Raw genomic sequence first — 70,833 nt, 5'->3', positions numbered from 1 at the left:
AATGGTTTGTTTATAAGAGACAATGAATAAAGCTCTATTCATAAGCATAACCTTCTAGATAAATACTAAATAAACTTGTTGCAACTTAGAAAGCCAAACTACACAGCTCTATTGTTCTATTTCTCACGTCTTCTCTACCTCTTAGTTATCTTTTTGTGCTGTGTTCGTGCTTCACAATTCCTGCTGCATCTGAGGCCTGTCTTTTTTACCACCTTCCCAAAACCCTCTGGTTTTTATGGATTCCCACATAAATCTGCTTCTGTGTTGAATATTCTGATTCTCACTAACCAATCTAGTACAAGATACAAATCCTATAGCATTTACACACAGCCTATAGGAATCATTACATCACCATCCTGTGTTACATTTTAAACCCTAAAAACTCCTCTTTGGGCCCCCTCTGCCAAGCTGTAGGGTCTGCTCTGCCCCTTGGGCCTGTCTGCAAGCAGAGGGTGTTGTTCCATCAAAAGGGGATCACCTTCAGCCAGCCACACCATTGTTTTCCAGTTGTTCAGTAACTGAGGTATCTCAAAGCTTGCTTTCATTTCAATCTCGCTTATAGTTTCCATATTCTCAAAATCTTTTGCCAAGCAATCACATTGATAAGGCTTTCCTGTTTCATCTTCCCCAACAGTCTGGATGTTCACACACACATCAGAGCCCCTTTGTGCCTGGAACTGCGAGAAAAAATCACCAGTGTTTGGTCATGGAAAAGGTCTGAGCACAGGACAAGGCACCAATTTCAGCTCTGGCAGCAACAAAAGACACAGAGCAAGGAGGGAAATCTCCCAGAGGGAAAGGAGAAGTGGGACACCCACCCAAAATATCAGAGCTGGAGGATCAAAAGTGTCAGAGGTAGAAGAGCACGCCAGGAGTGTGAGCAATGGGTGACAACAGCAGTGACAGGACAGCGACACAGTCACCTGTGCCTCCTCCTTGCAGACAGAAACTTTGCACTAATGAGGCTAATTAACACCCCAACACCTGGCTGGACATGCAGCTTCCCAGAACATGCTCCTCACTCCACCTGCCTGTCTGGGATCACACACCAGACCCAGCATTTCCCTGATCACATCTCAGCACAAGCAGCTTGTGGTAGGCAAATGACCCCATCCCCCTCCTCACACCACCTGCCTAAAGTAATACTGGATGAAAGAAATGTGTTTTAATAAAGAAAATTGATTTAGTTTGGTTTATTCATTAACACGTCGATCAGGAATGATTTATGACCACAATTTGCCAAATTATTCCTCTATTGATCAGCCCAGGGTTGTTTTGTTGTAGGTTCAGTCAATTAGGAGTAGCACTCAGGTGGGTAAATTAATCAGCCTTAAGTAGAGCCTGCCCATGTAGAGGGGCTTGGCAAGCCCTGGTGCCAATGCAAAACCTCACTGAGCAACCCTGCTGAGGTGAGATTTCTCCTCACAAAACAGCCAGCAATGGCAGAGCAGGGCAGCCCAGCCCCTCTGCTGGGGACAGGGGACAGGCACACACTGCCAGCAAACCTCTGAGCACGGCTTGGTGCTGTCCTGGCCCTGCTGTGCCCTCTCCTTATCTGCTCCAGCTCCAGCCCAGGCAGCCCTGGGGCTGGGGAGGCCCAGGCTGAGGCACGCAGGGTGCAATCACAGGGGCTCATCTCTGCTCCCAAACCCAGCTCTTAAGGACCATTTAAGGCACTTTCCTAAATCTCAGTTTGCAGCAGAGCCCAATAAATCACAGCACAAGTCCCCCACCGGCAGCCACAACGCTGCTCCCTGCAAATGCTGCTCTTCCCAGGTTTTCCTGGAAGCATCCCTGCAAATGCTGCTCTTCCCAGGTTTTCCTGGAAACATCCCTGCAAATGCTGCTCTTGCCAGGTTTTTTCCCTAATGCTAGAGGGAAGGATCCCTGCAAATGCTGCTCTTCCCAAGCTTTTTCCCCCATGCCAGCATGATGCATCCCTGCAAATACTGTATTTCCCAGGTTTCCCTCCATTCCAGAAGGAAGCATCCCTACAAATGCTGCTTTTCCCAGATTTTCCTGGAAGCATCCCTGCAGATGCTGCTCTTCCCAGCTTTTTCCCCCATTCCAGAAGAAAGCATCCCTGCAAATGCTGCTCTTCCCAGGTTTTTCCTTAATGCCAGAGAGATGCATCCCTGCAAATGCTGCTCTTCCCAAGTTTTCCTGGAAGCATCCCTGCAAATGCTGCTCTTCCCAGGTTTTCCCCCATTCCAGAAGGAAGCACTCATGCAAATGCTGCTCTTCCCAGGTTTTCCCCATGCCAGAGGGAAGCAATCCCTGCAAATGCTGCTCTTCCCAGGTTTTCCCCCATTCCAGAAGGAAGGATCCCTGCTGCTTGTGCTGAACCTTACAGGTACCACATGCTCAGGGCACAGAGTCCCTGGCCGAGCTCCCCGAGCGATGCTCAGCACGGCTGAGGGCTCGTCTCTGTCTTTGCAAATGTCAGGGCTTATTCTTTCCTGAATGAGATATGGATGTGGCAGCATGATATTAAATTACAAGTCAAATAGTACAAAGGCTTTTAATTACACGCCAAACACAAGCTGCTGTCAGAGGGGAGACAGGGGCTCGATGGCCCATCAGGCTGTTCCGCTCTGGCAATTCCCATCTAGCTGGGAAAAGTCCAGGAAATTGGATCAGTAATGGGAACGGGGGCCTTTCACCTCCAGCCCAGCCATTCACATCCAGCCCAGGAGGGAGAAGGAAAGTCATTACCAACCTGATGGCCGGGCTGGAGTGACTTGGTGGGGCTGCAAAGCACAAGGAAAATGAGGAGTGGTGTGACCGTGTTCACAGGGGTCCGAGGATGAGGGAAGAGATGAGGATCTCACTCCATGTTTTAGAAGGCTTGATTTATTATTTTATTATATATATTATATTAAGACTATACTAAAATAATTTCATCAGAAGGCTAGCTAAGAGTAGAAAAAGAAAGAAAAATAACAAAAGCTTGTGTCTTGGACAGAGTCTGAGCCAGTTGACTGTGATTGGCCATTAATTAGAAACATCCAACATGGGCCAATCCCAGATGCACCTGTTGCATTCCACAGCAGCAGATAACCATTGGTTCCATTTTGTTCCTGAGGCCTCTCAGCTTCTCAGGAGAGAAAATCCTATGGAAAGGATTTTCCATAAAATGTGTCTGTGACAGAGTGGGTGTCACTGTTGAGTTAGGGACAGGTGAGTGAACAACACACAGACTCTAGGTCTCTTCAGCAGGCTAATACTGAATTTATTAGAAATTAATTATTTTATACACTATTCTGATACAGGTGACCTGATTGGTCATTTAATCAACACCCCTCACACCACTGGCTAATTAAGGAGACCTTAATTACCCTTTGGTAAACATCTTATGAGATATTAGGAAGAAATTTTTCACTGAAAGAATAATAGAGCACTGGGATGCTCTTCCCAGGGAGGTGGTAGAATCACCATCTCTGGATGTGTTTAAAATAAAACTGGACATGGCACTTGGTGCTAGAGTCTGGTTGAGGTGTTAGGGCTCAGGTTGGACTCGATGATCTTAGAGGTCCCTTCCAACCTCATTATTCTGTGATTCTGTGAAAACAACTGTTCAAAACAGCAGCTGCAAGATTGTTTTAATTGTTTCTCTCAGCCTTCTCAAAATTCCCCAGAACAATTCCTGGGGAAGTTGATCTGGCTTCTCTCTCTAACCAGGCTGTTGTAGGTGGGTTGTAGCCCCTCTGAACAGCAGTTTGGGGTGACAAAATCATTAGGAGCTGGAGAGAGCATCCCCTCAGCTCCAGCACTTTCTGCCAGCAGGGATCTGCAGAGCATCTCGCCCCCACCCTGGCTACAGCCTGAGGATAGTCCCTCCTATTTATGGAAAACACTGGAATATTTACACTCCTCTCCCAGCAAGGGTGCTGCCTCACTCTGGTCCTGCAGAGATGAAGGACACACTTTGATGCTGGCTCTTTCTAACAACCTCTCACTGCAAAGCCCTCCCCTCCTCAACTGATGTGCTCACACCCTCTCAGCACCCTGGGAGGTGGCAAAGCTCTGAATTCATCAAGGACAAGGAACCACGGCAGCAAGGGATGAGAGACCTCACAGCCATCAGAGAACAGCCACGTTTCATCCTGCTCCATGAACAACTTTCCTCCTCTTTCCAACTCCCCAGGCAGCACAGCTCATACCAGGGATGCTGAGGCAAGGAAGGGCTGAGCTGCCTTGCCAGCATGATTTAGCCAAGGTGTAAATTGCAAAAAAGGGGGGGGAAAGGCCTCTGAGTGTCATTTTTCTTTGGCATTTCATAGGAATTCCCATGCTTTGGTACCCAGGCTGTCACATCTGCAAGCTCTGCCTCCAATCTGTAAGGCTAATTTGCTCAACAGCTTTGTTCCCCCTTGGGAATGGGGGTTGCTGGTCACAGAAGATTGATTAAGCTTTTGGTGCATCACCATTAATGAAAATCAACACTAATGAGTGTTTTTTATGGCAGCCCCATAAAAAGCATTAGGACAGGTAAACACAGGAACAGCCAGGCAGATCAACAAGGTCCCGTGCTCCTACAAGCTGGGCTTGCCTTTGCCAGCTCCTCACATTCCTTGCAGATTTATCCACAGGATTATTCAGATTTAACTCCCAGTCAGCCTTGGTGAGAGGCACAGTGAATTTAGAATCCTGGAAAGGTTTGGGTTGGAAGGATCATAAAGATAACTTAGTTCCACATCCCAAAATGAGCAGGGACACCTTCCACTAGGCTGGGCTGTTCCATCCCACCTAAAAGGGCCTTGCACACTCCTGGGGGTGGAGCAGCCACAGCTTCTCTGGGTTTTATCTCTGCACATTGGGATTGGGATGCTTTCATCCTTACCTACACCCTTTCTGTCCTCAGGGATAAATTTGACTAAACTGGCACCAGGCTGGGGTTTATTTTTTTCACTCCTGACAAAACAGGCAAAAAGCAGGAATAAAAGACCACCCTGAGCCAAGGATTTGGTTCCTGAGACCAGCCAGCCTCAAGAATGGAGACAAACATCTGTTTTAGGGCAAACAGCACCAGACCCAAAACCTTTCTGGCTGCCCTCTGGGCCCCAAAACGATGCTCAGTTGGAAAAATCACAGATAATCAAATTGTTTCTCCCTTCCAGCTTTCAACTGTGGCATCAGGGCTTCAGAACCAGCACAGCCATAGCATGGAAATGCCTGGCAGGAATTTTTTATTTCTTCCCAAGGTGCTTCAGCCCTTCAGATTTTGCAAGCCATCCTTTAGAGGTTCCAGATCTAAATGGGATGATTGCAGGAGGCTTCTCGTTACAGGACATCATTAAAAATAATGTATGTGCTTGAACTGCAGTCAGCAGGGCCATGCCAGGGATGAGCAAGGGGAAAGGAGAGTTCTCTGATCTTGGAAAGAGAGAACAACCTATTAAAGAGGAATTTAGTTCTCATGTAGAGCTATCAAACCCTTGGAAAGCTCTGCTCTCTGCCTCGAGCTCTTGTCCCTTTCAAGGACAGCAAAACTCCAGGTTTAAGCCCTTCTGCTGTATTTGAATATTTAATTTTTTTTAAAGTCAGCTCTTGTAGTGCTTTGACACCAACTCATTTGACCAGGAGAGCTGAGGCCCTGGCAGCTCCTGCAGCTTTAGTCAGTGATAGTATCTTCCCCTTGAAGCACCAGCCCCAGTCACTCCAGTGGAACAGAAATAATCTCTTTTGTTAAATATAGAAAAAAAAAAACTTCTAAGGCTGAAATTCTCACTGAGGTTTGACAGAGGAGAGATGTACAAGGCGCCCAGCTGGGAATTCCCTCCTTGTCACAGGGATGACAGCGAGGAGGCAGCTCAGGGATTCCTCTTTCAGCCTCCCTCCCTCAGCACCTTGTGAGTCTGTCCAAAATATCCCTCATCTGCCTCACAACCGTCATTGGGGGACCACTGAAGAGAAGACCCGCCCTGTCTAAAATCTCTGGCTCCATAGGAGACACATGCCAACAAGGCCCCAGGCCCTGAGAGCACAGTGCTGAGTTATTGTTTTCACAGGTGTTGTTTGCTGTGTGCTACACTGAGCCCAATGAGAAGAAGAAGGGGGCACCGTGCCCTTTTTGCAACAATAGCCTTGGAAGCTGTCCCACCTCTCAGCCTGGCTGGGCTTCTCCTGAGTTCTGGGTGATCTCCCACAGAAGACCCCTCTCACTCCTTTACAACCACCGTGACAGACAGACTGAGATGTAAGGAGCCTCTCCATCAAGGACTGAGACATGGAACCCCCATGTGAAAAGGCCCCTCTGCTCCTCCCAAGGACTGGGACTGAAACCCCCAGCCCAGGGGAGGTGTGTGGGGGAGGCAAGCTGACCAAAGCCAGATGGAAAACAATGGCTCACGCCCACTGCCGAACATGGACTGTGTGTACCCCTTTTCCAAACACTATTCTTTCCCCCCAAAGATACAATAAACTACCTTTGATTTGGTTGCAAAATCCATCCTAACCCATTTCTTCTTCTTCTTGGTCTCCATTTTCTGCTGTGATGCTGGCACTTTGGAACTGGTTTAGAGTAGAAACTCACTGTCTAACATAGGTGATGGGTACTGGAAAGTAATTGTAAATATGTTATATTTAGAATAGAAGCTCACTGTCTAACATAGGTGATGGGTATTGGGAATTAAGTGTAAATATGTTTTATGTAGTTTGTAGTATAAAAGGACAACACCACCTCAGGGGCGGTCAGAGTGCCTGTGGCTGCCCTGCTGAGCAGATCTCGGCTGGGCAGAAAGAAAATTTTATAGAAAAAAATTAATAAACAACCTCAAGACCAAAAACTGAAGAGCTCTGAATCTTTCTTCAGACACACGGGCCAGAACAGAGACATCCTGCACATCTCGGGGCAGAAATTACCAACCAAAACCTGAGATTCAGCAGGCTAATCTGAGTTTATTAGAAACCCATTCTTCTATACACTGTTCTGATACAGGTGGACCTGATTGGTCATTTAATCAACACCCCTCACACCACTGGTTAATTAAGGAGACACCCCTTGGTAAACATCTTATGAGAAAACAACTGTTCAAAACACCAGCTACAAGATTGTTTTAATTGTTTCTCTCAGCCTTCTCAAAACTCCCCAGAACAATTCCTGGGGAAGTGTGAGTGTTCACAGGGGTCCCAGGATGAGGGAAGAGACGAGGATCTGACTCCATGTTTCACAAGGCTTGATTTATTATTTTATGATATATATATTATATTAAAACTATACTAAAAGAATAGAAGAAAGGATTTCATCAGAAGGCTGGCTAAGAATAGAAAGAATGATAACAAAGGCTTGTGGCTCAGACAGAGAGTCCGAGCCAGCTGACTGTGATTGGCCATTAATTAGAAACATCCAACATGGGCCAATCCCAGATGCACCTGTTGCATCCCACAGCAGCAGATAACCATTGGTTACATGTTGTTCCTGAGGCCTCTCAGCTTCTCAGGAGGAAAAATCCTAAGGAAAGGATTTTTCATAAAAGATGTCTGTGACAGGGAAGTTTATCTGGCTTCTCTCTCTGACCAGGCTGTCACATCCACATGTAGCCCCTCTGAACAGCAGTTTGGGATGACAAAGTTGTTGGGAGCTGGAGAGAGTCCCAAATCCTTGGGACTGCTGTAAGAGCTGCTGTGAATCTTCGCTGGCTGAAAAAAAACCCAATTTTTCACTGCTCAGAGCAGCTGTGGCTTCCCCATCCCTGGGAGTGTTCCAGGCCAGGCTGGACAGGGCTGGGACAGTGGGAGATGTGGGAGGACCTCAGAGGATGGGTGAGATGAGCTTTCAGCTCCTTTCCAACCCAAACCATTTTGGGTTCTTGTGATTTTTGATAGGGACAAACAAGCTCCTGCACACCCCTGCACCCAGCCCCTCATTCCTCCACTCCTTCTCTGTGGCATCACATTTTCTGAAAAATCCCTTTGCCCAGGATTTTTCTCCTGGGAAGCTGAGAAACCTCAGAGAAAAAGGAAAACAATAATTATCTCATTTGTTTCTCCTGTGTTTTGCTCCTCTGGAATGTGGTTGGAGATTGTTTACCCACAGGTGATTGTTTTACTGGTTTTCTGTGAATTGCTTTGACTCAATGCCCAATTAGAGCCAAGCTGTGTCAGGATTCTGGAGAGAGTCACGAGATTAATTATTATCTTTTTAGCCTTCTGTAAGTATCCTTTCTGTATTATTTAGTATAGTTTAGTATAGCATTCTTAATATAATATAGTATCATAAAATTATAAATTAACCTTCTGAGAGCATGGAGTCAGATTCATCATTTCTGCCTTCATCTGGGGGCAACCCTAATACAAACCCAAATACAATAATTCTCCACCTGTTCCCAGTCTCCCCAAAAAACAGAGCCACTCCTCATCTCCCCAGTCTGCAGCTCTGCACACCCTTGCACAAATAAAATCCAGCAGCACCCTCTATTTTATCACACAGACTATTTTATCCATACCACAGTCCCCATGCAGACAGCTCCTTGTATCTCTTTGGCCTTAGCAATGTGTTTATTATTCAAGCACTCATTTGCTCCTGCACCAGCTGAGAAAAGTGGAGAAAGATTAATTCCCGAGGAAAAGAAACACAAAATAAAATAAAATAAACAAATAAAATAAATAAATAAAAGCAGAATTGCTGCCTTTTTTTTTTTTTTTTTTTGCTTTTTAGGGCCTCTGATCCATTCAAAGAGCTGCCTTCTCCAGGCCTCCTGTGTCACTGTTGATTGAGTTTGTTCCCTCCTCACCTCCTGGTTCTGTTAGAGTATCTTGTCTCCTCAGTATTACTGTCGCACTTCCTTTTCATATGCCTGAAATACACACCATTGTGTTCTGACTTTTAGTTTTTGTGCAGGGATCCCTTTCATGTCTCGTCTTCTGTAAAGTCCTTTTTTCTTGGCAGTCAAGTGTATGAATGTTTGCTGCCAGGAGATTTTGCTTCTATTGTATTCCAGACATATTATAAGGGGGTTTTTTTTAATATTATTTTTTTTGTTCTATACTGTCTCTGAGGTGTTCCATGGGTTTTTTTTTCCCATGCTGGCATGACTTTTCCCATGTGGATGCTGCCTGCCTTGCTCTTTGCCCCTGTGCACACGGGAGCAGCATCCTCAGAAATGAGCATGAGAAGGGGTAGGAGGGCAGGAGCTGGGACAGCACTGCCCAGGGACACAATGGAATTATCTCTCCCCACATTACACATGGCTTGTTGCCATCATTCCCTTTGCAGAACTGGGACGGGGAACAGCAGAGTGGTTTATGCCACGTCAGGATACAACTATGACCCCAAAAAAAAACCAAAGTAAAATAAGATTTTGGTTCCTGGGTCCATGAAAGGACATTGCCACTAATCCTGATCTAAACAGCCACTGGATTTTCTTCTGCTAAAATTCACCTCTTCAGGCAACTTCACTAGCAGATTTCAGTCCTCAGAACAGTAAAATCCAGATGAGCAAAACAAAAGAGAAAATGTGGTTTTAGGAAAGCCAAGGGGTGGATGAGGCAGAGCAGAGCCCAGGAATCCCCATCCATCACAGCCTCCTCTGTCTCCCCAGTCAAACTGGGATGCTGAACCCAGTAAAAGGTTCCCAAAAAGATTGATCCCCCAGCTTGGAGCATGGATCACATCCCATTTTCCTCCTGAACTGGAGCAGGGATCTCCCAAAGGGCTGGTGAGTTCTGCCCAGGTAAGTGGGGAGTCCCCAATCCTGGAGGGATTTAAAAACCCCATTGGTCACAGACATCTTTTATGAAAAATCCTTTCTTTAGGATTTTTCCTCCTGAGAAGCTGAGAGGCCTCAGGAACAAAATGTAACCAATGGTTATCTGCTGCTGTGGAATGCAGCAGGTGCATCTGGGATTGGGCTCATGTGGTTGTTTCTAATTAATGACCAATCACAGCCCAGCTGTCCAGGCTGTCTTGGTCAGTCACAAGCCTTTGTTATCATTCCTTTTCTATTCTTAGCCAGCCTTCTGATGAAATCCTTTCTTCTATTCTTTTAGTATAGTCTTAATATAATATATATCATAAAATAATAAATCAAGCCTTCTGAAACATGGAGTCAGATCCTTGTCTCTTCCCTCATCCTCAGACCCCTGTGAACACCATCACACCACATCACCCATCAAGAACACACATTTTAGTCACTCAGCAGTGCCAAAACTTCCCTCCTCACCTCTCTGCCAAGCTGAAGGAGCCCTTCCTGCAGCTCAGCATGGTTCCCTGAGCTCTGCTCAGCTCACACCCCACCTCTCCAGGTCAAGGAAAAACTCTGCAGCCCCTTTAATCAGCGTACCCAGCTCCACCAGTACAACCCAGTCACGCTCCAAGAGCAACAGCCTCAGCACATGGGGTGTTTCTAATCCTCCAGAAGTGGAAACATCAGAAAACCCAGAGTTTATAGGACTTCAAACAACTCTACTGGGGGCCTGAAGTCAGAACAGCTTCTAGAGAGATTAGTTCTCCTGTAACATGCTCGTGCCCAGGCTTTCTGATCTCTATCAGCATCCCTCAAAGAGCAGCTCCTTTTTCCATCCATTCTTTGGACCCCTCTCCTCAACTCTTTGACTAATTATAGTTTGTTGGTTGTTATGGCAACCACAGATTTCTCTCGGCGTCCCAACTCTCACAATTTGGCTGTAATATTGCAACAGTGGACGAATACAAATAGAGTTTTAAATCCTCCTTTCTTGCCAAGCTTCCTGGTAAATCCCCCCACAATGCAAGAGCTGCCCTGCTGGCTTGATGGGATTGAGGCTGCTCAGGGAGCCTGCAGAGCCCTCAGAATGCCAGGGTGGATGGGGAATGCCACATTCCAGACTCCCAGCCCAAGGGGGCACGAGCAGGACTCCTCACTGAGCAGACATTAATGCACATGATATGCAATATCTTAAACCAAACAAAATAATGTACAATAATGTACAATATCCCCCTCTGCAGCTCACCCCTGCTGGGACACTGCTCCCCACAGCTGCTGAGGAATAATTTAAGCCAGACACACTCCAGGAGTTGGGTTAAAGGCAATTCCACCGTTCCAGGTGAGGATGGGTGCTCCAGCAGGACTGCGCAGCCAAGCTCGGGGTCGCTTTTTTCAGCTGATGCAAAAGCACAGCTAGGAGGCCAAACCAAGGGCTTCCCTTCCCTTCCCTTCCCTTCCCTTCCCCCTCTGTCCTCATCCCCTGGGGCACACTCAGATAATGGATTTGCACAGCTCAGGGATGTCAGGCTGACTCTTGCAGCAAGTACCAGGTAAAATTAATTTGCCAAACCTCTGAGTGGAACCCTCCGTGCTCTTGGGAGCTGGATCACAGCTCAGGAGGGTGCTGCTGCCTCTGCAAGTTCAGGACAAGTGATTTTTTTTTTTCACCCTCACTTTACCCAGTGTGACCGTGTTCACAGGGGTCCCAGGATGAGGGAAGAGACGAGGATCTGACTCCATGTTTCAGAAGGCTGATTCATTATTTTATGATATATATTATAGTAAAACTATACTAAAAGAATAGAAGAAAGGATTTCATCAGAAGGCTGGCTAAGAATAGAAAAAGAAAGAATGAATAACAAAAGCTTGTGTCTCGGACTCTCTGTCTGAGCCAGCTGACTGTGATTGGCCATTAATTAGAAACAACCACATGAGACCAATCCCAGATGCACCTGTTGCATTCCACATCAGCAGATAATCATTGTTTACATGTTATTCCTGAGGCCTCTCAGCTTCTCAGGAGAAAAAATCCTAAGGAAAGGATTTTTCATAAAATGTGTCTGTGACGTCCCATCTGGTCACCCTGCCCTGCCAAGGAACAAGATCCTGCTCCTCACCCCAAGGAGAGATGGATGTCCCTGGGTCCCTCCACAATATTTGAGTCCAAGACAGTGAAAACGCTGCTGTGGACTCCATTTCCTAACAGACAGGGTTTTCCCTGGCTAGGATGGACAGGGAATTTCATGTGGGCAGCTCCAGCAGAGTTTGGAACCCTGCACTCGCTCAGCTCAGTGTCCCCTGCATGGGGACAGAGCAGGGAGCAGCTTTCCCACAGCACAGGGAATCAGCTCCAAAGCAAACACTGCACTCTGCTCATTTTCACCCATATCAGCACTACAGGGTGACCAGATGGGTAAAATGAGGGGGAAAAAAATCAAATCACTTGTCCTGAACTTGCAGAGACAGCAGCACCCTCCTGAGCTGTGATTCAGCTCCCACGAGCACGGAGGGTTCCAGGCAGAGGTTTGGCAAACTAATATGCCCCACACACTGCTGGCTTCTGCAGAGTAAAACATTCCATGCCTTACACTGCATTACCAGCCAGAAAAAATGCAGATCTCATCCACTCCTGACCTGCTGTTATCCATCACAAGTCTCTGCTCACATCCACCTGAACCTGCCACATTCCAGGAAGGATATTCTGCTCCCTGTCCTCAAGGACCTGCAGCCAGAGCTTTGCAAGTGATGGATTATTTTGGCTCAGCCATGAAAGCTACAAAGGCTGGCACACAACAAACCAAACCAAACCAACTTTCTCCTCACCAGAACTAAACATGAGATTGATGGGGATGAAATCCCATGAGGGTAGACAAAATAATTTGGTTTTCAGGTATGTGATGGAATGCAAAAAAAACAACCCCAAAAGATGGATCCCTCAATTTGCAGCATGAATCACATCCCATTTTCCTCCTGAACTGGAGCAGGGATCTCCCAAAGGGCCAGTGACTTCTGGCACAGGCTGTGGGGAGTCCCCATTCCTGGAGGGATTCAAAAAGCCACATGGAAGTGGCACTTGGGGATGGGGGTTAGTGGTGGCCTTAGCAGTTCTACTCAATATCTTAAACCAAACAAAATAATTCTGTGAATCTTCCACCCCTCTGGCGTGTAGAACTCACTTTTCTTAGGAGCACATTTGATGGGAAGCCCCATAAAGCACCACCAGCAAGTCTCCAGCCTACAGCATAAACAGGACATGATCACCTGCAGCCTCCCAGGATATTTGTGCTGAACAAATCCAGCTTTAGGACCACAAAAAAAAAAAAAAAAATCACAGTGGGTGTGCAAGGGGTGGCACAAATTCTTCCTACCCTTCCTACCCCCCTCAAAAGGGCCCATCCTTTCCTTGCAGTGCTCTGGATGAGGAGGACGTGGCTCTGTGACATTCTGCTGATGGAGAGCTCTGTTTACCAGGCCAGCTGGGGAGGGACCCACCAGCAGCTCCCAGCGTGTGGGAGATCAATACTGTAATTGGGGCTGTTTGTAGCACATGAGCTATTGTAGCAATTGGGGCAGGGAGTGGGGAACAGGAGGGACTGGCTGAGCAGGGCCTTGCTGCCCTCTGCTGTGCTGTGGGGGCCTCCTTTGCTGCTTTTGGGATGGGGGATGGAGATGGGATTGCATCCCAAATGCACCATCAGGGAGCACTGCAAACCCCACTGTCCCCCCTCCTGTGCCAGGTGAGCCCCCCACATCCCCTCTGCAGGCAGGTAAAGGGCTGGAGTCCTCTCTTTTCAGCTTAAAAACACATTTACACACAGCAAATGTCAAATTGGTTTCAAAGAGGCAGGGAGGAGGGAGGAGAAAACCCAACAGCTGCTTGGACTGGGAGGAAACAAAGGAAATTAAGAATTTACAGGTGGCAGCGATCAATAAAGCATCAGGAGCTGACACCGGCCCTGCACTCAGCCTGGGGCAGCATCAGGAGCTGATGAGGGAACCCCCCTGCAGACAGGGGATGGGGAGGGGACACTGACATTACCATGTCAGAATTGCTGAGCGGGCCCACCAGCCAGGCTGCCAGAGGGAGGGGGCATCAGCTTCATCTTAGAGAAAAGAAAGGGATGGAAGGAAGGTCCTCTCTGTCTCCTTCCACCCCTGGGAGTGTCCAAGGGGGCATCAGCTTCATCTTAGAGAAAAGAAAGGGATGGAAGGCAGGTCCTCTGTCTCCTTCCACCCCTGGGAGTGTCCAAGGCCAGGCTGCCAGAGGGAAGGGGCATCAGCTTCATCTTAGAGAAAAGAAAGGGATGGAAGGCAGGGGCTCTCCGTCTCCTTCCACCCCTGGGAGTGTCCAAGGGGGCATCAGCTTCATCTTAGAGAAAATAAAGGGATGGAAGGAAGGTCCTCTCTGTCTCCTTCCACCCCTGGGAGTGCCCAAGGCCAGGCTGGACAGGGCTTGGAGCAGCCTGGTCTGTGGAAGGTGTCCCTGCCTGTGGTGGGAGCTGGGGGACAACGAGATGAGCTTTAAATGTCCCTCCCCACCCAAACCATCCCATGACTCTTCAGCTTCTCCCACAGCAACTCATGGCTTTGGACGTTGTGAAAAGTGCATATAATAATATATGGCTCTACGCAGATATTTACCATATGTATTTTGATGTATTGATTAGTAGTGCTGTATTAACATTTTAATAATATGATAAACGTAGTCTTGTAATTAAAAGGTAACTTTTGTAGTTAAAATAAGAACTATGTTAGTGAGATTTTTTTTAAGAAAGGAATGAGGCACTCACACCAGACAGCAGCCCCAGGACACCTGAATCTTTCAGAGAAAGAGAATTTATTGCCCTCTTATCAGAAGAAACGAACTTCTTCCTGCCTCTAAGACGCTGTTAGGATTAGAAGGAAGAAGTTGATGATGACCAGACAGAATCCTGAGCTTGAGTGGAATTTATGCATCATGTAAGAGGTGTATGAATATGCAACAGGCTTAAGGGTTAATCCTCTGTAAACGTGGGTCCTTTTTCGGACCCATGCTGCCCAGAAAAAGGTACCTGGACTGTCCGTAACTCTTTGCCTTTATTGTCTCATATTGTCCTAATTCAATTTGTCCAAATTATTATTACTCTAATTATATTACTATTTTTATAACCATTTTATTACAATTAATCTTCCAAAATCTTATAAACAAGTGATTGGCGTTTTTCACAGACGTGCTCAAAAAGCCCCAAACACGGAGTTTTTGGCCAGGCAGGCAGTTCACCCCCAGCCCAGCCCGGAGGGGCTCAGGTGCTGCATGGGCACCGTCTGCCATCTCGTGGGCACTGGAAGATTTTCCCGCAGGGTTTCTTCCTCTCCTTTGTCCTCATCAAGCATTTATCCCGTGTCCAGGCTCCCCCAGCATCACTTCATAGGTCACTGAGCTGCCTCTACATGGAGGGGAATTATTCATAGGCCAGTATCAAATATTAAAAGCAGAGTTGTATCGACATATTCTTTGTATATTCAATGCTTTTACCAGCAAACTGCCCTTTCCTTAGTCTTTTCTTTTTTTACTCTGCTCCTTTGGAGTCTCTCCTGAGCAGCCTGAGGGCTTGCTGCTGCATCTTGCTGTGTAATTGCATCTTTACACTCCTTCACACTCTCCAGCTGGAACTTTCTGGAAGCACAGAAATCACCTGGGCCAGCAGGCTGTAAATTCTCCATCAAGGAAAACCTTCAGTCCAGCTTCTCCCAGCTGCCCTGCTCAGCTCAGCAACCAAAGAGCAAATCCTGCTGCCAGCATTTGAGAGAAATGTGACCTCTTCAGTATCACACAAAGTCTTGTGTTCTGCCCAGGGGAAACCCAGAGGAAATCATCTATTACCATCAACCTCTTCCAACTGCTCTGGAAAATGGAATGGAAATCTTGGAAATTTGGAATGGAAATCTTGGAAATTTGGAATGGAAAACCCTCAGCTCCAAGTCCCAAACCATCCCAAAAAAGCATCCCAGGCGGCTGGAGCAGGCTGGAGTCACCTCCACTTCCGACCCAACGGGGTCTGAGCCCACCTTTCCTCCCCTCTGACTCCTGCAGCTCCCAAGAAGGATTTGAAAAAGGGACTAGAAGGAAGAAGGACAAGAATAAGGGAATACCAGGCACCATTTCCACAGGGATCTGCAGTGCAGATGGACTTGGAGGAGCCAGTCCAGCCCCAGCAGCACCCGAGGGATGGGTCCAGACAGCACTGCTGGCTCTCAGCAGGATGGAAGGGGGACAACCCTGGAAGGAAGTGCCACCAGAGGTCCTGGGGAGCTTTTTTACAGCTGGGATGAAGAGTTTTCCCCCTCTTAAGCAGCCGTGGAGCTGCTCCAGTGCAGGTTTCACACGCGGCAGGTGGAGACGCAGCCCCAGCCACTTATCGGAACATTAAAGTTCTCCTGAGCCGCCGAGTTAATTCCTCAAACGCCCTTTCAAAGGGCCAGATAAATACAATCTGGGAGCATCTCCGCTCCCTCGGCTCACATATCTTTAGTCAGGCAGAGAGATAACATTTCATACAGATTGAGACAGTTTAAGCAAAGGTTGCTGGTTAACCTTTCCAGCAGTGGCTTTTCCTGCGCTCAGGTTTCCCTCCCCACTGAGCAGAGCCTGTGCCAGCCCAGCTCCTGTCCCAGCATTTCCAGAGAGTTAGGGCAGGCTGCTGCCTCCCCCACCTGGTGTTTCCAAAGCATCACCTGAGTTTTGTCAGCTCTGTGACACTGATGCTTCAGTGAGAGATGAGGAATGCCATGGTTGGCTCTCACAATTGAAAGGAAAATATGTATATGATATTTGTTATGAGTAGAAAAAGCTGCCCATTTTTTTTAAAAGGTTGCAGAGTTAACAGGTTGGGCCAGTTGGTGCCAGGGAGGAGTTCTGTTTGTTGTTGTAATCACCTGTCGTTTTCATTAACTACCTGTCCTTGATGGTTAAGAATTCCCCCTTTTGTCGAGTGGCACCCTGCTGCTTCCTGGAGGATGGCACCCAGACGGTGAAGAGGAGGGGACATCGAGTCAGCATGCAAATGACATCAGATCCAGCGTGCAACAGGAGAGACCCCTCACCAAACCTAGCCAAAAACCCCTGAAACAATGAGCCAACACAAAATTGATGAATCAAAGCAATGACTAGACGTGAGGAACAGAATCTAGTATCCACCAAGACCTTTTTACCCCTAACCTAAAGATGTTGGCTGGACAGAGGACTTTGAATGTTGAACTGAAGAGCAAGGGATTTCCTGATGCTCTCCTGAGGATGGAGCCCCCAGCTCTGCCCACAGACCAGTGGACAAAGCTGCACTCTTCCTCCAAGTCACTCCCTGTCAGTTCTCCCCACCTGAGCTGATTGCCTTTAATAAAGGCATAAAAAGGAGAAAGATCTCCTGCCTGTGTTTGTTTCAATATATTTACATACATATATATATATATATATATTTTTTTTTAATGCATATCTATTAGGAGGAGTTTTAGTTAGTTTAGCTGGACTGTTTCTCCTTTCCCCTTTTTAGACCAACTCAAACCTGCTCCAGACTGGGACCTGGGAAACACTGAGAGTTTGCACCTTGTGGCTGCAGCAGCTGCCCCAGCACAGGAGGGACTGATAACAGAGTGAGCACCCGCAAGAGAGACTTTCTGAATTTGCCATCTTTTTCAGAGCAGTGAAAGAGTGGTGTCACTTGGTATTGTTCATTCTGTGTGCTGGGGGGTGCTGTGCCTGTTAAATAAACAGGTTCCTTCCACTTCTCTTCAAGGAATCCTTCCCAACCTGGTTGTGGGGAGGGCCATGTGGGTTTGCTTTCTGGAGGGGCCCCTTTGGAGATTTTCTCCCAAATTTGCCCTAAACCAGGACAAAGGGACACTGAGGATCTTGCTCCAAACCCCTTATCCCAGGGTGACGTTATGATGCTTGTGTCTCTAGTTGTTGTTCTGTTTATGCTGGATATTATGTTCTGTGCCTTCAAGCCTGGCTCTGAAAAGTGAAGTTTTGTTTGGTTTTGTTATCAGCCACTCTCCCACGGCTGGTGGGACACAGATGGGGCAGTACATAGTGCTGCTTTTGCTTTTTTGCTCTTGCTCCTGCTTTGCTCTTGCTTTTACTTGTTAGTTAGTTTAGTAAGCAGTCAGAATTTTCCCTGGACTGTTTTTCTTTCCCTTTCTTGGAACTGTTCAAACCTGCTCTGGACTGGGACCTGGGGAGCACTGAGAGTTTGCGCCTTGTGGCCTAGCGGGGCCTACTCTGGGCCGCAGCCTTTCCCAGTGCCAGAGGGACTGAGAACAGAGCGAGCACCCACAGGAGAGACTTTCTGAATTTGTCATCTTTTTCAGAGTGGTGAAAGAGTGGTGTCATCTGGTATTGTTCATTCTGTGTGCTGGGGGTGCTGTGCCTGTTAAACAAACAGGTTCTTTCCACTTCTCTCTGAGGAATCCTTCCTGAAACAGTTGAAGGGAGGGGCTGTATGGGTTTGCTTTCTAGAGGGGCCCCCTTTTGGAGGTTTTCTCCCCAATTTGCCCTAATCCAGGACACACAGCCCAAATCCAGCTTTGGAGCCTCAGAGGGATGAGTTTGAGTGAGGGTTTTAGCAGAAACTGTCAGCCACAGGGTCCAAGCAGGACACAGCCACAGCACAGACTCAGCTGGGATGGCTCCAAGGGCAGCAGAACTGGATTCCTTTGTCATTCACCCTCACCACAGGAGCCCCTGGACAAACAGGCAGCACCAGAGCCAGGTGGGGAACATCTCCAAAGCCATGGCTGGCACGGGAAGGAAGGAGGAATGCTGGCAAATGACAGAGCCCTTATCTTAATTACAGGCTTATTTGCATTTAAATGAAGGTTATTCTATAATTACCACCAAATGTTTTGTGTTGCAGCTGAAATACCTCTCCATGGGCTGTCAAGCTCCTTCCCATTTTCATTTTCTCTTGCCATTCTTCTGCTTCCTAATCAGCTGGCACACGCAGGGAGGGACCCACAGTGGCAGCCCACCCCTCAGAGGAGGTTTGGGTACCACCCCAGCCCAGAATTCCTCCCAGGGAGAGGGAAAGGATGCAGCTGCCTCTTCCTCCAGCAGCATCACGGGTGATGAGCAGCTCTGAAGTTGAGGTACTGGGGTTTTGCAGGCTTCCAGTTCAAAACCGAAGAGTTTTCTCTGTGCACACGCACATTAATTCATTAATTAGCTCAAACTTGTTGCGCCAGAGTGCTGTGAGAGGCACAAGAGTGGGAAAAATCTGTAAGAAATCAAATCCAAGGGAGAAAAGGGATTTGGAGCAAGAGCAGTCTCACACAGGCAGCTCAGAATTCCCTCAGCACAGGCTGCTGGAAACCAGCATCCAAGGACATCTGCAGCTTTTCCTGTCCTTTTGTTGTCCCTGGTTTTGCCAGCAGGCAGGATGGACACACAGCAGAACCCGGGAGCTGTGTTTGCACTGGAGCTCACACTTCCTGGCAGGAGACAAAGCTCTCCCATGGAGAAAATAACACCCAATTACATCATTTCGAGCAATCACAGTGAACAAACCCATGCAAATGGCCAAATTAAGGCTTCAAAGGAGCCTTCTGCCATTTCCTAAATTGTTATACCTTTCATCAAACCCCTTTAACAATCTCTCTGAACCTTTTCTCTGTCTAGCCAGGAGATCCACATTAACCAACCAGCCCACCCAGGGCTGAACACAACAACAGCGATTACAGACACAAAGTCTGCTGTTTACGAGGGGCTCGAAATGAAAATAGACACTTATCTCTCTCTAGACCCATCACTTCTCTCCCTGTTCAATCCTGCAGAGCCTCTGCCTCCCCCTGCCAAACTCCAAGTCTCTGCCTCCATCTCATGGAGAGACTGGATCTCTTCAGCTTCACTGAGTTACTTTTTTTGCCTTAAACCAGACAAAATCCACTCCCTCCCCCCCAATTTCACATAGCCCCAGGCAGGCTTACAGCATGGAAATTTTTAGCCTGAACAATTACTGCTTGGCAGAGAGTTAACTGGCTGCAAACAGGATCCTATAATGGGCACTCTTGGCTATAAACAACTTGCCTGGCTTCATTTTAAGCAAGTTCATACCTCAGGATAGATCTGCCCCCCCTGCCTCTCCCGAAGTCCATTTCACAGCTATTTATGTTTAATAAGAGGCAGCACCAGCAGCATGGGAAATCAGCAGCACATCCACCATGCAGGTTGGGTGCTGGTGCACACACTAAACCAATTTATCTTTTTCCTCCATCACAGACAGCACAGATTTAGGGGCAGTGAGTCTCCCCAGTCCAGGACAACCAGCTCCTCTTGTCCCAGCAATCCCAGCAAGGGATGAAACAACAGATCCCACCACTTGGCCCCACAGCCAGAGCTGCCCTTCTGCTATTTCCAAGGGCAAATGCCACAGCTAAGCTGTTTCATCCTCACTCTCAGCCCCCAGACACTGCTGGTTTTCCACATGGAGCCCAGGAGACCCTGGGGAAAATGCTATCTTTACAGTCCAGTCACCCTAGGTTGCACAGCAAGCCTTGAGCAGGGGTGTTCTGAGGTGCTGCTGGAATTTTGAGTGGGATATTTTAGCTGCAGAAGCCTCTGCCCATGAAAACTCCAGCAACTCATCACCCAATAACACCCTTACAAAATCTGAAAGGCTGTGTGCTTCCTCTGCCTCCCCCCAGCAACATTTTCATTATCCCACACGGATCCCCAGCTCTAAATTGCATCAGGGGAAGACAATCCTGCAGGCCTGGCTCCCCTGGCAGAGCAGCCTTGTCACAGGAGTTGTCACAGGAGCTGTCAGGACTGCGATGAGCCTTTGGACAGGGACTGCTGGGATGGAGTCACGGGCTGGTAATTAAGTGACAGCATTTGCCTGACGCTGAGCTGGAGCTGGGAGAGGAGGAAGGAGCCACTCCAGCACATGCTGCAGAGCCTGGGAGGGGGATACAGCTGCAGCACAGAACCTTGGCTGCATCTCAAAGCTGGAAAGGATCTGCTCAGGCAACACAAGACCCTCATCTCCACCCTGATGGAGAATGACACCTGGCCCTGTCCAAACTGATGGCACAAGGGGGAAAAAATTAGGCAGGAAAGTGCCACATAATACAAGTTTTGCTACTTTCTGTTGTGAAAAAAAATCACAATAAAGCGGACCACTGTGTTAGAGGGTCTGGAGGCAGATTAATTTTTTTTTCCCCAAAAAAGTTTTAGAAAGTCTTTCAAGAGCAAACCTGTGGCATTCACATTCTCTGAACAGAGAGAGACAATTCTCTCTCCAGGATTTTTCCTAATTCTCTTCTCCAGGATTTTCCCTAGAGAAGGCAGTGAGAAAGCTCAGAGAAAGAGGAAGGAAAACAATTCTTATGTCTACTTGCTGCTCCTGTTGTTTGGCACATGTGGAATGTGTTATGGAGATTGTTTACCAAGAGTGATTTGTTAATTGGCACTCTGCTGATGATTGTTTGGATTGATTGGCCAGTTAGGTCAAAGCTGTGTCATGTCTGAGACAGTCATGGGTTTTTCTTTAGTATCTCTTTAGTATAGTATCTTTTTAGTACATTATCTCTTTAATATAGTATAGCATTAGTGTAATATAACATAGCTTAATAAAGCAATTGTTCAGCCTTCTGAAATCATGGAGTCAGAGCACATTATTCCCTACCCCCTTCCCTGGGGTCACCGTGCATCGATACAAACCACTGAATTTTCCAACCCATCCAAGTTTGGGGAAATACCTGTTTTTATACAATTTGCTGTAATGCAGATGGTTAACGTGTCATTATTACATGACATGACTGCTGGAGTAATTTTAGTGTATAGATTGATGTGTGGTAGGAGCAGCCAAGGATGCAAGATCAAGTATCTGGAAATGGAAAGTTCTGTTTCAGACTGAGAGGAATAGCAGATTTGTCTTTCCCAACAAGCTGTGGGTGTGGTGGTAGATAAAACCAGCACTGGGAGAGAAAAGAAACAATGGGAAGGATTCCACTGATTGATGAATGCAAAAAGATATTTGCTTTTACAAATAAACTGTAGGTTTGCTGATAAGTGAAATTAGACATTGAAAGATGAAAGAAACAATGGGGAAAACCCCTAAATTCCATAAGAATTAATAATTAAAAGGGAGGGTTATACATGAGAGGGGAATCTCTGGTATCAGGTGTTTTGGGAAGTCTGAACCTCTCAAGTACCTCAGCCAATGGGGAAGAGAGAGAAGGGAAATGTGGCTGGGAAATTGGGATAAAAATGAAGCTGCATCCTCCAAAAATTGGAGAGACCCCAGGGGAATGCCCCATGGCCTCTCCCTTTATTTGAATAAAGTAAAAGGACTCCTCTGTCTCCTTTTTGGACATAAACCTCTGGTGTTTGTGGATGAATTTTCCTAACAAGACCCATCTTTAAGACACTGGGCTGCACAGAAAGGAGCTTCCCAGTGTTCCGTCTGAAGGCCTGGAAGAACAAGCACTGCAGGAATGCCAGACATCCCACCCTGGAGTCAGTGCTACTCTTCCCCATTGCTTTCAGCACAAAATGAAACTCTTACGAGCTTCTAATCAAGTTAAAAATCTCTTCCAAACCTTCCCTCCTCTGGAAAGGAAAAAAAAAAGAAAAAGAAGCAAGAAACATCACATCTCTCTTCCTTCTCCATCTCCCTCCCCTCTGCCTTCAAGTGCTCCTTGGAGTGTCTCTGCAGAATCATGTTTATATGCAGTGAGTGCTGTTGTTAGTTAATAACATCGCGATCGCTGAACCTCCCTAATGAAAGAGAGAGACAACATAAACTGTCATTTCAAACAAACATGCAATCAGGGTACCAGCAGCTCTGAAAATATTATCTTCCCCAATTTCACGGGCTTCACGCAGGAAATAGGCTGCTTTTCATGGAGATTCTGGTGCATGGCTCCTCACACCCAGCGCTGGGGAGCGGTGGGGACACATTAAAGCCATGAAATTGTCTGGGCTATGAAGGAGGAATTGTTTTAACAGCTGCAGCCAGAAAAGGACAGATAGCAGCAGTGATTATATCTTCATTGCTCGTCGTAACCAATGCACCAGGCAAGTTGTAATTAGGCTGTGAAAGGCTGAAGGTTTGATAGCGAAGGCTTGGAGCTCATGATTAGACACAGCACATTTGTCCTGCCCCACGGCCACCCTGGCCCCTTCAAAAGGGGAGAGCAAATCTCCTGTCAGGCTCTCTGAGTGCTGAAAATGCTGCTCAACCTGCAGAAAGCACTGCCCAGGGTTCTGTGGCTGCACACTTCTTCCTCCTGTTCCTCACAACCCACGTCATAGAAGCCCAGAAGGGTCTGGGTTGGGAGTGACCCCAAAAAACATCTCATTGCAACCCCTTGCCATGGCTGTGACACCTCCCACTAAAACAAATTGGTCCAAGCCCTGTCCAGCCTGGCCTTGAACATTTCTGTCTCCACAGCTTTTGAACAAATGCCTTTTTCCAGCTTTGGGGTGATCTCCAGCTGACAAAGCTGATTTAGAGCAGCTGATCAGCTCCATGTTCTGAAGACCTCAATAATCCAAAGTGTCAATTGTCCTAAAGAGCCACAGTGATGATGGCAATGGTCCTTCCAATGCAGGGGATTTTTCCCTCCAGGTTCAAAGACCTGCTGAGAGCTTGACAAGCTTGGAGGGCTTGGAGACCTTGGGAGGGCATGGATGGTCTCCCCAGCCACAACCCACCTTGCTCAGAGCCAATGGAGGCAGCAGGAATCCTGCCTGGCTTTACCTGGAACCACCTTACACAGCCAAGAAATTATGGTAACCTAACCCAGAATGGATCCACCTCACACGGTCTGATCCTCGGGTGTGCTTGGACAAGCTGGTACTTGTATTTAATTCCAACCAGAATTAGTGTCTGACAATCTGTGCTCCTGCACAGGCTTAAAGGGACAGCTCAGATGAACAGAGAGCAGGCAGAGCCAGAGCTGACACCTTCCAAGGGCTCTCCCTCAGCTCTTTCCCCCCATAAACCTGAGGGATCCCTCTGGGAAGCAAAATTGAAAGATGAAACCTCCTCTTCCTCCAGATGCCATCACCACCACGTGATGCCATCATCTCCAAGGCAAGTGGAAGAGGGTCAGGGAAGTGCACTGGAGGAGAAAAACTTAGAGTAAAAGGACTGAGTTTGCCCTTGCAAAACATTTCATTAAAAAAACCCAAAACACCTCAGGAAATGCCAGACTGCACTTATTTACTGGCCCATGTCTGACCATTATAGGATTGAAGGAAAAGAGAGTGGGAACAACTCAGCCCCACACCAATGCCTATGGAAAGGGACAGGGTAAGGGAAGCAAATCACACCAAAAACTTTCTTCCTGTAGGTAGAAAGGGGCTAATTTCCCCTCACCCCAACATTTTAATCAACACCCACACACTGAGAGGACCATGTGGGAGAGCCATGCAGGAGGTGACAGCACTGCCACCCAAGCCGGGCAACCGCATTCAAATCGTGTTTGAAAACTCTTCTGACATTTAAGAAAAATCAACAAGCATCTCAAGTGATGAGGGGCCCAGGCGTCTCACTGGCTGAATGTCACATTTAAAGCTGCAGAGATAGCAGCTGCTTTATCTCCTCAAGCAGGTGGTTGGGCTGGTAAACAAGGCACCGAGGGTCAGATTCTGCTCCTGCACCTGCATTTCTCCATTGGCAGCAGCTCTGGATTTGCACCAAGTGACAGACAGCCAGGGCAGGACTGGAGAGTCTATTAAACTTTAATACTTTGAGCATCAACAATGAGTGTGCTACCAGCCCCCTGCCTGGACTCCCAATATCTCTACGGGTCACAGCCACACCAGTAAAAAATTATTGATTTAAATTGGCGGTGCCCTTTTGGAATCAGTTGTCGTTCTGACTGATGTACAGATATGAGCAAAAGGACATTTGAAGCATTTTAATGCACTTTTTACTGCATTATCTCTCACCAGGATCTTCGCTGCTTCAAGGAAATGACTCACATAGCAAGTAGAAGAACCCAATGTAATTAACGACCTGGCAACTCTATAATGATCCTTTCTACATAAAAAGGTCTTCCCTATGCTATGAATAGACTTCAAGTAATTTATTGTGAGCCATATAAAGAAGAGACTGCTTTGACCTTGGGGATTTTAAGTTGTGGTGGTTTTTTGGTTTTTTTTAACAACCATAATTGCAAAGAATATTTTAAGTGATAGCCCTTAAAGAAAAATTTTTTCAATGCAATGTGAAAAGTGAAGAATCATCATAAACAGCCATCCAAGAGAGTATTAACAAGGATCCTCTACATCATTTAAGGATTTCAAGACTAAACAATAGGTTCCTTCCATTTCTGATGGGTGTTACTCTAAGCCTCAATGGACTGAATCCCCGTGGGGTTTTACTCCTTCAAGTAGCTCCCAGGAATTAATGGCTTTGCAGGAAAACCCACAGGGAAGCCAAGAATGAGCAGTTTCACTGCATTCTCCAGGCTGTCCCATGAAGCTGATCATCTGCCTTTCATGAACTGAGCCAGGATGAGCCATAGTTTTCACAGAATTATAGAATATCCTGAAGGGGAAGGGACCTGCAAGGATTGAGTCCAGCCCCTGGCCCTGCCCAGACCCCCCAGCAACCCCACCCTGGGCATTCCTGGCAGCTCTGTCCAAACTCTCCTGCAGCTCTGGCGGCCTCAGGACCGTGCCCATTCCCTGGGGAGCCTGGGCAGTGCCAGCACCCTCTGCGGAAGAACCTTTCCCTGACATCCAGCAAAACTTCCCCGGGCACAGCTCCAGCCGTTCCCTCTGGTCCTGTCCCTGTCCCAGAGGGCAGCGATCACAGCTGCCCCTCTGGGGAAAGTTGCACACCAGACAGGGTCTGACCTCAGTATCTTCTCCAGGCTGGAGGGATGTGTTTTACACATATCCAGCCCCCACACCCTCCCCCTCCTTTGCTTTCCTTTGCTCCCCATCCCGAGCTCCCTCTGCTCACATCAGCACAGACATCAGAAGGAGCTCAGCTGTGATTTACTGCAGCAGGACTCTGGGTAAATTGTTGGCTTCATGTCCAGCCTGAATGTTTCATTTTGGCTTTTCCCTTTTGCAGTGAAGCCTTCACTCCCTCCCTCTCACTCACACCTTCCCTGCCCGTGCGTGTTTCCTGCTTTCCCCTCGTTTCTCATTTCATCTGCCTTTCATATCCCCCAGTCCCCTGCATTTTCACAGGGACAGAGACATAGGCAGGTGACTTAAGCAGGAGTTGAGTTCAGTCTATCAGGGCTCTTTTCAAGGTCTTTGAGAGAGGCAGGGACACCTGGAAAGGGGTCACATCACACACAGGATTAGTTGTGGCAGGACATCTAACACGGCGTGCTAGAGCGACTTCCACCCTTTGAAGTACCCAGAGCTGTTTTGATTCCTTTCCCAGAGCTTTGGGGATGTCTCGATTACAAGGAAACATGTTGAGCAAAGGAATAAATCTGGCCCAGGAAAGGGTAAGTTGCGAGTTTGACTGGAAACAGCTGGGATGGAACCACTTTCCGTCAGAGAAATGAGATTTGTTGGAAGAGAAGCACTTTGCAGAGTCAGGTCTTTTTCTGCAGAAATTTCATTTCACAGAAGAGGGAGAAAAAAATCACATCTGACAACTTTGAATCATCCTGCTTTGATACTCCTCAAATCCGGTATTTGCATTGTTTCAAAACAACTTTAACCTCAGTCTTGTTTTCCCTCAATTGTTTCCCTGTTGTGCTTTTGCAACAAAGACATAAATAAGGTAATGCAAACCCAAGATATGTTCCTGCCTGTAATGTTTTAAAGGAGTGAGGAAACGCAGCTTTTCGCTCCTATTCAAATCAAAGCCACCAAAACTCACAGCAGAAGACAGAATTTCACTAGTTGAAGGGCATAAAAATGTGTTTCAAATGTATTTCAAAATTGGATGAGGATAGAGTCACCCTTTCCATCAAGTGGAAGTGCTTGAAGTAGTCAAGAAGCATCAAATTGATGACAGCAAAACACCATTTATTCACCTCTTCTAGGCTGTTGTATCATATTAAATATATAGAACTAAATTTTCATATGATTTAAGCTTAAGTATAATTCTCACATTTAATTAAAGAGAAACAAAGCAGCGACATGTCAATGCCTGCTATTTTGATTTCAAATCACTTCAAATGCTGGTAGAAGTGACAAGGCTCAGAAACATCTCAGAGAAGAAAGTTATTCCTCCAAAAAAAAGAAGAATAAAAGCCCTCAGCCATCCTGCTTCCCATTGACTACCAGATCACATCACTCTCAATCGCTACCATAGCTCACATTAAAAAATTAAGTCCATAACTGCAGAGAAGCATCTACCCATTTCTTTTATAGCTTCTTGCCACAACGAGCAATACATCTCCATTATCCCAGCACTCTCACCAACACACAATAGATCTGAGCCAGCATCATAAATAACATTTCGTGTAACGAAGTTACGCTGAGGAGAGCAGGCATAAATTAACACTCAGCCGTGTAACTCTAAATAGTATTTTAGGCCTTGTCAGAAACCAATTATGCAAAATATCCTCCTCACCAAGATCTGCTCGTGATACTTCAAAGGATTACCTCGTTTCCAGCAGCATGGTCAAGGCACGGGGATGTGGATTGGGAAAGGAGGGCTTAGCTGGGGGGTGCTCAGATGATTAAACCCTCTGAAGTCATCTAATTACTGACACCATGGCTCCAAAGCATCTGTGCACTTCCAAACAACGTTTTAATTTGCTGTTTGTAATGAAGATGCTTCCACTCAGAGCCGAGCCTGTTATCCCAAGTCAGCCAACATCCTGAAGCAGGAGGGACTACCAGGAATGAGATTTGCATGGTTTAATCAAAGATAATACCAGTAAAGCTTGTGCTGCCTGTACCTTTGCACTATTTTGGCCATAACCCAAAGGAATACAGCATCACCTCATTCCAGCCAGGAATGAAGATTAAACACCTTTCTCAAGGTCACACACAACCAAGTGGGAGAGATGGGGATAAATGAGAAGCATCTGTTATCTTCCCATCCCAGGTTGGATTTCCAAGACTGGAACTGGTCAGAAATCCCTGACTGGCTGTAAAAATCTTGGCTGCTTTCTGTTCAAATGAGGAATGGGTCTGAAAATCCCTAAGGATGTTTACTAAAGTCCCCAGCAATTGTTTATCAGCACGGATTTAATTGTCCCAGCAACCCTGTCCCTAAGAAACCAGCAGTTGGGGTTTTAATCCTCGTGATTATGATCCTCCTTACCTCATGCAGCAGCCATTCAGATTTTAAATTTCCAGGATTCTCCCCAAAAAAACAAAGGCCAAGCAGAGCTCCCGCTGATCCTCGGGCACCACATTGGCTGCTCACACCTCCCTCAACTCCAAGAGTTTGCTGCAAATCTGATGGCAGATGTGATTTCCAGCTGGGTCTATAGACCGACCACAGCAGGTTCATTAATAACAATTATTAAGTGCTTTATGTTACAAATTAGGCCTGTAGGAATACAAAAAATATCCAGCCGGTTGGCTTGCAGGCTCCTGTCAGGAAGAACTGTAAATTCCCATTGTCACAACATCATCACCATGACAAAATGGGGATAGGAACTCGTCATAAATAAGGCTTTAAAAGAGTTAAATCATCATTGGGGGTGAGAATATAAATTAATAGTCAGATGAAGCCCCATGGAATGGCTCAGATAACAGCTTCCATTCATCAAGTACACGGATTTTCAGAAGCTGCATGGAAAACATCTTCCTTTTGCTGCCTCCCAGCACCCAGAAGTTGCAACCACACAGGTCCAGGCATTTTGCTTAAAATATATCACAAATCCCTGCCAATAACCTTTGGAAATTGATAGATCAGGCAAAAGAGGAGCTGTTAAAATAATAGAGGGAGGAAACAAATCAATTGCAGTCATGCCCTCAAGAACATCCATGGTTCCTCAGGCAGGCTGGGAAGAGTTGCAGCTACCCCGGCAGCCAAACACTGGCTGGAAAATGCAGAGGAGGAGGGTGACAAGAGGGGAAAAAAAAAAAAAAAAACCAACAAAAAACCAGAAAAATGTTCCTTTATTCCCCATTTAATTATTTCCTTCCCCACACTAAGGGACAGTCTGCCCTGGAGAGGTGAAAGGGAATAACAGAGAAGCTCCATACTCCTGAATAAGCTTCAACTCCTGAATACATGGCACCAAGAAAGAGGGAAGAGGGAAAAAGACTCAAAGCTGGAAGAAATCAAGTTTTTTACCACAAAAAAATGATGGGGAAAGCCTTTTCCTTCTCCTTACCCACCAGTCCCCACAAGGCAATGATTCCCAGGATCCTGCAGAGGACACAGAAAATGGATCCACGCGCACAAGAGATGCCGAGGCCACAGATCCCACCAGGGATTTCTCAGGAATTTATTTCCACTCGCTTCTGCCCAAGGCTGGATGCGAGGCAGCAGAGGAGAGGGAGCTTATTCATCCCGTTACTGGGCCCTTGGGGCATCCAGCTCCCCCCACCATGAAAATTTTAATAAAACTGCTGCATCGACTTTCAATTAGAAGGCCGTAAAACGGTTCATTTTCATCTGTTTGTTGCACAGTAACACAGATCCTCGGGAGAAAACAGCTCCTTTTCCAGACTGTCTGCGACGCAGAGAGCATTAATTGAATATTCTGTTGAAACCACCTTCAATTAGTGCCTCTGAGTTTTGCATGACATTCATCACTGCAGCTCGCCCCGCTCTGCGTGCGGCACGTTTGGGGTTTGGCGATGCTCACATCACATTAACTCACAGCATTAGCCCGAAAATAACAATTTTATTTGCTAATGAGATGCTGGTTGGGGTAGGGCAGGCTGCTGCATGAGGCAACACCTCCATGGCATGAAGCAAAATGGGTTCCCCAGCCAGTAAATTACCAGAATTGATTACAAATTCCTGATCTAACCCAATCCATAGCGTTGCTCTTCCACTCTTGCTGAATGGAAAAGATGAGGGCAGCCCTATGGTTGATGTTGTAACATAGACACAGATCCCTTCTTGGAGTTTCCCCACCAGAATTAGGTGCATGCAGATCCCAGATGGAATTCAAGCTATAAATGATTGCCCCGTGGATCCTGAAGCACCATTAAGCTATGAATTTCCTTTCTTTGGCCATAGTTGAGGCAAAATTCAAGCTGAGTGGGGACTAAGGACAAAAGGTCCACTCCAGGCAGCACTGCCACCTGCAAACCTCCCCCACATGGAAAGACAGCTGAAGCCATTCATCCCAGGGCTGATTTCTCCCAAAAAACATAAGTTTTGGAGGAAACACTGTCACAGACTCATCCAGTTCACCGAGCAGAAGTTCCCACTGCAATCCCCAAAACTCTGACAAGCTGTGATGCTGCTCCTCCTCCCTCAGCATGGATCAGAGATGCTTGAAAAGATATTCTGGTGGAAAGGTGCTTTCATGACTCAAAGTAAAAAAACCAAAGAAAAAAAGAAGCATATTTCCATTTTGTATTCCTCTCTGCTGACTGGGAGATCTTTTTCTGCTGAGTCCTTTCCACTCATTCCTCCAGCTGCCACACTGATGCAAAAGGCAGAGGGAAGCCAAGGTGTCTGCCAGGCACCAGGAGCTCCGGATCAGAGTCCCCAAGGAAGGACAGGGCCAAGGAGTGCAGGGATGGGGGATCTGCACACCTTACACGTGGCTGTGCATCCCACAGGGAGTGGGAATGGCTCAGCTGCTGCAAAGCAAGGCACCTCCAGAGAATCACTGAGGTTGGAAAAGCCTTCCAAGATCAAGTCCAAGCTGTGCTCAATCCCCACCTTGTCCCCAGCCCAGAGCTCTGAGTGCCACCACCTCCAGGCCTTCCTTGGACACCTCCAGGGATGGGCACTCCAAACCCCCCTGGGCAGCACCAGCCAATGTCCAACAACCTTTCCATGAAGAAATCCCTCCTAACATCCAACCTAAACTTCTCCTGGTGCAATTTGAGGCGTTTCCCCTTGTGCTGTCCCTGCTCCCTGGGAGCAGAGCCTGACCCCCACCTGGCTGCCCCCTGCTCAGGGAGTTGTAGAGAGTGAGGAGGTGCCCCCTGAGCCCCATTTTCTGCAGGCTGAGCCCCCCCAGCCTCTCCTTACAGAACTGACTCTCCCATCCCTTCCCCATCCCTGGTTGTACTCCCTCTTCCAGTGGGGGACACACAGGGACACAGCACTTGAGTGTCCTGGTTTGCCAAGCACATTGTGTTCTGTTTGCCATCTGTATGGCAGCTGTCTTGTGTTCAGTGGGCAGTTTTTCTTATCTCTGCCACACCCACTCCTCCCTCCGGGGGACACCTGCTGATAACAGCAACTGAATGTCCCTGCATGGCTGATAAGAACTGCAGCATCCCATTGGGAGATGTGAGCCCAGAGGGAGGAGCCAAGCATTCCTACCTGGATATAATCTGGAGATTCTGGAACACCAGCCAAGCATTCCTGCCTGGATATAATCTGGAGATTCTGGAACACCAGCCAAGCATTCCTACCTGGATATAATCTGAGATTCTGGAACACCAGCGCAGCTTCTGCACTGGATTCCCCAGAGGAACAGCAGCTGCCTCTTGCCCTGGATCTTCAGAGGAAGAGACTGTACCTTTCTCCAGGATCCCTGCTCCAGCAGAACCAGCCCTGACACTGCAGGAGGGCTGAGCCACAATTCCAATGGTTCTGCTGCCAGCACCCTGACCCACAGGGTGTCAGGTTGGGTTCTGACTCTGGCAGTGTTGGTTTGGTTTACTGCATTGTTTATTTTATCTTTTAATTTCTTCCCTAACAGTGAGGGGCCACACCTGGACGCAGCACTGGAGTGTCCTGGATTGCCAAGCACATTGTGTTCTGTTTGCCATCTGTATGGCAGCTGTCTTCTGTTCAGTGGGCAGTTTTTCCTTATCTCTTCCACACCCACTCCTCCCTCAGGGTGAGGGGTGACATCTGCTAATAATGGGCTATTGAATGTCAATGAACTGTTATTCCTGCTCCCATATTTTTGCCTGAGACCCTTAATTTCAAATTTATAGCAGTTCGGAGGGAGGGGGTTTACATTTTCCATTCCAAGGGAGGCTCCTGCCTTCCTCAGCTTTCCAAACCAAGCCATTGAGGCACCTCCCCAGTGAAAGCCCAGCCAGGCAAGGAGGATCCATCACTTCCCTGGGGCACAGCCTCAGCTTGTGCAGCTCTAAGAGTGCTGGAGCACTGTGAAAAGAAGAAGGAAGCAGGATTTGTGGAGCACGTTGTCATTTACAAGAGCACACAGTCACCTCCTGAGAAGGCACTGTCACCTCCTGAGGTGACACACTGCATTAACAAGGTGATATTAATAGGCAGATCCTCCGTGCAGAATTTCACCCACGGAACTGCAGTGACGTTTAACCTTGTGCCAAGTGCACAGCAAGCTGATTATTTTAATTACAGGGTGGGATTTTTGTTGGTTTTTTTTCCTTCCCCATTGCAGTTCCATTATGAGCTGCAGCCACATCACTGAAAAGCTGAAGGGAGGAGGGGTCCATGACAGCATCCAACACCCACGTGCAGTCAGGGCTTGCTCACCTGGCTGAGCACCACCACGTGGGCACTTGGGGTCCCCTCTCAGCCCCAAATCACTGCTCAAGCCTCTCTGTGAAACACTGCAGGGACATTTAATGCTCAGTACACAGCAACTGACTGTACATAAAATGTCTACATTTACACCTGAGCTCTGAGTTGGGCTTTTGGCTTCCACCAAAGCCATGGAAAAACCCAGGTTGGCCTGACAAATAAACCCAAACACAATGTTTTTGAGAAGCCCCACGCAACAGCCAACATTTTTTCTTTTTTTAATTGTTCCTTAACTTCTTATCTGCAGAGCACTCTACCATAATCAGGTCCTCTGCACAAGGGATTAGCAGGCTTATATCCCGTGGATCCAATCAGCAAAGTCTATCAGCAAAACATACTTATGTTGATACAGCTATTATAATCTGCATAATTCTTCTGAGTTCACATACTTAATGGATAGCAAACAGAGTCATTACTGCTGCAACTTCCATCCGTAGGATCTCTACGAGCCATTCACTGCAGTGTTTTTTATTATTCATAGCTTTAGTTATTGATTTTCAGCAGAAGATACATGCTTTTAAGCACCATAAAAGCAAGAGAGGAAAACAAATAGCACTATTCCAAGATTAATATGCTGCTCATAATAAAAGTATGGCTGTCACATTGCTCTGGGTTGTGCCAGTGGAGCCTTGACAAATTCCATGCAAAATGGCTGAGTCGCTTAAGCAGCTCATTAAATAATTTAAAGGCAAGTTTCACTGGAGGCAGGAAAGTTCTTCCCCAAATCCACTTCCTTCGATTTATGAGTCTGGAGTACGTTAATCAACACAAGCTGATGCTGCATCACAGAAGGGCACAGACTGTGAGGAGGGTTTGAGGGACATGGGATATAGGATAAGAAGAAATGTGATCCTTCTGTGGAAGGTTTAAGGGACATGGGATATAGGATTGGATGGAGTGGGATCCCCCCATGGAACATTTGAGGGACATGGGATATAGGATTTGATGAAGTGGGATCCCTCAATGTGGGATATAGGATAAGAAGTGTGATCCCTTTGTGGAGGGTTTGAGGGACATGGGATATAGGATTGGATGGAGTGAGATCCCCACATGGAGGGTTTGAGGGACATGGGATACAGGATTTGATGAAGCGTGTTCCCTCTGTGGACCAAGGATCCCAAGCCATGGGGCAGCTGACAAGCTTGGGTGCAGTGATTGTCCATGTTCAAATAATGGGACACCAGGAATCCTCAAGGTGGGGCACATAAACCTGGAAAGTGCAAGGACAACTCATCCTTCCCCTTTCCCAGCTCTCCAACAGAGGATTACTATTATTAATAGTATTAATACTACTACTATACTACTACTATTACTACTACTACTACTACTACTACTACTACTACTACTACTACTACTAATAATAATAATAATAATAATAATAATAATAATAATAATAATAATAATAATAATAATAATAATAATAATAATAATAATAATAATATTTTATCGCTTACAATGGGACACTGCGGTGAGACCTCCGGCCCGCTGGGCGGCGCTGTGTGGAGGCCGCACGGAAGCGGAAGCGCGGGCGGAAGCGGTGGCGGTGCCGGCGGAGGGCTCCGGCGGTGAGTGCGGCCCGGGGCTCCCGGTGTGCCGGGTGCCGCTGCTCGGGAAGGGGTCTGGGCGGTGGGGCTTGAGGTACGCGGTGAGGGACCCGTCCCCTTGTGGATAGCCGATCACGGCTCCCGGTTTGCTGGGCTCTGTCAGCCCCAGAGGAACTGGGCTTGGCGGGATCCGTGCCTCTCCCCGGTGCCCGGTAAGAGGCTCGGCTGTGCCCAGCCCCAGCGCTCGGCGAGGGCCCGGCCTGGGGGCTCTGCTCGGTCTCAGTGCTTGATGAGGAGCCCGGTGTGGGGGCCCGGGAGGCAGCGCCGCGGAGCCCAGTCAGGGTTCCCGGTCTGCTGGGCTGTGCGAGCCCCGCTGTCCGCTGGGCTCTGAGCGCCAGTGCCCGCCGAGGTTTCGGGGTGGTTGAGCCCCCGATCCCCGCTCGAGCAGCCCAGGCCGGGCCCTGCCGCGCCCGGTGGGGTTTGCGCCGTGCAGCGCTGCCCACCCTCCCGGCTGTGACAGCCGCTGCCCGCCCCGCCATGCCCGCCCGCGGCCCCTCGGGGTCCCGCCGGCCGCTGCTGGCCCTGCTGGTGGCCCTGGGCTGGCTGCTGGCGCTGCAGCTGCTGCTGGACCTGCGGGTGCTGGGGCTGCTGTGCGGGGCGCTGGCCGTGCTGGGGGGCTGGCTGGGCCCCCCGGCCCTGCTTCCCCGCGGCCGCCGCCTGCGCCTGGAGCGCTTCTTCAGCTCCCTGCGGGCCCCGGCCGGCAGCCCTGCGGACGAGGCCCGCCTGGAGAAGGAGATCGCCAGCACCGTCCGCAAGGTGGTGCGGGATTTCGTGGCCTCGTGGTACCGCACGGTGAGCAGAGAGCCGGCCTTCGAGGCCGAGGTGGAGAAGGCCATGCTGGGGCTGGCGGCGGAGCTGCGGCGGCGGATGAAGCGGGTGGACCGGCGAGCCCTGGCCCGCCGCCTGCTCCTGCTCTGCGGGCAGCACCTGCAGAGCTTCCTGCGGGCTCGGGATGCCCTGAGGGCTGACCCCAAGGGCGGCCGGACGCTGTGGAAGGAGTACAGCCGGCTGGCAGGGCCGCACCCCGCGCTGCTGAGCCCCGCGGCCGAGGTGGGCTCTGCCCGCGCTGCCGTGGACGCGCTGCTGCGGGCGCTGGTGCCCTGGCCGCACCTGGAGACACGGACGGGACGTTTCGTGGTGGTGGAGCTGGTGGCCTGCAACGTGCTGCTGCCGGCCATTAGGAAGATGTCTGATCCCGACTGGATCAACCTGCTGCTCATTGGGGCGTTTTCCAAGAAGCCCCGGGGTGGGAAGCCCCACCCTGCACCCCCAGTGCCGGATTCCTTGCCTTTCCCGGCACAGACGGACACAGCTCTCGCCGGGCTCTCCCCCTCCCCAAGGGCTATCGAGGGGCTCAGGAGAGAGGCAGGGGCTGCTGGAGAGGAGGGAGAGGAGGTGGGCAGGTCATGCCATGCAGAGGAACCCTTCCTGCACCCCCAGGCCTTGGGATCCCTCTTCCCCTGTGAGGGTTTGGAGCCGGAATCCCCGGCACCTGACGTGGGGCAGGACGTGGAGCTGCTGGCTCCTTCGCCTGCTGGAGAGCTCCTTGATGAGCTCCCCCAGGACCCTCCTGTGCCAGAGGGAGCACCTGCCTCGGAGGATGGCACGGGGGACCTGGACCACGGCCCTGGCCCCAGCTCGGATGTTGGCCTGCTCCCCACCTCTGCTTTGAGCTCCTGCCCTGACATCCAGATCGAGCCAGCAGCTGAGAAGGAGGAGGAAAGCCCAGCTGTCCCCAGGAGGTTCTCCTCACAAAGACCCTCCAGCCTGGGGAGAGATCTGGGCGCAGCAGAGGGCCCAGCACCATTTCCCCCAGAGCCTGGGCAGAGCCTGCCCCTGCTGTCATCCTCCCCATCAGCTTCCATGAGCACCTTCAGCTTCGAGCCCCTGAGCAGCCCCGAGGGGCCGGTGGTCATCCAGAACCTGCGGATCACCGGGACCATCACTGCCCGGGAGCACAGCGGGACTGGCTTCCACCCCTACACCCTGTACACTGTCAAGGTAAGGGCTCCCCGAGCACCACCACCTCCCCACATCCCTGCCACCACCTGGGCTGCTGTTTGCAGTGAGGACTTGCTCTTTGTGGGTCTGAACAATAAATTTTGTCTGTGTCATGGTTTGGCGCTGGTGCAGTGCCAGTGCCCCCATGAAAATATATTCTCCCTAGTTTCTGCTATGAGATGTGACCAGAAGGATGCGACTTTTAACCCCCTGTGTTCCCAGAGGCATATCCATGTCCTCAGCAGCCACACCAAGTGCCAATATTCAAATTTCAGCACTGATTGGTTTGACCACAAACTCCCAAAAAACTCACTTGGACAGTCTGGTAGTGGGGAAATACCAGGCACCGTGGCTGTTTGGGATTCCCGTGGGGCTGGTTGAATCTTTTCCTGCTTTTGTTCCCTCATGATTGGTTCCTTCCTCTTCAGGGAAGGGCTGACTGAGGAACTGCTGGGGGGGGCCTGGGGACTGAGTGGGGAGCAGGGCTGTTTTAGGATGTGTCAGGATGATGCCTTTGCCTTCCTCCTCAGTATGAGACAGCCCTGGAGGGCGAGGCAGCAGGCAGCCTGCAGCAGGTGGCTTATCACACCGTGAACCGCCGCTACCGCGAGTTCCTCAACCTGCAGACGCGGCTGGAGGAGAAGCCGGAGCTCCGCAAGTTCCTGAAAAGTCAGTGCCTGCAGTGGCCCCCCGAGCAAATCCTTCTCCCTCTCTCCCATTCCCTGTCCCTCTGCTCCCAGGGTTTCCTGCCCTGCTCGTGCAGCTCTGGATGCTGGGCTGTGTCTCCTGCCCACATCCTCCAGTCTTCTGTGCAGAGCTGGCTGGAGGAATGATTAATCTTTTCTGGAATTTCAAACCATTCCTCTTCCCATTCCATGACAGTTGGCTTTGCAGTTTTACACCTTAACAGTGCATACAACACTGGTGTCTGTGTATTACCTTGGGCTGATGCCAGGCAGTGTGTGGGGATAGCCTTAATCATTAGAATATTCAGGTTTTAATAAAGACAAAAATCTATATTTAGATTTTAAAATTTTAATTTTGAATTTTGATTTTTTTTTATTTTATTATCTAAAAGTCTTTTAAATTAAGGTTACTGTAATTTTGCCGTTCTCTCAAGCTGTGGGTTTGTTTCCTTTGTAGACATCAAAGGACCAAAGAAACTGTTCCCTGATCTGCCATTTGGAAACATGGACAGCGATAAAGTGGAAGCCAGGAAAAGTCTGCTGGAATCTTTCCTGAAGGTGAGATGTTTGTGTGCCCCTGTGAGCTAAAAGCAGAGCTCAGGACAGCTTTGTGCTGACAGTGGAGCATACCATGTCTCTTCCACATTACACAATCAGGCTGGGAGCTTGACTCTGAAATGATCTGAATCTCCATCTGTCCTTGCAGCAATTGTGTGCAGTCCCTGAGATTGCAAACAGTGAGGAGGTGCAGGAATTCCTGGCCCTCAACACCGACGCCAGGATCGCTTTTGTCAAGAAGCCTTTCGTTGTCTCCAGGATAGACAAGGTGGGAAAAATGGGGAGCTGCTTACTGAGCCCTTTTCTGCTGCCCCCAGAGATGCTTCCTAAGTTGGGGGCTGCTTACCTGAGCCCTTTGGAGCTGGGCTCAGCTTGCCCAGAAACCCATAAGGGGTCAGAGTTTGTGTTAAGGAACCTATTTAATAGAAAATCCAGTGCAAGTCTCAGAACTCCTGACGTATGTAAGTAACAAGGATCAGTGCAGTAATTAGAGGCAGTAATAATATCCTTGTCTCCAGGATAGACAAGGTGGGAAAAATGGGGAGCTGCTTACCTGAGCCCTTTCCAGCTGCCTCCAGAGACGCTTCCTAGGCTTCAGTGTCTCCTGGAAGGCAAAACCCTTTCTTTGGAGCTGAGCTTGCCCAGAAACCCATAAAGGCTCAGAGTTCGTGTTAAAGAACTGATTAATAGGTTCTTACTATTTAATAGAAAATCCAGTTCTTTCTATTTAATAGAAAATCCAGTGCAAGTCTCAAAACTCTTGATGTGTGTAAGTAACGAGGATCAAGGCACTAATTAAAGGCAGTAATTAAAGGCTGGCTTTGCAGATTGTTGTCAATGCTATCGTGGACACCTTGAAGACAGCGTTCCCCAGGTCAGAGCCCCAGAGCCCCACGGAGGATCTGAGTGAGTCAGAAGTGGATGGGAAATCCCAAACAGACGGGAAGAAAAGCAAGTAAGGGCTCCCTCAGCTTTGCAGGACAAGGGATTAATGCACAAATTGAGCCCATGGTGGGGAAGAACCGACTTGGGGCTTTATGTGTTGGGTAGTAAATTCTGTGTCGGGCAGTAAATTCTGTTCTGAAGCTGAATTACTTCCTCCTTCCCGTGCTGAACACAACTATTTGAGCTCCAGTTTATCTAAAGGGTTTCCCAGGAATGCTCAGGTTTCCACAGAAGATAGGTTTCTTCCTAAAGGAGCTCTGAGGTGTTGCCATTTGCCAGCAGAGCCGCTAATGGTCCTGAGGAATTGCTTTTTAACCTTAAATATATGCAGAGAGTAATTGCAAAATACAGCTGTAAATTATCTACCTGAAAGTTCCCTCCTGCCTCTCCCATATGTTCCAGCAGTGGCCCTGCCCAGAAAACATTTAAATAGCTATTTATGAGTAATATTTAAGATAGTTTCATGTATGTTCCTCACCAAATGTTGGTGCTGCTGACAGTGCCCAGTCTCATTGTGATTGTCTCATCAGTGGTTCTTCCCTCACCAAGGAAGGGAAGATTTCTGCACGAGTATGGCTATTTCTTTCCAAAAAGTGATGTTTTGCTGGAAAAAGCTGCTTTGGACAGAAAGACAAACTCAAAAAGTACAATTTTGGAACCATTTTGGCTGAAAAGGACATTCCTTAATGATAAACAGGCTATTTTACAATTTGTCCCAAAATCCCGATGTCCTTTTTTATCCTTCTTTTTGTCAGTGTTTATAATTGCATTTCACAATCCTGCTGAGTGTATTTCATCTCAGAGGCTTTTCTGAACACTTCCCTGTGTGTGCTGCAGTGCTCACACCTTGCTGACATCTGCCTACATCTCCCTATCAGCATCTGTGTTACAGCTCCTTATGGAATGCTGGAAAACCTTGGCTCAGCTCAGGTGTGCAAGAGAAAAAGTGCTTTACAGCTTTTGTTGTGGGGTTTCACTGTCAGCTCTGAGTTATCCTGGAGGCAGATGCTTTTTTTGAACCACTTCAGGTCTAATCAGATATCTTAGCTGGCTGGAAAACTCATGACTCACAGCTTGCAGAGAAAACTGACTGTGCCATGGCTCTGCTTTTCAGGTCCAGGCTGAGGTTCTCATCCAGTAAAATCACTCCAGTGCTGAGTGTGAGTGAAGCTCATGACAGGATCGTGTACTCCATCAGGGAGGGCAATGCTGTAAGTTCAGATCCTCTTCTAATCCTTTCAGAACCCCAACCACTGCCCTGTTTGGGAATAATCCCATCCACCAGGGCTGTGGCTGCTGCAGCCTTGTTGCCACATGCCAGCTCTTGGCAGAAGAACAATAAGCAGCCCTGGCTGTGCTGTTGGCTACACCTGGGTGCAAACCAGGAGGTGGAGGCTGTCTGGGCACTGCAGACCCCAAGCTCTGTGGCACTAACCCACTTTTGTAGGTCTCTGGCACCCTGTCACTGGCTGCTATGGAATCCTTCATCCAGAAGCAGGAGAAGCTGTTGGAAGCAGTCCCCAGCAAAGCTCCTGAAGGCCAGGGAGGCAGAGAAGCCAAGGAAATCTCTGTGCAGGAAGAAATGGATGGGCTGAGCACAGCAGAGCAGGGAGGACATCCAGACACTGACTCTGGTGAGCTCAGCCCCTCTCTCAGTGCTTGAATTTCTCCCCCTCGGTACCACAGCAGCTCCAACATCTGCAGGTTCAGCTTGAAAAGTCTTCAGGACCTGATCTCCTGACTGTAGCATCTTGATTGAAGGGAAAGCAAATTAGGTTTTCCAGTGCTGTTTGGTGATTGCTCTGGGTATTGTGGCTGGTGGGAGCAAACTGGGTTTTGGCTCAGTTGTGTCAGTGCAGATCTTCACCCTGGTGTGCTCAGCACAGTCACTGCACAAAGAGGTTTCTTAAGGACATGCTGCTTAAACTGGCAGTGTTCTAAAATCAAGCTCTTACAAACTAAAAATGGGCCAAATTACAATTTCCTGGTAGTTTCCAGTTAGCCTTGATATGTCTATACACTGTAAAAGGACCTCTGAGATTAGGTTCAGATAGATTTGATGGGAGTGGCACAAATGTAATCTCAGTTCAAGGAATGATGTTCCCTTTCTGCTTCTAGAATCTTCCTCTGAAGCACAGGGCTGCCCCAGAACAGTTACAAGATTATCCTGGACACATGCAAAAATATGTTCCCCAATCTTTTTTTCTTGGAATAGCTGAGCTGTATCAACTGGAACTTCCCAAAAACCTTCTCTCCAGTGATTCAAGTTTGGCAGGCTCTGACTGAAAGCACGTGTTTGTGACAGGACAGGCCTGGTGTTCTGAAATCCAGCCTGTGCTACCAGCTTTGCCTGTAATCTTGGAGCACATGCCTGTGGTTCTGGGGAAGCAGGACTGGAGTTGGAGGCCAGGGTTCTGCACAGGGCAGGCCAAGTTAGCTGAACTCCGAGGGAAATGGAATGTCAGTGATCTCAAATGCTTGCAGGTCTGGGATGCTTCAGGCTGGACTGGCAGGGTGAGGAAAACAAATGTTTGGATAAAAAGGCGAACCCATGTCCATATCTGCTCATGGAGTGACTTCTGGGAAGTGGTTGGCCAGCAGCTCTCTGAGGAAGAGGATTTGGATGCTGTGGGAATAAACAGCTTGCTGAGGATGCTCCCTGTGTGAGGCTCTGGGGAAGCTCCAGACTGCACTGGGAAGTCTCAGGGGGCAGAGCAAGTGGGCAGTAACTTATGCATGGCCCAGAGCAAGAGATGCCAAGTGCCCTGTCTTTTCCAAGTGAAATCCTGGAATTAATTAGTCCAGCTTTTAGGAAAAGGAAGAGCAGAGGAGGAGAGGTGTGGGGTCCAGAATCCCTCTTCCCTTTATTTCCAGCAGTAAATTGTGAGTGTAATTGTCTCTGTAGACAGAGAGGTTGGAAGATGAGGCATGAGGGGAGCCAAATTAGGAAAAGCTGCTGCACAGGATCTCACCTGGACAACAGAGCTGAGGCAGCAGCCTCAGGCCGGGGTGGTGGCCTGGGAGTGGCTGTCTGGGGCAGTTTTGTGGCACATCATTGAGCTTGTTCAGCAGAACACCTCAGGGCCAAACAGCATGAAAGTAATTCCTTAGTAAGTAGAAACTGTTTTTGCTGAAGGCTCTGACATCCCCCTGAGGCTCGGAGGGAGGTTTGGTGTCCCAGGCCCATGACAGCAGAGATATTTGGGTAGGTGTGTGGGTTTGTGCTTTAACTGGTAAATCTGGTTTATCCAGATGTGTTTCATCCCCCTTCCTGCCAAGCCTGGGATCTGCCACACGATGGCAGCCCACAGCCACCAACAGAGCCCAGGGCCTGGAAAACTGCTGGAGGAAGGGAAAGGAATGGGCAAGAGCAGAATGATCGTCCTCAGCAGTGCACCTCTTCCTGGCTGCAGTCACCACCTGCTCTGTCACCTGTTTTGGACACGTGGACTGGGATTTGATAATCACACTGTTTAATTGAGGAGGAACTGAGCCTTTGGTGCAGCCCTTGGTGGGAGACTGGGGCAGCCTGGATGAGGTGGAAATCAGAGTGGGGAGGGCAGGTCCCAGGCTGGCTAGGCTGCAGCAGGTCATTGTGTGTGGACAAAGGGCCAGGCTGGGGAGAAATGAGTGAGTTTGGGATGATGCTTTTCACCAGGTTTGCCCTGAGGTGGTTTCTTCATCTGCCCCTCCTCTTCCTCCTGGCAGACTCTGAGACAGCTTTGGCTGACCTGGCCCTGGACGTGCTTCGTCTGGTGCTGGTGGATCACTGGGGCTGGCTGTGCACAGAGAACATCCAGAAGGTTTTCAACGTGCTCTTTGGGACCCTTGTTCAAAGGTAAGGCCAGAGTGACCAGCCTGGCTGCTCTGTGAGAGGCATTCCCTTTGGAGTCACAGCTGGAAGTGGAGCTTGTGTCTGAATGCAGATAAATGCTGTGTGTGCACCAGCCAACAAGGTTCTGTAAAGCAGGTGCTCCATGAATGGGGAGTTAACACCTTAGAGGTCTGCACCAGGAGCTGTTTTCTCTGTCAGCAGCTCTAATGGGCAGCCTCCTGTCCCTTGAAATCAGGGAAAGGGAAGATCCAGCCCTGGGAGTGGGAGTCTTGGCTCATGCAAGGGCAGCAGTGCCCAGCTCTGGGGCTCTCTGGGGAGGATTGGCCTCCTGCTCTGTGCAGCCCAGGGCTTCAGCTTGTTCCTTCTGCAGAAGTAGAATAAACAGGCTCAGGGAGAGCCTGGCCTGTGACAGTGACAGTGACAGCTCAGAGTGTGGTCTCTGCTCTCACTGCTGCACCCTCTGCTCTGCCTGTGCCTGGGGCAGGGACCCACACATGGAGTAGGGACAGGCTTCCTTTCCAGCTGGGCTGGACTTGCCAAGCTTTCCTGGGGCCAGGGCCTCTGGGTGGTAAGGCTCAAGGCCAAGACACACAAACAGAGAATTCCTGTTTTTTGGTGTAGGTTGGTGACTATCACTAGCTGAGGATGTGGTTTTTTAGAACACAAGGAAAGCCTTCCCTAAAGGGCTTGGGAGAGTCTTGGAGCAGTGCTTTTCCCACTCCTGTGCCCTTTCTTCTCCTGCAGGCATCCAGAGCCAGCATCAGAATGTGCAGGGCAGCTCATTATAACAGAGCTGGTAACCTGAGCTGCCCTCAGCAGAGATTGCCAAAGTGCTTTGAGGTCAGGGACTGCTGCCCTTCAGTCCTGGCCTGTTCCTTCAGTGGCAGGAGGTGGGGGCTGCTCCCACTTCTCCAGAATGGGGCTCTGGCCTCTGGGGAACAAGCTGCAACCCAATCTGTGTATGTAAGCACAGAGGTATGAGAGCTTCAACAGGCACATCATCACCTCCTAATAAGCTGTGTCCTGGTCACCCAGGGAGCCTGCAGCACCCACACGTGGCATTGGCATTTTCCACTAGAGAAGCTGGGATACACACAGCACATCCTGGAGCTGGAAGGTGGAGGAGCTCCCTGGGTTGTGTGGTGGATTAGAGTGAGGAGGAATGTGTTTGTAGCTGCTCCACTTGACCAGCTCAGAGTGAGCCCACATGTGCTGCAGGCAGAGCTCTGGCTGGGGCTGATACGGGGAAGCCCTGGGACTTCTTGGTGTCTCCATCAGTTCAGGGTGCAACTGCAACCTCTTGAACAAACCCCGTGTCCATGCTGAAATCCACGTGTTGAGGCTGGCTCTGCTCTTGTGGGACAGTCAGGAATCCCAGGGGACAGGGGAAAGAGCTGACCTGTCACCAGAATGGTGTTGCACCTGGATTACTGCAGGGAACATTTTCCTGCCATTTCTGCTGCCTGTAGTTACCTCCACAGTGGAGATCTGGGAATGGGGAGCCTTCCTGCAGTTTGCCATTCATCCTGGCCCTGAGACTTGGACTCACTCCTGGCCCAGGTGGTCACTGCTGTCCTGAGCAGACCTGAAGGTCTCTAGCTCAGACCTGCCTGTCCAGGGACACAGTGTGAATTTGGTTATATTTCTCTTCCATTTAAATATTTACAACTTGATCACTGCTCAGCCAGACCTGGCACTGCCATTCTGGCTGGCACTGTGTCTGGGAACCCTTTACAGGTGGGGAAAGTACCAGAAACTCTTCTGGGAGCATCTGTGTTCAAGGAATTGATGCTCCTGCCTCTGAGAACAGGCAGACAAACAGGGGACAGCAAATGGATTTGCATTGTGTTTTCAACCATTGCTGGTCACAAAGTATGAGTGAGCATCATCCCTTCAGGAGTTTCAACCCTGCCCTGTTCCTGCCAGTGGTAGGGGATGAAAAGGAGGTGTCCTGGCAGTGTTTGGAGGGGCTGCTGCTGGATACTCCTCTGCCAGCTGTATTTGGAGGGTAGGTGCTGCTCCTGCTGCCCTCTTGCAGCTGCCAGATGAGGATTCTGCTCTGGCATGAGACAGTGGGTGCAGAGTGATAGAAATGACCACCAACCAACAAAACTCACACCAAGAAACGAGATCCAGTTTCTCCCAAGAGCCAGTCCCCCTCCTCTTGGAGGACTTTCTCCCTTGGGCTGGCAGTGCCCAAGATGATTCAGGTGATTGATTCAGTGTGCTCACAGATGATTGCTGTGAGCACTCTGTTACTGGTGGTGGGGCCTCCCAACCTGCTCCATTCCCAGTTCTGTCTAAGGACCATCCCAGCACACTGCTCCATTCCCAGTTCTGTCTAAGGACCATCCCAGCACACTGCTCCATTCCCAGTTCTGTCTAAGGACCATCCCAGCACACTGCTCCATTCCCAGTTCTGTCTAAGGACCATCCCAGCACACTGCTCCTTCCCTGTTCTGTGCAGGGACCATCCCAGCACACTGCTCCATTCCCAGTTCTGTCTAAGGACCATCCCAGCACACTGCTCCTTCCCTGTTCTGTGCAGGGACCATCCCAGCACACTGCTCCATTCCCAGTTCTGTGCAGGGACCATCCCAGCACACTGCTCCATTCCCAGTTCTGTGCAAGGACCATCCCAGCACACTGCTCCATTCCCAGTTCTGTGCAAGGACCATCCCAGCACACTGCTCCATTCCCAGTTCTGTCTAAGGACCATCCCAGCACACTGCTCCATTCCCAGTTCTGTCTAAGGACCATCCCAGCACACTGCTCCATTCCCAGTTCTGTGCAAGGACCATCCCAGCACACTGCTCCATTCCCTGTTCTATGTAAGGACCATCCCAGCACACTGCTCCTTCCCTGTTCTGTGCAAGGAGCATCCCAGCACACTGCTCCATTCCCTGTTCTATGTAAGGACCATCCCAGCACACTGCTCCATTCCCTGTTCTGTGCAGGGACCATCCCAGCACACTGCTCCATTCCCTGTTCTGTGCAGGGACCATCCCAGCACACTGCTCCATTGCCAGTTCTGTCTAAGGACCATCCCAGCACACTGCTCCATTGCCAGTTCTGTCTAAGGACCATCCCAGCACACTGCTCCATTCCCTGTTCTGTGCAAGGACCATCCCAGCACACTGCTCCAGTTCTGTGCATGGACCATCCCAGCACACTGCTCCATTCCCAGTTCTGTGCAAGACCATCCCAGCACACTGCTCCAGTTCTGTTCAAGGAGCATCCCAGCACACTGCTCCATTCCCAGTTCTGTCTAAGGACCATCCCAGCACACTGCTCCATTCCCTGTTCTGTGCAGGGACCATCCCAGCACACTGCTCCAGTTCTGTTCAAGGACCATCCCAGCACACTGCTTCATTCCCAGTTCTGTGCAAGGACCATCCCAGCACACTGCTCCATTCCCAGTTCTGTCTAAGGACCATCCCAGCACACTGCTCCATTCCCTGTTCTGTTCAAGGACCATCCCAGCACACTGCTCCATTCCCTGTTCTATGCAAGGACCATCCCAGCACACTGCTCCATTTCCAGTTCTGTGCAAGGAGCATCCCAGCACACTGCTCCTTCCCTGTTCTCCCCAGCAGGGCTGCCTAGAGCCAGCCCCCATCAGTCTCCTGCCTGTCACGCCGGTGGCAGTGGGAGAGGAAGGCTCCATGACCGAAAAAGGGATTGTTGAGGAAAGGGCGGCCGCGTGTGCGAGCCGGGTCTGCACTGAGCCCATCCCATTATGTAACAGGGAGTGAGCCTTTTTTGGAGCTGAAAGGAGAGGAGGATGGAGGGGCTGGGAGTGGGAATGACCCTGGGGCCGGGGATTGCTTCCAGCAGCCTCTCTGCGTGCTGGGGCCGTGCCTGTAAACAAACCCCGTGCCCCCTCCCGCCTCTGTCCGGCTCCCTTCCCTCCTGCCCTGCAGGGATCAGCTCCTCTTGCCCTGGGAGCCTGCAGCAGGAACCTGCTGGCACAGGGGAGGAGGTGGGGCTATTCTGGCCTCCGGTGGAAGCATTTGGAGAATCTGGGTGCTTTTTAGAGCCTTGTGAGTCAATGAGGTGTTAAAAATATACAGCAAACACGAGAACCACGCAGTAAACACGAGAACCACGCATGCTGGGACCCCACACCCTGCTGGGACCCCACACCCTGCCCTCAGTTGTCCCCACAGTGGCCACAGGTCTGGGGTCTGTCAGTGCCCTGCAGTGCTGGGGCCAGGGTGACAGCCACCACCTCTGCTTTCCAGAGGGGAGTGCCAGCACCTCAAGGATGGACCTGGGAGGATTTGAGGGGCAGATCCTGGTCTGTAAGCTTTTCCTGGCTCCTTCCCATGCAGCACAACAGCAAGCCATGGCCACAAAGCACTGGGTGGGGGGAAGGTGTCTCAGCACACCCCGGCTGTCTGTGCCCTGGAACCTGAGCAGGGCTGGGCACAGAGTCTGTGCCAGGCTCGGAAGTGGCTGTCCCTGGAAGGAGCATGTGGAACTACTCAGGCAGCTTTGCTGGTGTCATGTTCCACTGAGCATGAGTTAAAATAAATGCAAATCATCCCTGCCTGACCCACGAGCTCAGCACTTGCTGCGTGCTTTGGGTCATTCCCACGCTCCTCCGTGTCCCCTCATCCCTTGGCCAAACTGGAAGATTTGAGGAGGTGACATTCCAGACTGTGTGAGCTGCAGGTGGAGAGGCAGAGATGCTTTGAGACTGGTTGCAGGTGGCCATCATGCCTTTGAGAACTGGTTCCTGCAAGTTCATGCTGTCACCTTGGTGTTGGGCTCTGCTGGTGTCAGGCTGAGTGTCACAGGCACTTGTAAGTCAAGGAGGTCTGGAGCTTCAGAGAGCTCCTGCCTGAGTGCTTTGTTCTGATTTTCTCTTTGGTTTTCTTTGATCCCTGTGCCAACAGAACTGGCACAAAGACCCTTGGCAGCCACCTTGATCCTCTTGACTGGAAAGTGCCACCAGCAGAGAGTGATGCCTGCCCCTCTTCAGTGTCCCTGAGTAACCCTGGAGCAGCCAAGCACCCCTGGGAGCACAGTGCCCATGGGCAGGGAGCTCTGCCAGCCCTGGGGCCATGGAGGGGCCATGTCTGACAGCTGAGACTGTGCTCCTGCTTCCCTTTGGCTTCCTGGCTGCCAGGTACCACTGCAGCCTCAGGCAGTGCCTCTGAGTTTTGCTGGCAGAAATGCAATATCAGTGCAGCTGGGCCATCTGAATCCACTCATTCTCCTGCTTTGTTACCTGGGGAGTGGATTTGGGCATGTTTGATGAGGATCTTTGCTGCTGCACACAGAGGGGCTGTGCTGGCAGGCCCAGGTATGTGGCAGCAAAGTCCCTGTCCCCAAAAACAAGCCTAAAAGCAGCACCAGAGTTGGCAATTTAGGGAACCAACCCATGGCATCTTACTCCTCATTTCTGGGTTTGGCTGTTTGTGTTGTAGCAGTGAGGAGCAGCAGGAACTGCAGCCTGTGGTATGTCAGTAAAAGTGATTTCAGGACTCTGTGTGTCTTGGTGTGTGTATATGCAAAGTAAATAAAATCAGCTTGGAAATGGGCCTCGATTCAGTTGTCTCCAAGCACCTGGAAATTTTGGATCTGGCTTCGAATCTCTGTCCCAAACAAAATTTTTTTCCCTCTTCTAGAAGCAGCATTCTTCCAAAAACAGCCACTAGAATGAAGCCAGCACTCCATGCTTTGATAATAATTGCAACATTATTCTAACTCTGATTCTGTTTCAACGGTTGCACATGCCAGCTTTCTTCCTGGATTTAAAAAAGCTCAACAACTTCCTAGTTCAAATAGAACAAAGAAGAAAAGGATTGAGTGGAAGTAATGTCTCCCTGTTGGTTTTAGTTTTGCCTGGTTTTAGAAGGGTTAATAGTGGATCTATGTATTTTGATTCTGAAGTGGGCTAATGAAGCAATTGTTCCAAGCAGGGTCTGGCTGAGACAGCCTGGCCTCTCCCTGGGGCACCACTGAGAGCTTAATTGGCTCAATAAATACTTGAAGAAGATGTTATCAAAAGCCAGGATGCTTTGTGAGAAATCAAGGGAGTTTGGGGATGATTATTTTAATCACATACCTTTCCCCCCCTTCCCTGAGCCCCAGGGCATCTCAGGAAGATCTAGCTGGGAAAAGCAATGCTTCATTCCCTGCAGGGTGAAGCCATTGCAGCCCTGTGAGTTTCCACGATTTCTTCATGCAGCAGGTGTGTTTTGAGGGAGCAACACATGAAATGGCACAGAAATCCCAGCACCAAGGGGTGCTTTCCTCCCTGCAGGGCTGAATGATTGCCTGCAGAAGAGAAGGATTTCTTTTTCTTCCTCTCTGCCCCACATCTCCCAGGGTTTCTGCCTGGGTCAGGCAGGTAGGAAAGGTGGGAAGCCAGCCAGGTCCAGGACAGGTTCTTTGCAGCTCTAAACCTTCACAGGGCAGCAGGAGAGGAACATTTCCAGAAGGAGAACTCGTGCAGGAGTTTAAAAGACCTCAGGATGCTTCTTGTCCTTTCATTTATGGAGGTTTTTTTGCCTTTTCTTTCCTCAGCACAGGGTTTACCCATGGCCTGGACCAAGTGTGAGGTTGCATTGAAGGTGCTGAGATGAGCATGCTGCACATTTCTGCTGTGTGGAGAAGGTGGATTTAGGCTCAGGTAGCAGGTGCTGAAAGCTGAGCCTCAGGGCAAAAATTCTCCACTTGTGGTTTTCTATTCTTGCTGTGCCCACTGCAGCTGCTGCTTCATTTTTACAAGGTTTCCTCAGGAAAGTTTTGCTGTCAAAGCACTGCAATGTTCCTCCTCTTGAACCCTTGAGTTAAGGATAATCTCGTGCATTATCTGAGGAGGAATTTGGGGAACAAGGGCTGGTAAGGCAGGGATGGTCTGGTGATTCAAGCACCAGACTTTCTTAATTTCAGAGTCATGCTTGAATGCCTCGTGTTTTCCAGATGTTGCTTTTTTTCTTCAATCCTTTTCACTACGTTGGTCCCAGAGGCCTTTTTGAGCTTCTGGATCTCCACACTGTATTCCTTAGGGCAGGGGGGCCATGTTCTGGGGTGGGCAGCAGTCAGGCTTGAGCTGGACATGCTAGTTCATGTATATTTGTAGAGCTGTTTGTATTTCTGCAGCTAAAGCAGAGAGGCTTTCTCCTCTCTGTCATCTTCTAGCCTGGCCTTCAGTTTGTGTTTATCTAAATCCTTAAAAGCCCTGGGTTTGAGGAAATCACAATTGCTATTGTTTCAGGTTTCAGTTACAGTCAGCATACTTCACTTGACTGTTCCTTAGTTGAAGTGATCTCAGTTTTTATCCTCACCTTGATGGACAAAACAAGCAGAGCTTTACCCATTCCTGGCAGGTGGGTGTAAATCTGCAGAGTATTGCATCTCTTTCTTCATTCTTAGTACATCTTTGATGTCCAGACTAAGCAAATCCAGCCTGTCCAGGCTTTACTTGCTGGGCTGAGCTCTCTGGACAGTCCAGTTAAGTGAGAGGCTCCAGCCAGGTAAAACCAAGCCCATTTACCTGTTCCTGACTCTCAGCCTGCCTTTCCTCCCTCCTAGGAGCCCGAGGAAGGCCAAGGTTTGCACCCCCAGCCCTTGTTTTTCATTCTCAGCCCTTCTTATCCTAATGGACCCCTTCAGCTGACCTTGGAGTTCCAGCTTGAACCATGGCATTAATTTGGCTCTTTTTTAGCAGCCATTTCATTCCTCCACCAGCAGCTATTTCAAACAGAGGTGCCTTACAGCATGGGCAAGTTATGCCCCTGCAGATTATCTTCCAGGCCTCAGTAGCCTTTGCAGTCTGGCTCTTTGCATTGGGCACTATCAAAGTATTCTGAGCCCAGGAGGTCACTTTATCTATTTCTGAAGTGTAAGGAGATGGTTCTGTGATGGGTTTATTTTTTTCTTTCTTATTAAAGCTATTTCTTCATGAAATAGCAGAATGAAAATAGTAACTCATCAACCATCCAAAAATAAAAATAATAAATAAATAAGAAAGGTCTATTTATGTTTCTCGGTGGATTTATTTCTACCTGAGAGCAGTGTGTGAGTGCTTTCAGTGTGGCACATGAATCTCAAATGCTTAGGCCTTTAATAGCACAAAAAATCATCTGTGACCTGCTGGTGAAGGTCAGCTTTGAACCTGCAGATATTTGGAGTTCCTGAGGGGTTAATCCCAATCCTGGTGCAGCAAGTCTGCCTGATGGAAAGGTCAATTTGCCATTTTCTGGGGTTTACTCAGGTAGGAATTTTCAATAAAGTTGGTGTGACTCTCTCTGAGTTGCAACTACAGGTGTAGAAGTTATGGGGACATTCTTGGGATGTCCTGTGCAGGGTCAGCAGTTGGACTTGACTTTCCTTGTGGGTCCCTTCCAGTTCAGGATATTCTGTGAATTACTTTGCTCCTCAGTTTAATGCTGCTGGTGCAGCCTCTGTGTGTGATTCCCCAACATGGGTGTTGATGATTGACTGTGGTTGAGAGGAGGGAAGGAAACTCTTCATGACAGGTCACTGTGTGCTGAGATTTCCTTTTGAAGCCTCAGATGTTCTCCCAGATGGATTTAGAGCCACATGGACCAGTCTTGATGATTCTCCTCTGTTAGAATCTGAAATGTAAAGAACTCTCAGAACTTTGGGCCTGTAAGCCAAAGCTTAGAATTAAACACAAGATTTGATCTGAGACCTTGGAAAAGGCTTCCAAACTTTAATGACAGAAGCAACAATGTGGATTTATAGTTTAAAACAAAGACACATTAAATTAAGTAGAAGAAAGTTTAGAGTTTTAGAGTTTAAAATATAAAAATAAAAGTAGTTACAAGGAGTTTAGAATGCAGTACTGTAGGTTTGTGTGTCATAACATGATTAGCTAAGAAAGCTTACACTGTAGCATGAGTCCATAAGATGGAATATTTAAAGATTGACTCAAAAACATAAATATCCTTGTTACCAGTGTTTTATTGGTCAATAAATCCTTAAAAGGTCTTGTAACTAAAGGTCTTGTGACCTCCTGAACCATACAGTAAAGATGTGAGCCAAACTCACCCTTCCTGCCTATGTAGAAGATAAGAAAAGAAACCACATCATCAAAAATAATTCAGAAATCCCATCTCTAACTCATTCAAAACTCCTTCAGAATCCCCATTCTCCTCTTCCCAGTGCCTTTGGAATGGCTCCACAGGCAGAAGGGAGCCCAGAGCAGGGGTGCTTTAGTCTGTGTTCCATTTGCACCTGCCTTTGGTTTCTCCTTCTTTCTCCTCCCATTTCCTGTTTAGTTCCTTGACTTTTCCTTGTAAACTTTGTGTGTTTGGCTGCTCCTTCCCCAGCTCTCTGAGCACCATGGGGCAAGTTGGCCTCTAACAGGAGCCTGTGTGGAGCTGTGCAGGACCCATGGAGCCATTCCAGGTGCTGCCCTCTGCCTCCCAAAGCTGCCAGCCCAAGGAGGAAAACCCATCCCTGGTGTTTCACAACTGTGGGAATCCAGACCTGCAAGCACTCGCCTGCTCCCAGTGTGTGCAGATCACATTTAGAGGTGTTGTTTGGGGGCCTTGCTGCCTAATTCTGGTGGGTTTAGGGACATACAGGAGGTTGTTTGTGTGGGGCCTTCCAGCATTTGTCAGTTCTGAGCTTGCTCTTGAGCTGTCTGGAAACGTGTGCTGTTCTCTGTAGGTTCAACTTTCTCTCTGTTCACTATTTGCTTGATTTTTTTGCTATTTTAGGAACTCTAAGAAAAAATAGCTTGTTCTTTGCTTTCTGCAACCTTTTAAAGGCTGGAAGGTGGCTGTTGCTGTAATGAGGTTGGAGTCCATGTTCAGTCTGATCCCCCTTGGTGCAGGGTTGACTCTGCAGCTCTGTCCCCAAGTCTCTGAACTTCTGTTGCTTGTCAGATGTTTTCTCAGCTAGGAGAGGGGGTTGTGTAAGAAAACATGTTAATGAAAAACCCTGTTAATGAAAATCTGTGTTAATGAAAACTCTTGCCCCTAGAGAAGTCACAGTTTAACACTTTAATTTGCTTGGGAATAGCTGGAGGGTTTACCATGATCCAGAGTGTTAAAATCTGCTGATGGCTGGAGATTAAAACCCTTTTCATTGTATTTCCAACATGGCTTTTCCCAGGCAGGGCTGGGGTATGACATTTTGTCCTCTAAGCCAGGTGGGAGGTTTGCACCTCTGGCCTTACCTGGCAGCAGCATCCATACTCTGTGTCCATGGCAATGCTGAGCATGAAGGATGTGCTTCCCATTTCCTGGGAGCACTGGCAACATCATCTGTGTCCCTTGCTCTGAGACATTCCAGGCCTTACCACTGCACTGAGATCCTTTGCAGGTTTTTTCATGTCCTTTGCTTTCCAGCTGGCATTTCCTAGGTGTGCATCTGTCCTGGGGTGATGTTATGATGCTTGTATCCCCAGTCCTGTGTTCTGTTTATGCTGGATGTTATTCTGTGCCTTCAAGACTGGCTCTGAAGAGCAAAGCTTTATTTTGTTTTGTTATCAGCCTGCTCACTCCCTCAGTGGTCAGCAGGACACAGAGACAGGGCAGTACATAGTGCAGCTTTTGCTTTTTGCTCTTGCTCCTGCTTTGCTCTTGCTTTTGCTCCTGCTCATTAGTTTAGTTAAGCAGTCTGAATTTTCCCCTGGACTGTTTTTCTTTCCCTTTCTTGGAACCATTTGAACCTGCTCTGGAATGGGACCTGGGGAGCACCGAGAGTTTGCACCTTGTGGCTGCAGCAGCCTTTCCCAGTGCTGGAAGGATTGATATCAGAGTGAGCACCTCCAAGAGAGACTTTCTGAATTTGCCATCTTTTTCAGAGCGGTGACAGAGTGGTGTCACCTGGTATTGTTCCTTTTGTGTGCTGGGGGTGCTTTGCCTGTTAAATAAACAGGTTCCTTCCACTTCTGTCTGAGGAATCCTTCCCAAACTGGTTGGGCACAGGGGCCATGTGGGTTTGCTTTCTGGAGGGGTCCCCTTTGGAGGTTTTCTCCCAAATTTGCCCTAAACCAGGACAGCATCCCTCAAGAATCACCGTTTACACCTCATTTCCTGCTCACTCCTCAGTCCTGTCCCACATGATGCCAACCTGCTTTCCTTGGGGTGTTGCTGTTCCCCAGTGCCCAGCTGTGTGGGGAAGGACACCCTTGGCCCGAGTGCCTCTCCCAGGAAGAATGCAGACAGTCTGGCAGAGTGCAGGTTAAATAAAGTTTGCCTTGGCAGGGCTCTTGGCTGTGCTGGGAGCTGCCGGGGCGTAGTGGTGACGGAATTGCAAGCACGAACAGCAGCTGCCAAGAGGAACGGCTCTCCTGGCCCTGCTGGCTGCCTCCTGTCCTCTGGGAATCTTGAAGAACTGGCAGAATCACAAGGCTTTTCCCTACCCCAGTGCTGTGCTGACACTCCCAGCTTTGCTCCAGAGCCTCCTGCCAGTGAGGCCAACAGCCCCAGCAGGGCTGCACCCTGAGCCCTGCTAAACCTTCCTGTGGGATTCATCCACGGCCTCTCTGTCGCAGACATCTTTTATGGAAAATCCTTTCCTTAGGATTTTTCCTCCTAAGAAGCTGAGAGGCCTCAAGAACAAATGTAACCAATGGTTATCTGCTGCTGTGGAATGCAACAGGTGCATCTGGGATTGGGCTCATGTGGTTGTTTCTAATTAATGGCCAGTCATAGTCAGCTGGCTCAGACAGAGAGTCTGAGACACATGCCTTCATTATCATTCCTTCCTATTCTATTCTTAGCCAGCCTTCTGATGAAATCCTTTCTTCTATTCTTTTAGTATCGTTTTAATGTAATATATATCATAAAATGATAAATCAAGCCTTGTGAAACATGGAGTCAGATCCTCCTCTCTTCCCTCATCCTCAGACCTCTGTGAACACGGTCACACCTCTCCTCATCCTGAGGGCAAAGATTTTAGGCAGTGCAAGTTGTGACTGATGGCTGTGGCCTGTGCTGTGACTAGGAAGTGATTTCACATCTGGGCAAGAGGGTCCATCCATTTGATTGATTTAGAAACTGTGCCTGGCCAGCCCTTGGGTGGTTGGGACACATCATCCAGTGCAGCTGCAAACCCCCTGAGCCCTTCTGGGGAGCAGGGATTTGGGGATTTGCAGGTGGTTACTGAGAAAGGGCACAGTCCTGCCCCAGCAGGAGGGACCATCAGCAGTTCTGTTGGATTTTGGATGGGAAAAAAAAAAATCTTGGCTGTGAGAGTGGGCAGACCCTGGCACAGGGTATCTGGAGAAGCTGTGGCTGCCCCATCCTTGGAAGTGCCCAAGGGCAGGTTGGTTGGGGCTTGGTCTAGTAGAAGGTGTCCCTGCCCAGGGTGGAATGAGATGAGCTTTAAGGTCCCAAAATCAAACAGTTTGGGGATTCTGTTATTTCATTGCTTGCTGTCAGTGGATGGAGCAGGACTGGACAGCAGGGCAGCATGGACAGCAGGATGAGACGGGGGTGAAGCATCAGGATATTCATGCCTTGTCATCCTTGGAGTGTGTTTTGGTCTCCAGGAAAGACATCCTTGGCTGTCTTGGTAGCAGAGGGACTGATGAGAGGAGCAGGGGCTGCCAGAACAGGGCTCATGTCCTTCCTGGGGTTGTTTGGAGTTCAGCACCAGTTCCTCCAGCTCTGTCTGAGATTGTGCTTGGAGATAACTTAGGAGCTTCAGGCCAGTCATATCCCTGAGCTGGGCTTCCTTTAGTGACCGGTGACTCACCTGGGTCCCTGTGATTAGCAGGGTGATGGGGCTTTGTAGGGCCTTTGCTTGTCCCACTTGTCAGTAACACAGGGAACATAGCCCACTCTTGGTGCATGGAAAACTCAGCTCATTAATACTTGTGAAAATCTTAGGTGCGCAGACATAAAAACTGCATGTTAACAAACCCAAAGAAGCTGATTTAACCCTCCTGATGGGTGGAAATATCCCAGCTGGCTCCCAAGCTGGACTTTTCCTGACCTTTGTCCCTCTCCCTGTTGCTGCAGGTGGCTGGAAGTGCAGATGGTTACCCTGACCTGCACCCAGCGCTGGGTCCAGTACCTCCAGTTGCTGCAGGAATCCATCTGGCCTGGAGGAGTTTTACCAGCAGTGCCTAAACCCCCCAGGACAGAGGAGCAGAAGAAGGCAACAGCAGAGCAGGCCCTGCAGAGCCTGATGGGGATCTTGCCCAGTAAGTGTGTCCCAGAGACTTGTCAGCTGCCCTGGGACAGGAAAGCAGCTGGGGAACGCTCAAGCTCTGGAAATGTGGTTAAATACAGAGATGGAGGTTGCTCGTGCCAAGGCACTGGGAAACCTTCATGACCCTTGAGGTTTGATGGTTTCCTGCAAGCAAAACCCAGAGTTTTCCAGTTCTGGATAGTTTGTGTAAGGGTTTGGGAAGCAGCCCAGCTCGGAGGGAAGGGATGTGAGTCCAGGCCATGATTCAGTGCTCACAGTTCTGAGCCATCTCACTGAGGCAGGGCTCAGGACAGCTCTGCTCCCACCTGCTGCCAGAGGGTCCCATGGTGAGCAAAGCCACCATGCAAAGCCTGTGGCTTTTGCACTGGGCTGAAATCCCAAGCCCAGCTGCACTGGATTTCCCTCTCTTGAAGTTTGACACTGGGACCTTTGGCATTAAAGCAGCTGCTGCCTAATCCCTGTGAGTGCAGCCTGAACTTTTAACTCCTTCATTAGTGTAAAGGGCCCTCACTGTCCTTTGGGAATGAAAAAGCACTGCTGGTATGTGCCCTTCTAGCCAGGAATGCTCTCCTGGCACTCCCTCCTCTCCCAGCCCCAGAGCACCATCATGAGCTTTGATCCAGCACCCACCAGGAGAAGTCTGAGCTGTGGAAATATTCACTGCCCAAAGCTTTGTCTCCAACACTTCCAGATGTGATCCAAGAAATCCTTGGGACCAGTAAGTGTCAGATGAGCTGGAACCTGGTGCTGGAGTCACTCAGCCAGCCTGTGATAAACAGGTATGTCATTGTGGTCTTCACCCTCATGGGCTCTGAGAGCTGTCATAAACAGGTTTGTTACTGTGGTCCTCAACCTGGTAAGCTCTGAGCCTGTGATAAACAGGTTTGTGATTGTGTTCTTCACCCTGGTGGGCTCTGAGAGCTGTCATAAACAGGTTTGTGATTGTGTTCTTCATCCTGGTGGGCTCTGAGAGCTGTCATAAACAGGTTTGTGTTTGTGTTCTTCACCCTGGTGGGCCCTGAGAGCTGTGCCCAGGGTTTTGCCAGTGCTGCTTGGCACCAAACACCCAGTTTATTATTCCAGACTTGCAATATCAGGGGGCATCTGCATGTCTGGCTGCAGATTATTAAGCCAGTCATGTTAATTATGTTGTTTGGCCTGCTTAGTTAGTGGATGTCAGGGAAGTAAGACAAATCCTGGTTTAGTTTGGTTCTGGAGGAGCTGCAGGTCTGTGTAGGGGGTGTTTCTGTCTATTCCCAGTGCTGTGAGTTTGGAAGGCAAGGGTTTCTTGATGCACAGCAGAGAAATGAGGCTCAGGCTGGACATCAGGAGGTATTTCTTTACTGAAGGGCTTGTTAAACATTGAAAAGGGCTGCCCAGGGTGGTGTTGGAGTCCCCATCTTGTGAGGGTCCAGGGAACAACAGGACAAGGCACTCAGTGCTCTGGGCTGGTTGACAAGGTGGGGATTGATGAATCTCTGGGGTCTGTTCTGCCTCCAGTGATCCTGTGATCCTGTTAAACATCTTTTGCTCCAGAAGATGCATTTGTGTTTTCTGTGCTGCTCAGCAACTTCAACACCCACTGGTTTGGGGGAGGTGAGAAGAAACTGAACCACCTCTGGAAACATTTCTCTGGGGGCCTGATATTGTTCCTCTCTCCCCTGAGCATTGGAACACTCTTTCCTTGTGCTGAGCTTTGCCTCCCACGCCCTGCCCAGCCTAAGCTTTGTCTTTTTTCCATTCCAGGCACCTGGTGTTCTGCCTCCTGGACATTCTGCTGGAGTTCTTGGTTCTGAAGGGCTCCAGCAAGGAGCCTGAGGCTGCAGCTGCCACACCATGTGCCTGCAGTGGCACAGACAAAGGTGTCCCAGCACTTTAACCAGGCCTGGTGGCCCAGCAGTGGAGGAGAGAAGCAGCCACAGGCATGGAGTGATTGGATTTTCATCCTTTACTGAACCTGCCTGGGAGCTTCCTGTAAGGAATTTCTCCAGCCAGTGCTAAATGAAGCTGCTTCCAAGCTTCTCTGTGTCAGCTGGGTGATGGATCAAACCCAGTGTGAGGGACCAGAGATGCTCTGCAGCATCTGTTCCATTGCTGACCTGATGGGGAGCCTGGAATGAACCAGCCTGACCAGCTGGAGAAGGAACCACAAACCCTTTTGAACATCTCTAACATCTACAGAGAACACAGGAGATCTGCTTTTGTGGCTTCAGGGTCCACGTGGCACTGAGGGTTGGTGTGCTGGGATCTGCTGATGAATGGTCCTGCAGGACAGGGAAGGGCTGCAGGGCTGTCCCTGCTGTCTGAGCAGCCTGCCCTGTGCCTGCTCTGCCCCAGCTGTGTCACCAGAAGGAAGCTGGGGAAAGGATGGAGTGTGGAGAAGTCCTGGAGTGTGGAGATGTCCTGAAGTTCAGCATCCAACTGCCCAAATACCTGGGAGGTGAGAGCAGGGGCCAAAGGTGCTGCCCTGCCTTAGGGACAGAGATCAGCTGCTTCTCCCTGCCCTGCTCTGGCTCTCAGTAGGTGCAGGCAGGCTGGGATCCTGGCAAAGAGACTCCTCAGGCTAGGGAGGAGTGGTGGCTTGGCTGGACTTCAGGACTCGTTTCTGTTGTGCTTTCTGAGTCACCTTTCAGTCCCTGGGACAATCACCTGGAAGGCACAGGCCAGAAGAGCTGAGCCATGTGGGACACAGCAGTAAATCAGCTCCCACACGTGCCTGGTTGTCACAGGAAGCTCTGGGAGAGGATTGAGGACCTTGAGCCCAGGGGAATGGTGGGTGTGTGTCATGGACAGGCAGTGGGTGAGGCCTGGGAGCACGGCCTGAGCTCTGCTGTTCATGGCTGTGTCACTGGGCTTTGCTCTGCTGTCCCTGCTGCTGCCACAGCTCCATGCAGGGCTCTGGGAAGCTGCTCAGCTCATGGACCAGGGATTTGGAGCTGCTTCTCCAGCTTGTCCAAGACTTGAGTGGCTTTGTGAGCACTTCACGTTGCTCAGCAGTCTCAGGTTCCTGGGAGTACTGAAGGACTCGGGGCATGCAGCCACAGCCCAGTCTGGTGACCAGCTTGGTGACCAGTCTGGTGACCATTTGGTAACCATTTGGTGACCCAGTCTGGTGACCAGCTTGGTGACCATTTGGTGACCAGTTTGGTGACCAGTTTGGTGACCAGCTTGGTGACCCAGTCTGGTGACCATTTGATGACCAGTTTGGTGACCCAGTTTGGTGACCAGCTTGGTGACCAGCCTGGTGACCATTTGGTGACCATTTGGTGACCCAGTCTGGTGACCAGTCTGGTGACCAGCGTGGTGACCATTTGGTGACCAGTTTGGTAACCCACTTGGTGACCAGCTTGGTGACCAGCTTGGTGACCAGTTAGGTGACCATTTGGTGACCAGTTTGGTAACCCACTTGGTGACCAGCTTGGTGACCAGCTTGGTGACCAGTTAGGTGACCAGTTAGGTGACCATTTGGTGACCAGCTTGGTGACCCAGCTTGGTGACCCAGCTTGGTGACCATTTGGTGACCCAGCATGGTGACCAGCTTGGTGACCAGTTAGGTGACCATTTGGTGACTAGTTTGGTGACCAGCTTGGTGACCAGCTTGGTGACCATTTGGCGACCATTTGGTGACCAGCTTGGTGACCAGCTTGGTGACCATTTGGCGACCATTTGGTGACCAGTTTGATGACCAGTTAGGTGACCAGTTTGGTGACCAGTTTGTTGACCAGCCTGGTGACCAGCTTGGTGACCAGTGTGTTGACGAGCTTGGTGACCATTTGGTGACCATTTGATGACCAGCTTGGTGACCATTGTTGACCAGCTTGGTGACCCATTTGGTGACCAGCTTGGTGACCTGCTGTGCTGTATTTTCTGGCAGAAGCACAGGCTGAGCAGTGCTGCCCTGGGCTGCTGAAGGTTCTCTGCAGATCAAAGGAGGCTCCACACAGGAGCCATGCAGGATCACAGGTGCTGTTTGTGCTGCAGGACCAGGTGCTTTCATCCCACACAACCATGGAATTCCAGGCTGGAACAGACTGCCTGCAGTTTTTTGGAGCTGGATGCTCCATGGCATGTTTGGAGAGAAGGCAGTGGGACTCCAACATGCCTATCCTGCTCTTCCAAAGGAGCTGCTTCATTATGGGTACACAGCAGTGTGAGCTGCTCTGGGCTTCTGTGGTGTGAAAATACAGAGAGGGATCATTTTGCTGTAAGCAAATCGATTTTTAGGGAGCTCTGAGGACATCCCAAGACCAGGCAGAATCCAGTGTCATGAAGCAAATCAATTCTGCATCACCATTGGAGCCATTTCTCTTCAGAGATGGTAGCTTGGCCACCTGCTTGGAGAAGGAGGGAGGTGGAGAATGCTTTGGGATAATCCCAAATGCCAGGCAGCACTTTGGGAAGCAGGACTCAGATCAATCCTTAAATATCTGTTTATAGCTGCTTCCCCTTGTCTTTCAGTGCCAGGCTGTGTTTCCCTCCTTTTCCTCCTGCTTCCATTGGCCACCCCAGCTGTCAGGAGGGGACAGGGCACCCTGAGCCAGGGCTGATGCAGCAGAGCCCTGCTGGCTTCCCAGATGTTCCTGCTGTTCTTGTTTGCTCTTGCTTCCCAATGAATTGTGTGGCTTTGGAGCTCCAGGACTGAGGTCTGTCATTGATTAGGGAGAATGTTAAAAGAGGCTTTGCTGAAGAGGATCATGGAGTACAAATTATCCACTGACAGCTCCAGGTTAGGGCAAAAGTCTAAGATAGCCCCTACACACACTGGATGTGCACTGGGAGGATGAGCTGACACTTCTCCTTTGCCAGGAAGCCCAAATTCTCCCAGGTTTTAACCCCCATCTGTGAAATTATGCAAATGACTGAATATTCAGTCCTCCAGATGGAAATAATCTGTGATTTCTGCCAGTTCAGTTTGGGAGCAGCTGGTGCTTTGCTGGGCTGGTGCAGCAGTGATTTGGGGTTCTCCCAGCAGCACCATCCCCCTCTGTGTTAAGATACAAAGAGCTGGGACAGAGACAGAAAGGCGATTTATTTCTGTGCACTCTCAATGCAGAGTGGGAGTGGGGAACAGACCTGAGGAGTTTGAATTGCAAAATGGTTGTTTTGCCCTGCAGAACTCCCTTTCTTGTCTCAGATATGAGGGGTTGGAGCCCTTTCTCATGCTCTCACTGGGCTTCAGATTCCCATCCTCTCCTTGGGAGATCCTAGTGCAGCCTTGCAGCTGAGGTGAAGTGCCCAGGAGCAAGGAGCCCCTCTCTGCATGGTGCATGGTGTTGTTAAGGAGTAAAACCAATCCAATAAAAAGCTCAGCTTTTTTTTCTACTGTGAGTTCTTTGCCTCACTGTGATTTTGGGATTAAATTGAGCACAATGGTGGCAGATACAAACTGCTGCATTCAGGTGGGCTGAAAGTTTATTTCCATTGGACTAAGACTAGAAAAAACTGCTCTGGTAAAACAAACAAAGTTGACAAAAAAACTTAAGCTTGCTCAGTGTGTCATATTCCCAGCAAGCTCCTTTTCTTCTGCAGGAATTTGTAGAAGGAATTTGTGGAAGGAATTTGCAGAAGGCTCCAGCCACCTCTCTAAAGGGTGGGTGGTGAGAGCAGCCAGATTTAACCTCAAGAAGGAGTTGCAGCTTTGTGTCACATTAGGTCAAGAGCAGTACCTGCCTCAGGTGGGTGCTCAGCTCTGCCTCTCCAGGCCCTTCAGCCCTGTGTGATCTCCCTCCAGCCCAACACTTGCTGGTTTGTAAAGTGTTCCCCTTCCCACTGCCTTAGTTTCCCAGAGCTGACTGGAAGTTCCTGGAAGCAGGGATGTGTATGACTGTGCAGTGGTGTAGAGCTCCAAGGCACCACTCTAAGCTAAATAACTATTAAATTGTGTTTTTAGGGGAGAAAAGTCCCACCATGCACTGACTGCCTGTCCCATTGCCTGTACTCAACCCTTTGCATCAGCTGTTTGTGGTGCTGTTGGAGTCTGTGTGAAATTCTGCTGTCTGGAAAACCCATTTAATTGTTAAATGGGGAGCAAAACTCCACTCCCATGTACTCGTGTGCAATAATACTTTATTTCAAACTTACTTCTCTGTCAGAGTTTAAAGTCTGCCTTTGGTTGTGATGGTGTTCACAGGGGTCTCAGGTTGAGGGAGGAGACGAGGATCTGACTCCATGTTTCACAAGGCTTGATTTATTATTTTATGATATATATTATATTAAAACTATACTAAAAGAATAGAAGAAAGGATTTCATCAGAAGGCTGGCTAAGAATAGAAAAAGAAAGCATGAATAACAAAGGCTTGTGGCTCAGACAGAGAGTCTGAGACAGCTGGGCTGTGATTGGCCATTAATTAGAAACAACCCCATGAGCCCAATCCCAGATGCACCTGTTGCATTCCACAGCAGCAGATAACCATTGTTTGCATTTTGTTCCTGAGGCCTCTCAGCTTCTCAGGAGGAAAAATCCTAAGGAAAGGATTTTCCATAGAAGATGTCTGTGATATTTGGTAGAGAAGAACAAGTGGGGAGGAGGCTGGGTGTGAGTGGGAAGGGGGGGAGGTGACTCCCAGGTGTCACAAAGTGCATGGCCAGGGCAGGGGACAGTGGGGGTGGGACAGGTTTTCCCTCCTGGCACACAGGGGGACTGCTCAGACATGGGAGAGACCAAAGTCCTTAAAGCTTGGCCAGGAATCAGAACAATTTCCCACCCCATCAGCATTGCTGCTTTCTCCCTGACACAAACTCCTCCATTTGGGCTCTCCAGGGAGTCTAAAACCAGCGAAGCAATGTGGATTATTTGCTTTCTTCTGGCAATCAGTGGAAGACTCCCCTAGAAGCAGGGATCTCAAACCCATCTCCACATCCCCTGGGCTGCTCTGCTTAGGAAGCTTTTCTTGCTGTCACTGCTGGAGCAGGAAAGCTGCTAAGCTGTAAGGAAATAGGGAATGTCTGAAAACAAGGAATTCCACATGAAATTTGTAATATTATGTCAAAGGGAAAAAAAAAAAAAAGAGGAAATAAGAAAAATCTGATACAATGAATTCTTGGGTCATGTATTTTTGTGGATTAGCTGTGCCACAGAGGAGCCCATGCACCCTAAGAACTCCATTCCCTGCAAGGCAGCGAACATTTGCACAGCACATGATGTGGGACATGGCTGAAGCCAAGTTCCCTGGGATAATATCCACCCTGGGCTAGATTGGGCCATTTCCAGTGTCAACAGCCAGAGGATTAAGCATTTATCTCTGCAGAACAGGATAATTAATACCAGATCACACTCAGGGCTGTGCTGGAGCGAGGTTTGTGCCCGAGCGAGGTTTCAGTGCTCACTGTGGGCAATGGGAGGATGTTCTGGGGGCTGCCAGATGCAGGCATGGCCTTGAGCTCCTGGAATGGCACTGGGATGGCACCAGGAATGGCACTGGGGTGGCACCAGGAATGGCACTGGGGTGGCACCAGGAATGCACTGGGGTGCCACCAGGAATGGCACTGGGATGGCACCAGGAATGGGACTGGGATGGCGCCAGGAATGGCACTGGGGTGGCACCAGGAATGGCACAGGGGGGCCACCAGGAATGCACTGGGGTGCCACCAGGAATGGCACTGGGATGGCACCAGGAATGGGACTGGGATGGCACCAGGAATGGCACTGGAGTGACACCAGGAATGACACTGGGAGGCCACCAGGAATGGGACTGGGATGGCACCAGGAATGGGACTGGGATGGCACCAGGAATGGGACTGGAGTGACACCAGGGATGGCACTGGGGTGCCACCAGGAATGGCACTGGGATGGCTCCTGGAATGCACTGGGGTGGCACCAGGAATGGCACTGGGAGATCACCAGGAATGGGACTGGGATGCCACCAGTAATGGCACTGGGATGGCACCAGGAATAGGACTGAGATGGCACCAGGAATGGCACTGGGATGCCACCAGGAATGGGACTGGAGTGCCACCAGGAATGGCACTGGGATGGCACCAGGAATACACTGGGATGCCACCTGGGATGGCACTGGGATGGCACTGGGGTGCCACCAAGCTCCCCAAATGAAGCTCACCATGATGGGTGAGCTCTCCCATCGTGGCCTCGTGGGGTCAGTGTTAATTTTTCACCCTTATCAGGGGCATTGCTCTGTCCAGCCAAGAGCTGAGGAATGTAACCAGGGTGCTGTGATTTGCCATTGCTGGGTTTCAATGGGAAATCCAGGTTTTGGCACTTCTGGCTTTGCTGAAATAAATGAATACCATTATCCTGGCCACAGTCCAGCTCAGGTAATTATATTCTTCCTACCTTAATGCCACTGCAGCCCCTGTCTCTGCTGGATATGCTATACTCTTTAATTCCTGTCTGGAACTCGCTTATTATGTTACAGAGTTGGTTTTTTTCCCCTCTCGGTAGAATTTGTGCACCAGCCAGGCCCCAGCATTGTGCTGAGCTGCTAAAATAGGGAAAAGCTGCTTCAGACATTTCTTTGACTGGGCCTGGTGTTCTCCTGGAGCATCTCTCCTGGTTGTAAGGCTGTGCAGCTGGGAAGGTGGGTAAGGTGGGAGAACTTGTTACAGCCTGGTTAATTCAGTGCCTGCTGGAAACCTGCTTTTCTCCTTTGCCAGTGGCTGTGAGTGTTCACAGGAGAAACTCACAACTCATGGATGTCTTCCCTTCCTCTCCTGCCATTTCTTCAAAGATTTTGGGAGACTAAAATATGTCCTTGATGGGGGAAAAGTCCTCCTGCCTTCAAGGACATTTGCCATACCCAAACCTTGCTGATCAGGCAGAGCAGGCCTGTGCTGGTTTGAGATGCAGCCCTGAGAGCCCCCATGGTTTGGAGTGCCTGCCTTCCCTGCTGGAGCACAGCTCCTTGTCTGTGTTGGTGGCTCCTTGGCCTTTACATCTCCTGCAACTAATGCATTGATTTGTTTTGTGAAAAGTATTTAAAGTCCCCTTCTTCCCTTACCCTTTCAGTCCCCCTCTCCCTGTCCCAGCCTTGCTGACGGGTGAAAGGGCTGCTCAAGCAGTACTTGAGGACAGCATCCCGGAATTCCACCTACTTCCTTCCTGTTCCCAGGCCCCTGCACTCCACCCTGGCCCTCGAGGACAAGGAGGGTTGGAGGGACAGCAGGGGTGAGGATCAAAGCCCCTGAAGCACTGTTTAAAACACAGAGTGCCCACTGCTCCTCTGGAGTGCCCCATCTGGCACAGCCTCATTAACCTCCTGCTTCCCCCTCCTACTCCTTTGCCCCCAAAAATCAACAAAGCCAAACATAACAAGTTGCCTGGCCTGGAGCAGCCTGAAGTGTGTGTGCTTAGTGTGAAAAAGCAAAGCCAAGCCATTGGCCAGAGCCCCTTTTCTGTGCAGGCCACTTCACATTTCTTACCCTCTTTAAGCCCCGATGCTCTTTAGAGTTGAGCTCTTTAACTTTCCCCCTTCCTCCCTTGCAGGCTTCATTCTCCCCTTGTCCTGCTCCTTCCGCTCCCTCCCTTCCCTTTTGTCCTGTGAGAAGGAGTCTCTTAATCCCCTTGTACTGCAGATTAAAGCTGCTCCAGCCTCCCCAAGCTGACATTTTCTCAGAGAGCTCACAGCCAGACCCTGATGAGAGCTGTGTCTGTCTGTCTGTCTGTCTGCTGCTGCCTTTCTTCTCCTCACTCCAAGCTCCCTCCATGACCTTTCCCTGAGCAGGGAAAGGCTGTGCAGGGCAGCCCCATGTAGGCACTGCCTGGGCTCAGCAGGGCTCGGGGGGCAGGAAATTAAGAGCCATGGAAATTAAGAAGTAAATAAAGAGAGAAAGAAAAGATGATGGGAATTAAGAGAGAGAAGCAAAGCAACATTTGGCGTGTTTGGAAACCAAATGCTGGGCCGGGGTCTGAGTTTTGGAGTCGGCCTGGCTTTATGAGGAGCCAGACCATTAACCTGGGACTCATTTCCAGAACTCACCCTCCAGCACCTAAGGGAGCTTCTAAGAAGGCTGAAGAAGGACTTTCCACAAGGACATACAGGGACAGGATAAGGGGGAATGATTATCCTTCCTTAAGCTGAAGGATATAATCAGATTAAATATTGGGAAGAAATTCCTCCCTGTGAGGGTGGGCAGGCCCTGGCACAGAGGAGCTGTGGCTGCCCCTGGATCCCTGGCAGTGCCCAAGGCCAGGTTGGAGCACCTTGGGGCAGTGGAACGTGTCCCTGCCCATGGTAGGAACAAGATGAGCTTTAATGTCCCTTCCAATCCAAATCACTCTGGGGGTTTTGGGTTTTTTTTTTAGTAGGAGATTGGGGTTACCCAAAACCCAGAGTTCAGTTTGCATTTGTTCCAAGAATAATGGACTCAGACACGCACAGGTACAGAGGTAGATGCTGTTTGTGAGCTTACAGGGAATGAAGTGACTTCTGCTCCTGGGGGCTCTGTCCATGACAACAGCTCTCTTACTGTTTGCCATCAAATAAATGACTGTGCTCACCTCTGGGACTGCAGAGTGGATTGATGTGCTGGTCCTTGTCCTGTGCACGTCATAAAACCACAAAGGATCAAGGTCACTTGCCTAAAAGTGTGTGTTCTAATGGCAGAAACATCCTCCCTTGAGGCTTCTGTCTCGTCATCAGCCCTGCCCTGCTAAGAGTCCTACAGGTGTCCCAGAGCTGCTGGCAAAGCACCAAGCAAGGTGAAAATCTGCTCCTGAAATGCATTTCCCGGAGAAATGGTGCAGAGTGGCCCCAATCAGGCCCCCTTTGTGTCCAATATATGGGATGCACTGAGGAAGGGGAGAGGTATCTAACACACTTTCTGAGCAGGGAGGGGCCAGCTTGGGTTCTCTCAGAGCTCCTGCATGGACTTGGCCTGGTTAATTGAGCCAATGTTTCACCCAGGGATCTTGCCTTTTATATGGTTATAAATGGTCATATAAAAATGGGGTTTTTACCGACCCAGAGCTGTGCAAACACCCCAACACTGCCATGCTCTGGGTGCTGAGCTGCCCCACCTGCCCTGAGCTGGGGAAAATCACACCATACCTGTGCCAGGTGAGTACATACAGGTCAAGCTTGCTTCTGGGAGACTTCACCTGCATCCATTTACACCTGGATGCTGTTTTACCTCCCTTGTAAAAGTGTGAAAGAGATTTTACAGTGACTTCTGTGAGCCAGAGAGAAGTTTGGTAGGAGGATCCACATTTACCCCTGAAAGAATTTCCTACCACGGTCATTGACATAGAAAGCAAGAAAGAAAAAAGGATAAATAAGAGAAACCTGTGACTGCCTGTTCCAATAAGCACTTTGTTTGTCTTTCCTGACCAATGAGTAAACTGAAGAGTTTTATAAGAATGTAAAAAAGCTTGCATGCTAGAATAAAAACAGGTTTGAAGCCTTCTGAAAATGGAGTGTGTTGCTTTGTGTTGTGAACATCTCCACTACAACATAAAAGGACAGAGATTTGATTTATCTGAGAGAGCAGAGTCTCCACGTGTCTGGGGTTAGGAGATGTTTGAAGGGTTGCTGAAATAGATGGTGACCACATATAGATAACAGAGCAGAGAGATGTGGATCCCCATCCCTGCAGGATGGACAGAGCTTGGAGCAGGCTGGGATAGTGGAAGGTGACCCTGCCCATCCTGCCCATGGCAGGGGCTGGAACTGGGGCCTTTGAGGGCCTTCCAACCCAAACCATTCTGGGATCCTGTCAGAAGCTTTCCTGTGGGTGAGGGTCCACAGTGACACAGAGTCCCCAGGCAGGTGCAAAGGAGAGATGCTGTATTGCAAAGGCCAGTCCTGTTTACACAGCCCATGATGAGTTACAAAGTTTGAAATCATAACCAACATAATTCAACACACCACCACAATGTGTATATAACTTGTTTTATTATTATATATACATTGTTTTCTACACCACAACGTGTATATAACTTGTTTTATTATTTTATACACATTGTTATATACACCACAATGTGTATATAACTTGTTTTTCTACCTCCAATGCAGCTGAGTCACTTTCCCACGGTCCTCTTCTACTTAGCTGAAGTAGCAGGCCTGAGCCATGATTTTACAAGGATAACAAGGCCCTTATTTTATAATATGTGACATTTTCCCATCCTAACTGGTGCTGCCAGGCCAACTCGTGGCCCTTGTGCTCTCCCATCCCATGCAGAGGGATGCAGAGGCTTCTAGGGGCAGCAGCAAAACTGCTTTCAAAGGCACTAATAAAAAAAATGCAACTTTCCCTTTTTGGGAACTCATTTCAGGGCAGAAGCCTCCCTGCAGCCCAGCCTGCTGATAATGAAATCAAACCAGGAGCTTGCCCCTGGAGGCCCCCAACGTGTGAACCTCTGCCATGTCGAATCCGTCTGAATCCTCCTCCAGGAGCCCCCAGCCCTGTAATTACTGCTTCTCCAGCAAGCAGCCCTTTCTTTCTCTTTGTGTGGGCCCTCTCCCGCCTCCCTGTCCCTCGGTGAGCACATAATAAGAGGATATTTGTAATGAAAATCGCCGGGCAGCAGTGGAGAACAAAGCGGGGGCACCGGGTGGGGATATTGGAGGCGCTGGGCTCCCACCTGGGCCAGCGTGGTGGGCACGGTGAGCTGGGCAGCTCTGATCAACCTCCCCCTGAAAGGGCTTAAATGAGAGATGGGGGACTCCAGGCAGCTCTCTAAAATCCAGTTTATTTTATTTAAGATGTTACAGCAGTCCAGGGTGTGGGTGACAGAGCTGTGCCTACAGCTGTGAGCTCCAGCTGCAGGCAGGCCTGGAGCCCTTTGGTTTAGGTGACATTGCATTATATACTTTTCTTTTGGTCACAATGCATTCTATACTTTTCTTTTGGCTACAATGCTTTATATACTTTTCTTTTGGTTCCAATGCATTATATACTTTTCTTTTGGTCACAATGCATTCTATACTTTTCTTTGCTGAGCATCTTAATACAGTAGAACAAATCTATACCTTAACTATTATCCATAGCCTATCATAACTACTGTAATTACCATATTCATGTTACTGTTCTCCAATCACTCAAAGTCAGTACATTACAGTTTAAGCTGGAAGTTGTTTTTTCAGTTTTCTTGCTGTGGAAAATTCTGAGACCTTTTTTCTACTTGCAACATTTGCTGCCTTGTTTGTGCTATCTTTCTGCTTGGTAAAAACATCTTCTTGAGGTGGGTTCATCTTTTGCTCTAAGTCATAAAAACTTTTTTCTAACTAACATACTTTTTGCTTTCTTGGTTATCCAGTGAGACTGGCTCAGCAATTCCTTTTTTCTATATCAAAACTTGCTTCTAACTCTATTCTTTCATCAGACTCTAACATTTAAAAATCTTTCTGCTAGGCACACATATCTGTGAGGCTTTCTTGTCAAACGTTCATCTTTCCCAACATCCCTCCATCTGCACACAGGGCTGGGAGCCACGCTGGGCCCTGTTCCATGGCTACCCCAGCTCTCTCCCAAGCGTGCAGCCTGATGAAGGGACAGTCTCCCCAGCAACTCTAATGGGTTTTTGCACCGTGCCCTCTAATCTGAGGTAGAAATGTCGCTGCCATCACACCCCAGGCTGGCAGCTCCCAGCCCCAGCCCTGCTGCTGAGCACATATCCAGCTTCAACCTTCTGGTTGCTGGGGTGAAAGGGCCTCTTCATCTCCACAGGGAGAGGCAGATGAATCCCTGGCTCCAACAAGGAACCTGCTTTTTGTTTTTATGCCCCACTCCCACCCCCCCATCCGCTTCAAGGGCTCTTTATTATGTCTTTTAATTCCTGGCTGCGAGTGGGAGGGAGAAATAAGGCAAGGGGGGAAAAGCCCTCACAGTGGGGAGAGGCCCCAGTCAGCAGTGTGTGAAAAGAGAAGGCAGCGTGGGGATTAAAAACATCAACTTCATGGGAAGTGATTGATATTTAATAGCTTCACTTGATTGCTGTGAGGCTGAGACATGCACAGCGCCCCAAGGGCAGCCATGAGCCCTTGGAGAAACCCACTGGATTCCACTGGAAGGACTAAAATTCCACATACCTGGGCTGGTGGAGGGTGTCCTTGCCCATGGCAGGGATTTTGGAGCAAGATCATCTTTTAGGTCCCCTCCAACCCAAACCCTTCTGGGGTTCTCTGATAGGTGCTGCCATTTCTGGGTGTCTCAGGCACTCCCACAGTACAGCATGGGGTGAAAGAACCAGGGGAGCTGAGCTGGGGTGACATCAGGCCAGGGGCTCATCCTCTCTGAGCCTGGCTGGCACAGGGTGCAGGACACAAGTCCTGGCATAGCAAACAGAGCTGAGCCCCCCTCCCTGCCATGGCCAAGAGCTCCTGTGTCTTGTTTACTGCAGAAATGCTGCTGAACTCCCTGTAAAGTATTCTCCAGTTTGCTGCTCGTGTTTGCAGCCACCTTTAGAGCATTAGCTCTGGGTAATCTCCTCTCCTCAGCAGAAGCTCTGGTGCTTATCTGCCTCCTGTACAGTCAGGGCCACTGGAGGAATTCATCTGTGTGACAGGAGCATGTGTCACAGACGCATTTTATGAAAAATCCTTTTCTTAGGATTTTTCCTCCTGAAAGCTGAGAGGCCTCAGGAACAAAATGTAACCAATGGTTATCTGCTGCTGTGGAATGCAACAGGTGCATCTGGGATTGGGCTCATGTGGTTGTTTCTAATTAATGGCCAATCACAGCCCAGCTGGCTCAGACAGAGAGTCTGAGCCCTAAATCTTTGTTATCATTCTTTCTTTTTCTATTCTTAGCCAGCCTTCTGATTAAATCCTTTCTTCTATTCCTTTAGTATAGTTTTAATATAATATATATCATAAAATAATAAATCAAGCCTTGTGAAACATGGAGTCAGATCCTCATCTCCTCCCTCACCCTCAGACCCCTGTGAACACGGGCACAATGAAGGCACTGGAGAGTTCCTGGCATGGCTGCTGGGTGGTTCCCAGCACTGCACTTCATCTCTATCTTTGCTGTACCAAGGCTGCCCTGGGCTCCAGTGCTCCATCAAGACCATTAAGCTTTTCCTTTCATCTCTGCAAGTGAATTCTAGAAACTGCTTTTCTGGCTGCCACCCTCAACGTGCTTCCGAACACATCCTTGCATGTTCTGAGAGGTTTATCCCAGATTCATGGGCACCATCTGAAAATCCCCTATCCTGTGAGGCAGGCACTCACAATGTTTCCTGGCAATATTCCTGCCAGCACCTGCCTGGAAAAGCAGGATGCATTCCTGTCCCTGCCTTGCTCCTCTGTCTCAAGGAGAACAGCGTGCAGGGAACAAACAGCCACAATTCACCACAATTCTTTTTTAAAGGCTGTTCTTGTCCCAGTGTGCTCCATCAACAAAAATAACCAGTTCCACCCTCCTCAGCAGGGTTCACCTGGAGCCCAAAAGCCTCTTTGGAATGGCGAGCACCAAAGTGCATCACAAAACAAGGCCTTGAAAATAACACTGATCTCTTTTTATCTCGTTCCTTTCCACGCCAGGCTGACGATTCCCAAGCCAAGAATGTCCCTAACTTCTCATATTTCTCCTGGTCATTTCTGTCCTGAAACTGGAATGCAGCCACAAGAGGAAGGGGGTTGGATGCCCTCGTGTCAGAGATCCAGATTTGAGAGACATTATCTCATCCATAGTGGACAACAACAAGGCTGGCACGCCATCAGGCAGGATATTCCCTGGGAGGTTCAGTGCACGTGGCAAGGGACAGGGCAAGGCTGAACTCCAGTGTGGAAAGGTCCTGGCAGCCTTGGAAAGGTCCTGGCAGCCTTGGAAAAGTGTCTCCATGGAGCTGCAGAGGAGCAGAGGCCAGGGAGGCAGAGGATGCAGGAAGT

The 70,833-nt window shown here is 49.2% G+C and overlaps 1 protein-coding gene across 1 annotated transcript; it reads left to right on the top strand.

Annotated features, from left to right (window-relative positions):
• The first annotated feature begins 34,347 nt into the window (after window positions 1–34,347).
• SNX19 (sorting nexin 19) lies at window positions 34,348–61,127 on the top strand. Its single transcript, XM_066564334.1, has 11 exons — window positions 34,348–35,871; window positions 36,402–36,540; window positions 37,015–37,115; window positions 37,264–37,383; window positions 37,943–38,070; window positions 39,175–39,271; window positions 39,508–39,694; window positions 41,769–41,898; window positions 54,855–55,039; window positions 55,739–55,826; window positions 56,794–61,127. The coding sequence occupies exons 1-11, from the start codon at window positions 34,348–34,350 to the stop codon at window positions 56,924–56,926; spliced, it is 2,832 nt and encodes a 943-aa protein (XP_066420431.1). The 3' UTR covers window positions 56,927–61,127.
• The last annotated feature ends 9,706 nt before the right edge of the window (window positions 61,128–70,833 follow it).

The sequence above is a fragment of the Molothrus aeneus genome, chromosome 22, assembly GCF_037042795.1.
Source record: "Molothrus aeneus isolate 106 chromosome 22, BPBGC_Maene_1.0, whole genome shotgun sequence".
In the NCBI taxonomy this organism is placed as follows: domain Eukaryota; kingdom Metazoa; phylum Chordata; class Aves; order Passeriformes; family Icteridae; genus Molothrus; species Molothrus aeneus.
The sequence above is the reverse complement of the archived record's forward strand: the minus strand, read 5'-3'. Positions and strand labels throughout refer to the sequence as shown.

Excerpts from the sequence above, each read along its gene's own strand:
- SNX19 (XM_066564334.1), top strand. The coding sequence starts at position 34,348 with ATGCCCGCCCGCGGCCCCTCGGGGTCCCGCCGGCCGCTGCTGGCCCTG. Across the intron at positions 35,872-36,401 it reads ACACCCTGTACACTGTCAAG|TATGAGACAGCCCTGGAGGG; the intron begins GTAAGGGCTCCC and ends CTTCCTCCTCAG. Across the intron at positions 37,384-37,942 it reads TTGTCTCCAGGATAGACAAG|ATTGTTGTCAATGCTATCGT; the intron begins GTGGGAAAAATG and ends CTGGCTTTGCAG.